This window comes from Thermobia domestica, unplaced genomic scaffold (assembly GCF_964235325.1).
Source record: "Thermobia domestica unplaced genomic scaffold, izTheDome1.hap1.1 HAP1_SCAFFOLD_826, whole genome shotgun sequence".
In the NCBI taxonomy this organism is placed as follows: domain Eukaryota; kingdom Metazoa; phylum Arthropoda; class Insecta; order Zygentoma; family Lepismatidae; genus Thermobia; species Thermobia domestica.
The window spans coordinates 791-72,879 of NW_027656536.1; the positions used below are offsets into that span (position 1 = coordinate 791).

A 72,089-nucleotide genomic window follows, 5' to 3' on the forward strand; every position below is an offset into this window, starting at 1 on the left:
TAGTCTTTACTGATGAAGATAAGGCCAACACCCTAGCTGATACACTAGAAAAAACTTTCAAGCCCAATGAAAATGACGAGTTCAGACAACATGACAGGCAAGTTAAAAGACAAGTAAACGAACTGCTAGAAAGTCAACCATTAACCTCAGCAAGAAAAACAAACAAGAAAGAAGTGTACAAAGTAATAAAGAAACTAAAGCCTTTCAAAGCTGCAGGTCCTGACAACATTCAAAATATTTGTATCAAAAACCTCTCACCAAAAGGAATTTCTTTTCTAGTCAAAATCATAAATGCAATAATGAAACTAGCCCACTTTCCCACTGAATGGAAAACAGCAAAAATAGTTGCATTACCGAAACCAGGAAAAGATCCTAAATTTCCACAAAACTATAGACCAATTAGCTTACTGAACACACTAGCTAAACTAACCGAGTCAATTATATTAGCAAGAATAAAACAACACATACAAAACTACAATGTGCTAATAAAAGAACAGTTCGGCTTCAGAAACCACCACTCTACTACACACCAACTAGTTAGAGTCATAGAATCAATAACAGATAAATTCAACAAAAACCAAAGTGTAGTAGCAGTATTTCTAGACATAGAAAAAGCTTTTGACAGAGTATGGCAAACGGGTCTTATATATAAGTTAAATAACATTGGCCTACCTGATATTTATGTTAAACTAATCACTTCGTACCTGAAAAACCGTAAATTCTATGTATCAGTTGTAAATTCCCAATCTACCCATCGCAGAATAGAAGCAGGTGTCCCCCAGGGATCTCTCCTAGGGCCAGTACTCTTCAGTATCTATGTAAATGACATACCAAAACATAAAGACACCAACATAGCGCTCTTTGCAGATGACACATGTATATATTCTCATAGCTGGCAACCAAATCAGGCAGTAAAATATATCCAGAGACACATTCCGACACTTGAAGAATGGTTTAACAAATGGAAAATAAAAATAAATAGCACTAAATGTGAGGCTGTATATTTCACAAAACGTAAAAAGAGCCCTACCACCAACGTTGAAATTTTTGATAATCCAATAAACTGGTCTAATAAAGCAAAATACCTCGGTGTCACCTTGGATAGAAACCTAAATTTCAAAGAACACACCAAGCTACAAATAGGCAAGGCCACTGGCCGACTTTCCGAACTAAAACCGCTATTAACAAGCCAAAACATTAGTAGAAATGCAAAAGCAACGCTATACAAAACACTTATAAGACCGATACTCACATATGCAGCCCCTGCTTGGGGACATGCACTGATAGGAAATATGAAGAAATTACAGACATTTCAAAATAAAATCATAAAATTAATCACAAACTGTCCTAGGTATACTAGATTAAAACCATTACAATATAGTATGAACATCCTGCCCATTGCTGAAGTAATAAAGACACAAGCGAAAACACTTTACAACAACAAACATAACATAAATAACACTTTAATAAATAAACTTGGCACCTACACAATAAACTCCTACACCAAACACAAGAGACCACTACACCTAATACTAAACCCATAAAAGCTTCTATTACTCAGAGGATAGAGAAAAACCTATCTTAAGCTAACAGTAAAATATTCTAAAATGTACGAGCGTATACGTATGTAGGTGTGAATGCATGTGTAAGTATGTAAGTTTGTATGAGTGAGTATATGTATGTGCACTTGTGTATACGAATATCTATATGTTTATGATAGTGTGCGTATGTCCGAGCGTGTATGCGTGGATATGTACATGAATAACATAGTATATATGTGTATATATGTATGTGTGTGCGTATGTATACTATAGACGCAAAAAAAAAAAAAAAAATTCAAATACATGTATGTATGTGTGTAGTGTGTATGTATATATATATATAAAAAATAAATAAAAATAAAAATAAAAAAAAAAAAAATAAAAAAAATATAAAAACAAAAAAAAAATATAATAATAAAAATATAAAATAAAAAAATAATAAAAATAAAAAAAAATAATAAATAATAATAATTAAAAAAAAAACTAAACACGTAACATTTTGTATGTACAGTATGTTTGTGTATAAGCATATCAATATATATGTACAAATATGTATATAACTAGCACAAATTGACGAATCTGGGTAATAGAAATATACAATAGACACTAATAACAAAAGCAACCTAAGTTTCTCTTTTCAGGAATAAATCACGACGACCAGGCGAGGCAACGGAACAAGCAGCAGAATTGCATGACATAATAAAAAATAACAAAGTCCCCACTAACAAAACACTCCCATACTACAGACAACACAGACATGACAACAGATTAAATATTAATAAACTGCAGAAGTAGCATTATAAAGATACAACTACAGACTTATTTACATGGATTTTCACCACCCCTTCAAGTGTGGTTTTGCCATGTAAATTGCCTATGCATGCAGCACGACCGACAAGGGGGTTTTTTCCTGGCTTCCAGGTTTTTTGTCCCTCTATCAAAACAAAATAACTTCTCTCGCGCTTTCCTATCTTCTTGCTTACCCTTCTTTCTTTCTATCTACACATAATACCAGATTCGCGTGTAAATGTCTTCCGTTTAAGATAGAGGCCGCGGTACACACACTCCCCACCGACAGATACTATAGGTTACTAACAGCATGGAGGAGAGGCATGTAGAATGTTGGTTGATGCCTTACTCACTATCCAGGACGCGGGCTTTCCTGAGGGGCGTCCTTACTTATAAATTTTCTGTTTCTGTTTCTGGAGGCCGCAATTTTTCCTCTCATCTTATTACGAAAGAATATTGAACAATGTCTGGTCGCGGCAAAGGTGGAAAAGTCAAGGGAAAGAGCAAGTCCCGCTCCAGCAGGGCTGGCCTTCAATTCCCAGTAGGCAGAATCCATCGTCTTTTGCGAAAGGGTAACTATGCCGAACGAGTTGGTGCTGGCGCTCCCGTGTATTTGGCTGCAGTCATGGAATACCTGGCAGCTGAAGTTCTTGAGTTGGCAGGCAACGCTGCTCGTGACAACAAGAAGACTAGGATTATTCCACGTCATCTGCAGTTAGCTATCCGTAACGACGAGGAATTAAACAAGTTGTTGTCTGGAGTTACAATCGCTCAGGGTGGTGTTTTGCCCAACATTCAAGCTGTACTTCTGCCCAAGAAAACTGAGAAGAAGGCATAAATGTAAGACCTATATCTCATACAAATCGGCCCTTATGAGGGCCACAAACCCCTTTATAGAGGAGATTTACGATTGAAATGAATTGTTTTCGATATACAGACTCATCAAAAGTGTCTGAGATAGTTGCTTAGTTTCATTCGAAATTCTCGCTGCTATTCGATTAATTAGTATATGTGTAGTCGTCGATCGTAATTGAAGCCCATAGGAAGTCACACTAACTTTAGAATACTCCAAACAGCGATGTGCTTAGTTCCCACTACATTATTAATTATAAGATCATTACCTTTTGTATTGTCGCTAGCTACATTTTTTTGATATTTGCGTACATCGGGCTCATATTACCCAGAGGACAGGACAGTCGAGCCCAGATTCTCAGCAATGGAAGAAAACCTCATACCACATATTCTCATGTACTTCATGCTAGACAAAGGAATTTCCAACATTCTTAAAGCACTCATGTTTCTCTCTTGCGTTGGCTTGGCTGAAATTACTCTGTTCAATATGTTCTCGACATTTATTATTGTTCATTACTATGCCCCAATGACATCATGAACAGAGCGGATCAGAAAACTTTCCTAAATTTCTTTTGCAACATAGTAATGACATTAAATGCACACTTAAGTACGATTTATTCTTTGCAAGGTCGATATTCATATTTGTGTGATATGTGTTATATGTATATGGTTTGTAATACGCAACTACTCTTATTCTCTGATCTCAGAACTCATTTGCTACTGTGCCCAACGAGCGAGCCTAGGTTTCTTGTAACTACTGCCTTTCTTTAGTAAATAATGTGAAGTATACAATGCATTAACCTACATCTCATATTTGTATTACTCTTTATTTTAGTAACCCGCTACGAAGTGTCATTAATTTACATGTAAATCACAATAGACACTACCGCAAAAGAAAGAAATCGAACCCAAGACCACGTAAACAAGATAAAGGACAAGATTCAGGTTTCTAACGCATTATTCGCCCCTCACAGCACAGTATAGAAGTTGTATAAGCCTCTATACGTACATCCTACTGTCAGAACAGAAATTCCGACTTGCGTTTCGCATCTCTCATGCTCGCTACTTCCAACAAATCGCCAATTTCCAACCAGAACCCCTTCTCCAGCATTAATACTGCTACATGATATGAATACGTATACATGAACGTACATAATGTAAAAAAAAACGTATGATTTTCTCAAATTAATCTCTCTACGTCTGTAATTTAGTGTGCATCAAAAGGCTTTAATGTAGTTACACGAATTCTTATAATCTAACAGAAAATCGCACAAAGTAAATCTTTCCCTTTATATAAATTTGTTGGCTCTGAAAAGAGCCGTTTATGCCAATTTTATATCCAAAATAGGAGGAACCCCAACTTAACCTCCGAAACCGTACAGGGTTCTTCCTTGCCTCTTCAAGGCATACACAACATCCATAGCTGTCACTGTCTTCCTCTTGGCGTGTTCTGTGTATGTAACAGCATCTCTGATTACGTTCTCCAGGAATACTTTCAATACTCCTCGGGTCTCTTCATAAATGAGACCAGAGATACGCTTCACACCACCACGGCGAGCAAGACGCCTAATAGCGGGTTTGGTGATACCCTGGATGTTGTCACGAAGAACTTTACGGTGGCGCTTGGCACCTCCTTTGCCAAGACCCTTGCCTCCTTTTCCACGTCCTGTCATTTCGATATGTTACTGCTTCGCTCACCACACACGAGAAATACAAGCCCAAGCAGCCCAAGACTCGTGGTTTTGTTCCTTCGATCATGCAGGGAAAGCACGGAGGAAAAACACAAAACGTGTCTAAGCCAATGAGAACTGTCCTTTTCGACTGACTTTATCCAATGAGAAATAGCTTGATTTAACGGTTTTGCTCTTTATATAACTTGACTTCATTCAGCGCGCAACGAACATCGACAGTGCGAGAAGAGTGATAGCGTACACAGTATACTTTACTCCACTATAATGGGGCGAAAACGTCTTCGGAAGCCTATCACCTCCAAACCAGACCCCCCCTCAACACACGAAGATAGTGATACACAACAGTCTACAGAAACAGAGAAGAACTCTAATATTTCACCCACCAACACACATACAGAGAAGAACTCTGACAATTCACTCACCAACACAAATCCAGAGAAGAACTCTGATACCTCCACCACTGACTCAGAAACATGCCCTCATCAAACAGAGAAGAATACTAAACCAATAGCCAACTCATATACTGCACATTATGTGTTTACACATTTAGCTACCCAATTTCATGACATTGAAGAATTCTATTCGCCTCTCAGAGACCGACTTCCAGGCTTTGAATATTGTATTGCAGGCCGTCCAACCCTTAACAAAGAAGGATATCATCTTGCCTTTAAGTGTCAAGGAGCTCTTGACGCATTTCATAAGAAGTTCAAACCGAGTGATTTTGGCCCCAAAACCAGAATAACACCAATTTTGACTCCTGAAGACATCAAAAAGGCTGACGGAATCCTACCACCACCGCCAAACAAACATACCAAGAAGAACAGCAGACATACTTATACATGCGTCATCAAAGGCGTAGATGTCGACCTTACTATTCCAGAGCTCAAGGAATCATTCACAAAAGCAGGATTAGATTTTTGCAACCTAACAAGAATCCGCAACTCTGATGGTCCACTTCCGCTAATAAGGCTTTTCTCTTCAAATACAGAAACCATTAGCAGCTTAATTGCGAAGGGTATCATCATTAACAACAAGAAACATCGAGTTGAGGCATCAAGATCGGCGGCACGACCTACACCATGTTACAATTGTTACAAATACGACCATCTAACCCATCTCTGTACGCAGAGTAGAGTCTGTTTTCGTTGTGGCGAAAGTCACACTTCACCTTGTGGAAGACCAATTAACCGCATGTTCTGCGCCACCTGTAAGACAATAGGACACCGCACAGGAAGCAGTGACTGCCCCAAGAGGCCACACTTCACAGAAAGAAGACAAATCATCCCAAACATTTTGAATACAACAGAATTCCCACCACTACCAGAAACTGGCCCTTGCAAGGATCACCACCAGACCTCCACAATTCCAGAAGATGAAGAAGCAGAAGAACCCGACCAGCAACAGACCACTCCAAATTCAGATTTTCAAGACCAAATTAACGAAGCAATAGAACGAGCCACAAATTCCATCATGAAATGGGTAGCATCAATACTTGCAATAGTAACAGAACCCCCGAAACAAAAAACACTCCATCAGGCCATTTCTCAAGCCACCAGACAAATTTTTCGAAAACAGTTAAATATTCTCACAACCACTCATGGCAATATCTATATCACTCATAAAAATTTATCCCCATTTCCACAGAAAAACAACACATCTAATTCTTCTCACATCACATAAATCATCCCACCTACATTAACACACACACAATGTTTTTGAACTCAATGCCAAAAACTTCTCTCTTCGGCACTCTTCACGGATTCACAAAGAGAAGAAGATAGAAGATCAAAAGCTCCAACCAAGAAGATAAGAAGACTTTCAACGGCCAAGTACAGGACCACGAACAGGACCATCTACCTGATGGACGCACTTATGCATCGGCTTCACTCAACATCGGAAGCACACAATCAGCAGACCCAAGAACAGAAGCCTTCGTGTTAAGACTTGTTGAGACCAGTTGTGCGCTTATCATCGCTGCTACCAACTCATCACATCAATTTATTAATATTTTCTCTGGATGAAGTAGCTAATAGCTAATATATCCTTCCATCTTCTGATGGTAAACAGACTATGCCTATGCCTATGCCTATGCCTCAGCGCGCAATTATTTGAAACAAGTCGTGACAGTTGCAATGGCACGTACCAAGCAGACAGCTAGGAAATCTACTGGAGGCAAAGCTCCTCGAAAGCAGCTTGCCACCAAAGCTGCAAGAAAGAGTGCTCCAGCTACCGGTGGAGTGAAAAAGCCCCATCGTTACAGGCCTGGTACTGTGGCTCTCCGAGAAATTCGTCGTTACCAGAAGAGCACTGAATTGCTCATCCGCAAGCTGCCCTTCCAACGACTCGTCCGAGAAATTGCACAAGATTTCAAGACAGATCTTCGCTTCCAAAGCTCAGCTGTCATGGCTTTACAGGAGGCAAGTGAAGCTTACCTTGTAGGGCTTTTCGAAGACACCAACTTGTGTGCTATTCACGCAAAGAGAGTCACAATCATGCCTAAGGACATTCAGCTTGCTCGCCGCATCCGTGGGGAACGTGCTTAAGTTTGAAGTTCTGGCACTGAGTTCAAAAACGGTCCTTTTTAGGACCAATACACTACTTAGAGATGCTGTTATCCTAACAAGGATCTTGTCCATACTTGTTATCTTTTTTTTTTAAATTCTCACGCCGTATGTTGCATAGTTAATACATCTACCTTCGTTTTCCTGTCGTTTCGTATATCATCCTATCTTTCAAGTATATTCTTTAGTTTTCCCCTATGTTTACCGATTGATTATCTTCGTTTTATGTGGTCAAGGGTTCGATTTTGCCATATGTTGCATAACTTAACTTCGATTCAACCACTGTTTGCCCTTCTCAACGTTATTAATCTGATAGAACTCGCAGGCGAAATATGTACTTCTTCCAAGGTAGCAAAAGTAATATTATTTTGTCAGAGGTCGCTGCTGTTGAATGCAAACGTTAAACTAAACTTTCTTTAAGTGTCTGTTTGTACTTAACATCAGTTCAATTGTACACCTACATTTCTGCTGGTGTTACTATTTTTCTTTATAGCAATATTACGAATTATAAGACGGTATCCGTGGTTATTAGCGTGTTCCCTTTTCCTAACACTTTCTCATTACACCAGTATTTCCATCATTCATTAGGCGTAATCACCCGTCTCCTTTATCATAAAAATCATAATAGTACGACGTTAAATTGAAACATAGTCTACTTCACTTTCACGAGTTGTAATAAGTTCGAACATTTCTTTCACCCCAGCCTTGAAAAGAGTTGATTTTAGTTTAGTGTCCCTTTCAGCAGCAAGGCTGTTTCAAACGTGGACCTACTTATTAACGTGCAATGCGAAACATTTGAGCTCCCACCGAGAATCGAACCCAGTCAGCCTGCAAAAGTTTTTCTAACAAATGCATTAAGTGCGTTTTCTGTACTGTTTCGCTACTTGAAGATAGGAACAAGGAAAAAGTAAGTGATCACAAATTGACATTACGTAATGTGTTCCCCATTTTTTTTCGAGTACACCATTCTTGACACCCGTGAAAGCTTTCTTTCCCCACCCTCAATTCCCCTCTGTTATAAAGCACTTACATCAAGAAGTGCTTCGGTTAAAAAGAAAACTCAAAGTCCCTTGCGTGTATACTATACATTGCTATGAATGAACATGTGATAATGATAGGAAAAGCACAATTTTACTCTTCTCAAAGTATTTGATGGCTCTAAAAAGAGCCGTTTTAAAATGTCAGATGATTTACTGACACATTTACTTCTTCTTTGGTGCAGCCTTCTTAGCACTTTTCGGTTTTGCTGTAGCCTTCTTTGGCTTCGGGGCCTTTGGCTTCTTGGGAGTTTTTGCCTTCTTCACTTTAGATGGTGATTTCTTAGGTTTGGGAGCAGCAGCCTTTTTCTTTTCACCAGTCTTCTTGGGACGTTTAGCTGCTGGCTTTTTCGCAGGCTTCTTCTCCTTTGATGCTGATCGTTTCGCCTTGGTTGAAGATCCACCTTCAGGCTTCTCCTTCAGCGATGAAGCACTAAGCTTAAACGATCCAGATGCACCTTTTCCCTTGGTCTGAACCAAAGACCCAGAAGCAACTGCACTTCTCAAGTATTTCTTGATAAATGGAGCAAGCTTCTCGGCATCCACTTTGTAGTTCTGAGAGATGTATTTCTTAATAGCTTGCAGTGAACTTCCTCCCCTTTCCTTCAAATTCTTGATGGCGTTGTTCACCATTTCTGATGTTCTTGGATGAGAAGGTGTTGTTTTTGGTTTCTTAGGCTTTGCAGACTTCTTAGGAGAAGCCTGTGCCGGGGCTGCAGGTGCTGATGCCGTATCTGCCATTGCTTTCTGCAATAAACTCAACGATACTGAAGAATGAAATTTTCGCTAGCAGGCAGCGTTGAGTTTGGTTACGGAGCGCGGACCGGATAGAAAGCACTTGCTGAGGCGGGCTGAGGTAAACAGAAGTTCGTAGTTGCCACAACGATAAGTGTGTTTCCTTCTATTTTGATAAACGATTTTTTTCAGGTATTCAATGAATGCACCAGATCCTATTCTTCCTTACTGGCTAGAAGAAACTTTATTCCACATAACTCAAAAGGCATTTGTTTTTATTCGCTTTTCTATTTTATGTTTCAGTCATTGCTAAGTCGGTCACACTACTTTTTCACCCTCCTTGTGCTTATAATTTTCATAATTTAACATGGAAATACTTATCAATAAATAATTATATTACCATGGTAATTAACTTCAATCCTTCCTGTGATTATACGCAAAGTACCATCTTCGTACTGCTTACTATAGTTCAATGAAGGGAATCTATAAAGTAACGCGTGTCGCACACATCTGCCTTGCAAACTCCCTGGCCTACTTCCAATGTATAGACTTTTATTTCAAATCCTGATTTAATTTCATAATTTTCTGTAGATTTTAACATTTTATTACCCAGCTTCTTAATACGAATGACAATCAAGCCTAAATATTTATTCCCTTTAACTTTATTTTTCTTTTTTATTTTGTGCCTTGTTTCATATTTGTTCTTACGTTAGCAATTAACGCACTTACCGTAGTTATGTATGAACAGGTTGTTTCTATATTTATTTTATTCCAAATAAATTAAATATATATACGGATTATTTTATGGTAGTTGATATTTTCTGTTGTTTCCTACGTGAATTGAGGAAACGCACGGACTTTCGCCTAATTCTTGTGCTACTTTCATATGTCTGTATCTGTCGAATGCTGTCGATCTGTCGAAATGTGTATTACTATCTGTCGATTCATCGAGTGAACTGAATTCGTTAACCATTTCACCAGGCGCGCATGCATTTTTTTTTCTTCTAAGGGATCCAAGCTTCGGGGGGCAAGGTTCCAATACTACAAGCCACTATGTCTATATACTATTATTCTGCATTCGAAAACACGATAAATATTCCACTTACTTTTTCACAAAAACATGATACAGACAGAGTACAGATGAAGTGTAAGATCAGATTTATATTGATGATACATCAATATTTTCCCTGTTAATAACTACATTTAATGAGAAAGTCTGCAAATGTATGTTCACTTAGGAACTTTTGCGAGGAGTCCGCACCCGGTGGACACCCCGTGAGTACGCCTCTGCACTTGACTATACTTCGAATTATACTGCAAACAGTTGTATTTTAGTTTCCCCGTTTAGTTCATCGATATCATTAACACAAAGAAAATAGATGTTATAGATGCGTATTCTCAGTTCTCGCTTTATATCCGGACGTCTGCAAAAATCTACTCCTTTTCTTTCTTTCACGCATCCACCAAACTAACAATGATTTGTATTATAATATTTGCGCATAAAATGTATATCTCATACCTTCCATGTTCTCAAGTATTCATAGACAAAAACGGTTATTTTCTGCGAACAAATTGTCCAAACACAGTGCAAATGTCATCTATAGATTGTCCTGGTTCCGTCTGCGTGTACATAACAATGCGTCATAATCATACATTGCACATTAAGGATATCAATTAATCTTCCCAAATTCCTAGATATGCCTGGCAAAAGTTCCGCGTGTTGTAAGGATATTACATTTGTACTACCGACAAGGTGGTATCTTCCAACATTGAAGTTCAATAAACCCCAAATGTGTCGGATATAGTATTTGATTTCTTGTCTCATTGTTTGCGTCAGAGATGTCTTCTCAAGTTAGGATTTACGATACATACAGGATGAGTTGTATATATTGTTGCTGCCAGCTCTATATTAATCCCATATTTGTAAACGAATAAAAACAGTATTCTAATTATAACAATGTGCTCACAATTAATTTTATTCTTAATTGTTATACGTATTGTTGATTAAAAATGAAAATGTTGCTAAGTGAATTTTATTAATATTTTCTGTTGCGTGATATAGGAAGTGAGTGAAATATTGGAGGAATATAGTGTGCGTAGCAGATGATGTGCAGTGGCTTTGGATCGCCTGTGATAAGGTAAGGCATTTGCTATTTTAATTAACGCATTTTATATACTGTAATCCTAATTATTTTTATGTGAATGTGCTTACTACTTGTGTATTCAGTGGGACCGATGTTTTAATATGTATGGTCAAGCAGTGTCGAGCCTGGTCAGTGTGTGGATAGGTGACCATTTTTTGTAAATCGATAACATTTAACTTTGTAAACACGGATGAAGTAGAAGTATATTTATTTTATTTTTTACCTCAAATATGTAGGACACTTCTCCTTTGTACATCAATTATTATTATTAGTTCAACTTGTTTACAAGTTAAATGAAAAGAATAGTCGTTATCGTGTGATGATTGTGCTCATTAGGCTAAAGAAGACTCGTGATAAGAAAGAAAAGAAGAACGGTGCTCAAGTTTCGTCACAGCATATTCTCAAAAATTTACAGGCAAAATTCAGTGTTCTGCATGAAAAGGCATATTTGTACGAAAAAAAAAAAAATTCTGCAGACGACAGAATTAAATAAAGTAATACACATGTATTTTAGAGTTACTGGTGTAAAATCATTACAAGTGCTTTGCCAGGTGGCCAATAAAAAGCACGAATACTATTTAAGGGAGCCAAAACAGGAGAAAGCTGGGGGCCTGAGCGATAGCAAGAATGTGCGTCCAAAGTGAACAGGAGCGAAGGCGACGCGGGTATACGTATAAGCAAGGGTAGTGGAAACCAGTTAGTTTTCGAGTTTCAATAGCACTTGTCATGCATCCATACTAGTAGCGCCCCGCTTGTAAACATTAAGTACACTATGCAAGAATACACCGCCGGTGGAAAATAGTACCTAATACAGTTATCTTTCATATATACTGACTTATTTTACAGTAGTAACCCAACACTAGTAAACGTAAAATAAAAGTGTATAACTTTATATTTAATTCTATCGCCTGGCTTAGTTTTTCACCTGTAAGATGTACTTATTTAGAGCAAGTTTCTTAACTAGCAAATTAAACCGAGAACCACAGCAACCATATATATATTCTTATGATGTACTTTTCTTTGAGTGGTGTTCTCTGTCTATTGAATAACATTTTCTCAGTTTAATGCTAGCAAAAAACAAAACAAAATCAAAGTGTTTCTATATAAATTTAGTTCACCGTGTTGTAATATCACATGGAATTGAAAAACGAATAGTCGAACCTCTGCTATCTCGATCAAACTTCTCAGGATGATATACTGACTTACCGCAGAAGTTCGACTGAATACGTTTCTCAGTTCCATGGGAGAACCTGGAGAAGCAAAAGCCTGCGCAACGGAAAATACTAAATAAACTTGTAGAGCAGGTCAAGATGTATCATCATGCCAAGTTTCATTCAGATCAGAGAAGTTTGGCTGCAGCCATTTTCATTACAAAGCACAAAATGGATGGTCCCTAACCTCGAGAATCTTCACAATTGTCGACGAGTTGAACTGCACTCATCTGATCAAAATCAAACTTAAAATGACAGTTCACTTTCAACTGTTAAATAATATGATATGCAGGCTTCTGCTTTCCTAGTTACAGTCTATCCACTGTGGTATGCATATTAGTACAAATGTGAGAGTGCATATTTATTAAAGATTTGCTTCAAAAAGCGATGAAAGACATAGGCATTGCCGCGGGCGGTGATAACAAGATGCCGGAAAACGAACAAGCAGAAAGAATATGGGCTGAAGAAGTGTAAACGACGACGCGGCGGCCCGTAAAGGTGTTGCCGTCCTATTAAATGAATAATATCAAAAGAAAGAAAAAAAAAGTAAAAAATTTCGCGCTCGTAATCAAGACAGAAAGCAACTAAAGGAAATCTTTGTTTTACGTCCCACGTTATGCCGCTTAGGCTAAAAGAGGCGCTGATTATGAGAAATGATTGAAATGGTGGTGGAATGAAGAAAGTGGGAGGAAACGGGAGAACCCCGCGGTAACCCACCGCACATAGTTTTTGTCCACCATAAAGTTAACTTGGCGGGGGCTCAAGACAGAAAGACGGTTGGAAAAACAAATAAACGATGTTGCATCCCGTAAAAATGTTCGCGACCTATGAAATCAATATTTTTTCTTAAAGAAAAAAAAGAATTAAAAAGAGAAAAAAAGGTCAAAATTTCGCGCTCGCTTCGCTCGCGATCAGCAGAGAAAAGAGGACGTGACGCACCCCTAAAAGTGTTGGCGACCGATTGAATAAATATTGTGGGTAAAAAAAAAAAAAAAAAAAAAAAAAAAAGTCAAAAATTTCGCGCTCGCTTCGCTCGCGATCAGCACAGAAAGAAGGACGTGACGCGCCCCTAAAGGTGTTGGCAACCGATTCAATACATATTGTCGGTAAAAAAAAAAAAAAAAAAAAAAAAAAAAAAAAAAACGCTCGCTTCGCTCGCGATCGACATGAAAAAGGCAACGACGTGACGCCCCGTAAAATTGTCGGCGACCTATTCAATCAATATATTCGGTTGAAAAACAAAGTCAAAAGTTTCCCAATCGCTTCCCTCCCGATCGACATAAAAAAAAAGGCAACCCCTTCACCTCTCCTTATGCATTCATCAGTAAACATACAACCATAGATCACAATACCACTCACATCACCTATCAGTTCTCCACGTCCATCAAGATCCAATCATCGCCCTGGCCCTTTATGATGATACACAACATTACATGTTATTGTGTGCATTGCCCCGCGTTACAATACATGACCAAAAAAAAGAGAAAAAGAGCTGCACTGCCTTCAGTGTAGACATGTTCGTATTCGTAGAAAATGATTTTAGGTACACGATAGTACAGTAATCTATCTTCACATGCTTCAGATGTGAACGATACCTACACATGAAGAGGGCTCCCGAGGTTTCCTTTTCCAATAGGATGGAGCTCCACCACACTTGCAGAATGACGAGAAGTTATGTTAATAAATATATCCCAGAGTGTTTCGTAACTCGCCCTTGGTCCTAATGATGAAGCGTTCTTCAGATGGCCCCGATGTCTCCACACATGATACTATGCGACTTCTTTTCACGAGGCTCTCAAAGATCACGTTTGTGTCCTAACATTCTCTGCAGATATGACACAGCTGCGATAGCGGATCACAGAAGCCTTTCCTCTCCTTACAAGAGACGTGTTCATTCGAGTATGTGAGTAATTCGACTATCGATTAAATATCTCCCGTGTCACGATAGTAGTCACTTTCAATTCTTCTAACGAAGGTAAGAAAAAATGCTATACAAACTTCCTTTCGGTATATAAAGGATTAGGGGCCCAGAGAATATTTTCTTTCAAGAGGATACATTCTTTTTCGAACACCCTGTATATAGATCCTCTAATTATAACTGCAAACAAAATGTTGATTTTGCAATTGCTTCCATGAGAGAATATTCTGTGCACTTTCTTTCTGAAGGGCCGGGCCTAAACGTTTTCCTTAATCATTAAATTTAGTAGTTATCTACAATTACATAGTTTTCCATTGTTCTCAAAATAAAGATTTTTCTCTATGAATTGTTGAATGTTGCTAGGGATATTGAAGTAATTCTTTTTAGTGTTTTTTTCTTTACAATAATGTACTGAACGCCTGCATTAAGGAAGTTCGTGTGTCCATCTTGCAAAATGTTTCGTCTTTTTTCATGCCCACTAAGGTAAATATTCATTTTGCTCTTTTCTCTGTATGCAAACCACATTTCTTAAAGGCAACATTTTCATACAAATGTAGTACTAAAAACTTCTAATTGGCAACATCTGGGCTGCGAAGAGGAAAAAGAAAGAAATCTCGTACGTATTCGCGCGCAATTCGGAATTAGCCAATGAAAAGCACAAAAGCGGCCACCATCTCTCTCTCTTTCTTATTAACGGTTTTGTACTTTCTGCAGTTCTATCAGTGCTGCTAACCTCTTACTATATCATTGAATATGTATGTTTAGATATATATATATATATATATATATATATATATATATATTTTTTTTTTTACAAAAAATCATACTACTACGGAATAATATTAAATGCCTTTAAACCCTCATTTCTGTTTGCACTTTCTGTTACACTACCTTCCCCGAACTTCTTTCAAGTTATTAAGTGCAGAACGGGGAGTTATACATATTTACTTGCGCTTTGACAATATCTGCACATTGTGTAATAATAGGAGACGTATAAAATAAAACTATATACTAATACGTTATATATATATATATATATATATATATATATATATATATATACAGTACACATTCCACTATCCGAGGCTTTCCTTTTCTTTTCTTGCTGACGATAAATTACGCTTTTAGAAATGTTGTCTGAAAACAATAAGAATATGTGCAAAAAATACAATCAGAGGTAGAGGTCTTTAACAGGAAATAAGCAAGGGAGTTGAAAAATTTTTTATGCATGTAAAAAATATAGACATGAACCAACTTGTGAAATAAAAAGACCAGAAAACTACTCTTTCTAAATTATGTGTAAACTTTTTACCGAAAACGAAAGTTGCACGAAAGACTTTTTGTCCGTTTTTTGGCCTCCGGTGCTTGGGGTCCCTGATTCAATCCCAGCTCGTGCCGTGTGAACTTTGTCGTGCATAAAGACCGTGCTCATGGGTTTTCTCGGGTTTCTCCCGTTTCCTCCCACTTTCTTCATTCAGTACTCATCATCACCGTCTCCTTTAGCGTAACCGGTATAAGTATGCGACGTAAATCTAAATATTTCATTTCATTTCCCTTTTCTGCTCATACTGCTGATTATGCGCGATTATGCCAACATCCAACTCCGCGGATAATCGTGCGATTACTGTATATACAACTAATACAGATACAACTAATTATATTATCAGTTACAGTATCGGTTTTTATTTACTAATTTGCCTCACTTTATTTGCATCCCTGCAGTAAATAATTCTTATCGATAATAGTTAAAATGTATATTACATTTTAGTGCTTCACGACTGAATGATCATCTGCCTTACGTTATCTCGCAGCTGAAGAGAATGCTACACTGAAAACTACCTTGCGTTATAAAGGGTAAGTGAAACATATCTTAAAAATATCTTTCATACATTTCATTGTGTACATTAAAGAATGTAAGTTTGCCTTTTTCCTGTAATCAATACTTAATAAAGGATTTATTTTTATTTATTTATATACAATTTCATACGTGGTTCGTGATAGTAAACTCGATAGGACACAGTGGCACTATGAACATCCGAATCACTCATCATTCGAACATTCAAATATTTATTCGAATATTAGTATATTCCAAGTAATGTTAACGACGTTAATATGCTTGCCTTTATAGTTAATAATGTCAATTCTTACTTAAAACATACTTCCTTAACAGGACATTGAAGAAAAGGTAGTTGCCAACGGCCATACCATGCTGAATATACCGGTTCTCGTCCGATCACCGAAGTCAAGCAGCATCGGGCCTGGTCAGTACTTGGATGGGTGACCGCCTGGGAACACCAGGTGCTGTTGGTATACTTTTTCTAATTTTGTTTTTCACAAAGACGAATATTCTCACATCGTTCACCACGATAATTTCGTAATCATGCATTACTTAAAACAATTAGCAACGCTTTCCACGCGCTGGTCTTTTTGAGTATTCACCGACAAACCTACGTAGCTACAATAACTCACTCGAAGCCATATGCATTCGCCAACGGCCATACCATGCTGAATATACCGGTTCTCGTCCGATCACCGAAGTCAAGCAGCATCGGGCCTGGTCAGTACTTGGATGGGTGACCGCCTGGGAACACCAGGTGCTGTTGGCATCTCTTTTTCAAATTTCATTATCCTTCAAGTACGAAAATACTAGAAACATTAATTTTATAGTACTTTCAAGAGATAATTTATCAACATTATTTCATAGCGATTAATCGATATTCTAAGCGTTATACCCACTATTTCTTACACTAACAGCCTGTTTATTTGCACGGCACATTAAAATAACCTGATTTCCGATCCGTGTGCACCTACTACTATACTTAACACGGAATGTATTACCACTTTTTAAAAGTAAATTATTATGACTAAGTGTAGATCTCCGGCGAGTAAATGCCTTTCGTATACAAGCACGACACATCTCCGCTATGTGCTTTACTTTTTTACTAACAGCATATAGAAATTGGATTTCAACGTGTTTCTACATAACAGAATGAAGCAAATTTCGTGATTTAACTCTTTCGAATAATGTGTTGGTCCTGACAAGGACCGTTTGAAATGAAAAATCTTGAAGAAGATTTTTACTTAGAGCTTGTGTACTTGGTAACAGCCTTCGTACCCTCACTTACAGCGTGCTTGGCAAGTTCACCAGGCAAAAGAAGGCGCACAGCTGTTTGGATTTCCCGGCTGGTGATAGTTGACCGCTTATTGTAATGGGCCAAACGAGAAGCTTCAGCAGCAATACGCTCGAAGATGTCATTAACAAAGCTGTTCATGATACTCATAGCTTTGCTAGATATGCCAGTGTCAGGATGCACTTGCTTCAAAACTTTGTAGATGTAAATGGCATAGCTCTCCTTCCTCCTCCTCTTCTTCTTCTTATCTCCCTTGGAGATATTCTTTTGGGCTTTACCAGCCTTCTTTGCAGCCTTTCCGCTAGTTTTTGGTGGCATGATGACTCACTCGTTCAGCAAAATTAGATGTGTCCGCCGATTTATCGACTTCATTTAAATTACAGTACGTGTTTCAATTCGCGCCAACTGCCTTGCTTTTCATTTGATGCACTCGGGTGCACGCTTGAAGTAGTAACAAAACTGACTTGATTCATGGGAGGCCGCAATTTTTCCTCTCATCTTATTACGAAAGAATATTGAACAATGTCTGGTCGCGGCAAAGGTGGAAAAGTCAAGGGAAAGAGCAAGTCCCGCTCCAGCAGGGCTGGCCTTCAATTCCCAGTAGGCAGAATCCATCGTCTTTTGCGAAAGGGTAACTATGCCGAACGAGTTGGTGCTGGCGCTCCCGTGTATTTGGCTGCAGTCATGGAATACCTGGCAGCTGAAGTTCTTGAGTTGGCAGGCAACGCTGCTCGTGACAACAAGAAGACTAGGATTATTCCACGTCATCTGCAGTTAGCTATCCGTAACGACGAGGAATTAAACAAGTTGTTGTCTGGTTGTCTGGAGTTACAATCGCTCAGGGTGGTGTTTTGCCCAACATTCAAGCTGTACTTCTGCCCAAGAAAACTGAGAAGAAGGCATAAATGTAAGACCTATATCTCATACAAATCGGCCCTTATGAGGGCCACAAACCCCTTTATAGAGGAGATTTACGATTGAAATGAATTGTTTTCGATATACAGACTCATCAAAAGTGTCTGAGATAGTTGCTTAGTTTCATTCGAAATTCTCGCTGCTATTCGATTAATTAGTATATGTGTAGTCGTCGATCGTAATTGAAGCCCATAGGAAGTCACACTAACTTTAGAATACTCCAAACAGCGATGTGCTTAGTTCCCACTACATTATTAATTATAAGATCATTACCTTTTGTATTGTCGCTAGCTACATTTTTTTGATATTTGCGTACATCGGGCTCATATTACCCAGAGGACAGGACAGTCGAGCCCAGATTCTCAGCAATGGAAGAAAACCTCATACCACATATTCTCATGTACTTCATGCTAGACAAAGGAATTTCCAACATTCTTAAAGCACTCATGTTTCTCTCTTGCGTTGGCTTGGCTGAAATTACTCTGTTCAATATGTTCTCGACATTTATTATTGTTCATTACTATGCCCCAATGACATCATGAACAGAGCGGATCAGAAAACTTTCCTAAATTTCTTTTGCAACATAGTAATGACATTAAATGCACACTTAAGTACGATTTATTCTTTGCAAGGTCGATATTCATATTTGTGTGATATGTGTTATATGTATATGGTTTGTAATACGCAACTACTCTTATTCTCTGATCTCAGAACTCATTTGCTACTGTGCCCAACGAGCGAGCCTAGGTTTCTTGTAACTACTGCCTTTCTTTAGTAAATAATGTGAAGTATACAATGCATTAACCTACATCTCATATTTGTATTACTCTTTATTTTAGTAACCCGCTACGAAGTGTCATTAATTTACATGTAAATCACAATAGACACTACCGCAAAAGAAAGAAATCGAACCCAAGACCACGTAAACAAGATAAAGGACAAGATTCAGGTTTCTAACGCATTATTCGCCCCTCACAGCACAGTATAGAAGTTGTATAAGCCTCTATACGTACATCCTACTGTCAGAACAGAAATTCCGACTTGCGTTTCGCATCTCTCATGCTCGCTACTTCCAACAAATCGCCAATTTCCAACCAGAACCCCTTCTCCAGCATTAATACTGCTACATGATATGAATACGTATACATGAACGTACATAATGTAAAAAAAAACGTATGATTTTCTCAAATTAATCTCTCTACGTCTGTAATTTAGTGTGCATCAAAAGGCTTTTGTAGTTACACGAATTCTTATAATCTAACAGAAAATCGCACAAAGTAAATCTTTCCCTTTATATAAATTTGTTGGCTCTGAAAAGAGCCGTTTATGCCAATTTTATATCCAAAATAGGAGGAACCCCAACTTAACCTCCGAAACCGTACAGGGTTCTTCCTTGCCTCTTCAAGGCATACACAACATCCATAGCTGTCACTGTCTTCCTCTTGGCGTGTTCTGTGTATGTAACAGCATCTCTGATTACGTTCTCCAGGAATACTTTCAATACTCCTCGGGTCTCTTCATAAATGAGACCAGAGATACGCTTCACACCACCACGGCGAGCAAGACGCCTAATAGCGGGTTTGGTGATACCCTGGATGTTGTCACGAAGAACTTTACGGTGGCGCTTGGCACCTCCTTTGCCAAGACCCTTGCCTCCTTTTCCACGTCCTGTCATTTCGATATGTTACTGCTTCGCTCACCACACACGAGAAATACAAGCCCAAGCAGCCCAAGACTCGTGGTTTTGTTCCTTCGATCATGCAGGGAAAGCACGGAGGAAAAACACAAAACGTGTCTAAGCCAATGAGAACTGTCCTTTTCGACTGACTTTATCCAATGAGAAATAGCTTGATTTAACGGTTTTGCTCTTTATATAACTTGACTTCATTCAGCGCGCAATTATTTGAAACAAGTCGTGACAGTTGAACAATCTTGACTCCTGATGACATCAAAAAGGCTGACGGAATCCTACCACCACCGCCAAACAAACATACCAAGAAGAACAGCAGACATACTTATACATGCGTCATCAAAGGTGTAGATGTCGACCTTACTATTCCAGAGCTCAAGGAATCGTTCATAAAAGCGGGATTAGATTTTTGCAACTTAACAAGAATCCGCAACTCTGATGGTCCACTTCCGCTAATAAGGCTTTTCTCTTCAAATACAGAAACCATTAGCAGTTTAATTGCGAAGGGTATCATCATTAACAACAAGAAGCATCGAGTTGAGGCATCAAGATCGGCGGCACGACCTACACCATGTTACAATTGTTACAAATACGACCATCTAACCCATCTCTGTACGCAGAGTAGAGTCTGTTTTCGTTGTGGCGAAAGTCACACTTCACCTTGTGGAAGACCAATTAACCGCATGTTCTGCGCCACCTGTAAGACAATAGGACACCGCACAGGAAGCAGTGATTGCCCCAAGAGGCCACACTTCACAGAAAGAAGACAGATCATCCCAAACATTTTAAATACAACCGAATTTCCACCACTACCAGAAACTGGCCCTTGCAAGGATCACCACCAGACCTCCACAATTCCAGAAGATGAAGAAGCAGAAGAACCCAACCAGCAACAGACCACTCCAAATTCAGATTTTCAAGACCAAATCAATGAAGCAATTGAACGAGCCACAAATTCCATCATGAAATGGGTAGCATCCATACTTGCAATAGTAACAGAACCCCCGAAACAAAAAACACTCCATCAGGCCATTTCTCAAGCCACCCGACAAATTTTTCGAAAACAGTTAAACATTCTCACAACCACCAATGGCAATATCTATATCACTCATAAAAATTTATCCTCATTTCCACAGAAAAACAACACATCTAATTCTTCTCACATTACATAAATCATCCCACCTACATTAACACACACATAATGTTTTTGAACTCAATGCCAAAAACTTCTCTCTTTGGCACTCTTCACGGATTCACAACGAGAAGAAGATAGAAGATCAAAAGTTCCAACCAAGAAGACAAGAAGACTTTTCAACGGCCAAGTACAGGACCACGAACAGGACCATCTACCAGATGGACGTACTTATGCATCGGCTTCACTCAACATCGGAAGCACACAATCAGCAGATCCAAGAACAGAAGCCTTCGTGTCAAGACTTGTTGAGACCAGTTGTGCGCTTATCATCGATACTACCAACTCATCACATACATTTATTAATATTTTCTCTGGATGAAGTAGCTAATAGCTAATATATCCTTCCATCTTCTGATGGTAAACAGACTATTGCCTATGCCTATGCCTATGCCTTCAGCGCGCAATTATTTGAAACAAGTCGTGACAGTTGCAATGGCACGTACCAAGCAGACAGCTAGGAAATCTACTGGAGGCAAAGCTCCTCGAAAGCAGCTTGCCACCAAAGCTGCAAGAAAGAGTGCTCCAGCTACCGGTGGAGTGAAAAAGCCCCATCGTTACAGGCCTGGTACTGTGGCTCTCCGAGAAATTCGTCGTTACCAGAAGAGCACTGAATTGCTCATCCGCAAGCTGCCCTTCCAACGACTCGTCCGAGAAATTGCACAAGATTTCAAGACAGATCTTCGCTTCCAAAGCTCAGCTGTCATGGCTTTACAGGAGGCAAGTGAAGCTTACCTTGTAGGGCTTTTCGAAGACACCAACTTGTGTGCTATTCACGCAAAGAGAGTCACAATCATGCCTAAGGACATTCAGCTTGCTCGCCGCATCCGTGGGGAACGTGCTTAAGTTTGAAGTTCTGGCACTGAGTTCAAAAACGGTCCTTTTTAGGACCAATACACTACTTAGAGATGCTGTTATCCTAACAAGGATCTTGTCCATACTTGTTATCTTTTTTTTTTAAATTCTCACGCCGTATGTTGCATAGTTAATACATCTACCTTCGTTTTCCTGTCGTTTCGTATATCATCCTATCTTTCAAGTATATTCTTTAGTTTTCCCCTATGTTTACCGATTGATTATCTTCGTTTTATGTGGTCAAGGGTTCGATTTTGCCATATGTTGCATAACTTAACTTCGATTCAACCACTGTTTGCCCTTCTCAACGTTATTAATCTGATAGAACTCGCAGGCGAAATATGTACTTCTTCCAAGGTAGCAAAAGTAATATTATTTTGTCAGAGGTCGCTGCTGTTGAATGCAAACGTTAAACTAAACTTTCTTTAAGTGTCTGTTTGTACTTAACATCAGTTCAATTGTACACCTACATTTCTGCTGGTGTTACTATTTTTCTTTATAGCAATATTACGAATTATAAGACGGTATCCGTGGTTATTAGCGTGTTCCCTTTTCCTAACACTTTCTCATTACACCAGTATTTCCATCATTCATTAGGCGTAATCACCCGTCTCCTTTATCATAAAAATCATAATAGTACGACGTTAAATTGAAACATAGTCTACTTCACTTTCACGAGTTGTAATAAGTTCGAACATTTCTTTCACCCCAGCCTTGAAAAGAGTTGATTTTAGTTTAGTGTCCCTTTCAGCAGCAAGGCTGTTTCAAACGTGGACCTACTTATTAACGTGCAATGCGAAACATTTGAGCTCCCACCGAGAATCGAACCCAGTCAGCCTGCAAAAGTTTTTCTAACAAATGCATTAAGTGCGTTTTCTGTACTGTTTCGCTACTTGAAGATAGGAACAAGGAAAAAGTAAGTGATCACAAATTGACATTACGTAATGTGTTCCCCATTTTTTTTCGAGTACACCATTCTTGACACCCGTGAAAGCTTTCTTTCCCCACCCTCAATTCCCCTCTGTTATAAAGCACTTACATCAAGAAGTGCTTCGGTTAAAAAGAAAACTCAAAGTCCCTTGCGTGTATACTATACATTGCTATGAATGAACATGTGATAATGATAGGAAAAGCACAATTTTACTCTTCTCAAAGTATTTGATGGCTCTAAAAAGAGCCGTTTTAAAATGTCAGATGATTTACTGACACATTTACTTCTTCTTTGGTGCAGCCTTCTTAGCACTTTTCGGTTTTGCTGTAGCCTTCTTTGGCTTCGGGGCCTTTGGCTTCTTGGGAGTTTTTGCCTTCTTCACTTTAGATGGTGATTTCTTAGGTTTGGGAGCAGCAGCCTTTTTCTTTTCACCAGTCTTCTTGGGACGTTTAGCTGCTGGCTTTTTCGCAGGCTTCTTCTCCTTTGATGCTGATCGTTTCGCCTTGGTTGAAGATCCACCTTCAGGCTTCTCCTTCAGCGATGAAGCACTAAGCTTAAACGATCCAGATGCACCTTTTCCCTTGGTCTGAACCAAAGACCCAGAAGCAACTGCACTTCTCAAGTATTTCTTGATAAATGGAGCAAGCTTCTCGGCATCCACTTTGTAGTTCTGAGAGATGTATTTCTTAATAGCTTGCAGTGAACTTCCTCCCCTTTCCTTCAAATTCTTGATGGCGTTGTTCACCATTTCTGATGTTCTTGGATGAGAAGGTGTTGTTTTTGGTTTCTTAGGCTTTGCAGACTTCTTAGGAGAAGCCGTGCCGGGGCTGCAGGTGCTGATGCCGTATCTGCCATTGCTTTCTGCAATAAACTCAACGATACTGAAGAATGAAATTTTCGCTAGCAGGCAGCGTTGAGTTTGGTTACGGAGCGCGGACCGGATAGAAAGCACTTGCTGAGGCGGGCTGAGGTAAACAGAAGTTCGTAGTTGCCACAACGATAAGTGTGTTTCCTTCTATTTTGATAAACGATTTTTTTCAGGTATTCAATGAATGCACCAGATCCTATTCTTCCTTACTGGCTAGAAGAAACTTTATTCCACATAACTCAAAAGGCATTTGTTTTTATTCGCTTTTCTATTTTATGTTTCAGTCATTGCTAAGTCGGTCACACTACTTTTTCACCCTCCTTGTGCTTATAATTTTCATAATTTAACATGGAAATACTTATCAATAAATAATTATATTACCATGGTAATTAACTTCAATCCTTCCTGTGATTATACGCAAAGTACCATCTTCGTACTGCTTACTATAGTTCAATGAAGGGAATCTATAAAGTAACGCGTGTCGCACACATCTGCCTTGCAAACTCCCTGGCCTACTTCCAATGTATAGACTTTTATTTCAAATCCTGATTTAATTTCATAATTTTCTGTAGATTTTAACATTTTATTACCCAGCTTCTTAATACGAATGACAATCAAGCCTAAATATTTATTCCCTTTAACTTTATTTTTCTTTTTTATTTTGTGCCTTGTTTCATATTTGTTCTTACGTTAGCAATTAACGCACTTACCGTAGTTATGTATGAACAGGTTGTTTCTATATTTATTTTATTCCAAATAAATTAAATATATATACGGATTATTTTATGGTAGTTGATATTTTCTGTTGTTTCCTACGTGAATTGAGGAAACGCACGGACTTTCGCCTAATTCTTGTGCTACTTTCATATGTCTGTATCTGTCGAATGCTGTCGATCTGTCGAAATGTGTATTACTATCTGTCGATTCATCGAGTGAACTGAATTCGTTAACCATTTCACCAGGCGCGCATGCATTTTTTTTTCTTCTAAGGGATCCAAGCTTCGGGGGGCAAGGTTCCAATACTACAAGCCACTATGTCTATATACTATTATTCTGCATTCGAAAACACGATAAATATTCCACTTACTTTTTCACAAAAACATGATACAGACAGAGTACAGATGAAGTGTAAGATCAGATTTATATTGATGATACATCAATATTTTCCCTGTTAATAACTACATTTAATGAGAAAGTCTGCAAATGTATGTTCACTTAGGAACTTTTGCGAGGAGTCCGCACCCGGTGGACACCCCGTGAGTACGCCTCTGCACTTGACTATACTTCGAATTATACTGCAAACAGTTGTATTTTAGTTTCCCCGTTTAGTTCATCGATATCATTAACACAAAGAAAATAGATGTTATAGATGCGTATTCTCAGTTCTCGCTTTATATCCGGACGTCTGCAAAAATCTACTCCTTTTCTTTCTTTCACGCATCCACCAAACTAACAATGATTTGTATTATAATATTTGCGCATAAAATGTATATCTCATACCTTCCATGTTCTCAAGTATTCATAGACAAAAACGGTTATTTTCTGCGAACAAATTGTCCAAACACAGTGCAAATGTCATCTATAGATTGTCCTGGTTCCGTCTGCGTGTACATAACAATGCGTCATAATCATACATTGCACATTAAGGATATCAATTAATCTTCCCAAATTCCTAGATATGCCTGGCAAAAGTTCCGCGTGTTGTAAGGATATTACATTTGTACTACCGACAAGGTGGTATCTTCCAACATTGAAGTTCAATAAACCCCAAATGTGTCGGATATAGTATTTGATTTCTTGTCTCATTGTTTGCGTCAGAGATGTCTTCTCAAGTTAGGATTTACGATACATACAGGATGAGTTGTATATATTGTTGCTGCCAGCTCTATATTAATCCCATATTTGTAAACGAATAAAAACAGTATTCTAATTATAACAATGTGCTCACAATTAATTTTATTCTTAATTGTTATACGTATTGTTGATTAAAAATGAAAATGTTGCTAAGTGAATTTTATTAATATTTTCTGTTGCGTGATATAGGAAGTGAGTGAAATATTGGAGGAATATAGTGTGCGTAGCAGATGATGTGCAGTGGCTTTGGATCGCCTGTGATAAGGTAAGGCATTTGCTATTTTAATTAACGCATTTTATATACTGTAATCCTAATTATTTTTATGTGAATGTGCTTACTACTTGTGTATTCAGTGGGACCGATGTTTTAATATGTATGGTCAAGCAGTGTCGAGCCTGGTCAGTGTGTGGATAGGTGACCATTTTTTGTAAATCGATAACATTTAACTTTGTAAACACGGATGAAGTAGAAGTATATTTATTTTATTTTTTACCTCAAATATGTAGGACACTTCTCCTTTGTACATCAATTATTATTATTAGTTCAACTTGTTTACAAGTTAAATGAAAAGAATAGTCGTTATCGTGTGATGATTGTGCTCATTAGGCTAAAGAAGACTCGTGATAAGAAAGAAAAGAAGAACGGTGCTCAAGTTTCGTCACAGCATATTCTCAAAAATTTACAGGCAAAATTCAGTGTTCTGCATGAAAAGGCATATTTGTACGAAAAAAAAAAAAATTCTGCAGACGACAGAATTAAATAAAGTAATACACATGTATTTTAGAGTTACTGGTGTAAAATCATTACAAGTGCTTTGCCAGGTGGCCAATAAAAAGCACGAATACTATTTAAGGGAGCCAAAACAGGAGAAAGCTGGGGGCCTGAGCGATAGCAAGAATGTGCGTCCAAAGTGAACAGGAGCGAAGGCGACGCGGGTATACGTATAAGCAAGGGTAGTGGAAACCAGTTAGTTTTCGAGTTTCAATAGCACTTGTCATGCATCCATACTAGTAGCGCCCCGCTTGTAAACATTAAGTACACTATGCAAGAATACACCGCCGGTGGAAAATAGTACCTAATACAGTTATCTTTCATATATACTGACTTATTTTACAGTAGTAACCCAACACTAGTAAACGTAAAATAAAAGTGTATAACTTTATATTTAATTCTATCGCCTGGCTTAGTTTTTCACCTGTAAGATGTACTTATTTAGAGCAAGTTTCTTAACTAGCAAATTAAACCGAGAACCACAGCAACCATATATATATTCTTATGATGTACTTTTCTTTGAGTGGTGTTCTCTGTCTATTGAATAACATTTTCTCAGTTTAATGCTAGCAAAAAACAAAACAAAATCAAAGTGTTTCTATATAAATTTAGTTCACCGTGTTGTAATATCACATGGAATTGAAAAACGAATAGTCGAACCTCTGCTATCTCGATCAAACTTCTCAGGATGATATACTGACTTACCGCAGAAGTTCGACTGAATACGTTTCTCAGTTCCATGGGAGAACCTGGAGAAGCAAAAGCCTGCGCAACGGAAAATACTAAATAAACTTGTAGAGCAGGTCAAGATGTATCATCATGCCAAGTTTCATTCAGATCAGAGAAGTTTGGCTGCAGCCATTTTCATTACAAAGCACAAAATGGATGGTCCCTAACCTCGAGAATCTTCACAATTGTCGACGAGTTGAACTGCACTCATCTGATCAAAATCAAACTTAAAATGACAGTTCACTTTCAACTGTTAAATAATATGATATGCAGGCTTCTGCTTTCCTAGTTACAGTCTATCCACTGTGGTATGCATATTAGTACAAATGTGAGAGTGCATATTTATTAAAGATTTGCTTCAAAAAGCGATGAAAGACATAGGCATTGCCGCGGGCGGTGATAACAAGATGCCGGAAAACGAACAAGCAGAAAGAATATGGGCTGAAGAAGTGTAAACGACGACGCGGCGGCCCGTAAAGGTGTTGCCGTCCTATTAAATGAATAATATCAAAAGAAAGAAAAAAAAAGTAAAAAATTTCGCGCTCGTAATCAAGACAGAAAGCAACTAAAGGAAATCTTTGTTTTACGTCCCACGTTATGCCGCTTAGGCTAAAAGAGGCGCTGATTATGAGAAATGATTGAAATGGTGGTGGAATGAAGAAAGTGGGAGGAAACGGGAGAACCCCGCGGTAACCCACCGCACATAGTTTTTGTCCACCATAAAGTTAACTTGGCGGGGGCTCAAGACAGAAAGACGGTTGGAAAAACAAATAAACGATGTTGCATCCCGTAAAAATGTTCGCGACCTATGAAATCAATATTTTTTCTTAAAGAAAAAAAAGAATTAAAAAGAGAAAAAAAGGTCAAAATTTCGCGCTCGCTTCGCTCGCGATCAGCAGAGAAAAGAGGACGTGACGCACCCCTAAAAGTGTTGGCGACCGATTGAATAAATATTGTGGGTAAAAAAAAAAAAAAAAAAAAAAAAAAAGTCAAAAATTTCGCGCTCGCTTCGCTCGCGATCAGCACAGAAAGAAGGACGTGACGCGCCCCTAAAGGTGTTGGCAACCGATTCAATACATATTGTCGGTAAAAAAAAAAAAAAAAAAAAAAAAAAAAAAAAAAAAAAAACGCTCGCTTCGCTCGCGATCGACATGAAAAAGGCAACGACGTGACGCCCCGTAAAATTGTCGGCGACCTATTCAATCAATATATTCGGTTGAAAAACAAAGTCAAAAGTTTCCCAATCGCTTCCCTCCCGATCGACATAAAAAAAAAGGCAACCCCTTCACCTCTCCTTATGCATTCATCAGTAAACATACAACCATAGATCACAATACCACTCACATCACCTATCAGTTCTCCACGTCCATCAAGATCCAATCATCGCCCTGGCCCTTTATGATGATACACAACATTACATGTTATTGTGTGCATTGCCCCGCGTTACAATACATGACCAAAAAAAAGAGAAAAAGAGCTGCACTGCCTTCAGTGTAGACATGTTCGTATTCGTAGAAAATGATTTTAGGTACACGATAGTACAGTAATCTATCTTCACATGCTTCAGATGTGAACGATACCTACACATGAAGAGGGCTCCCGAGGTTTCCTTTTCCAATAGGATGGAGCTCCACCACACTTGCAGAATGACGAGAAGTTATGTTAATAAATATATCCCAGAGTGTTTCGTAACTCGCCCTTGGTCCTAATGATGAAGCGTTCTTCAGATGGCCCCGATGTCTCCACACATGATACTATGCGACTTCTTTTCACGAGGCTCTCAAAGATCACGTTTGTGTCCTAACATTCTCTGCAGATATGACACAGCTGCGATAGCGGATCACAGAAGCCTTTCCTCTCCTTACAAGAGACGTGTTCATTCGAGTATGTGAGTAATTCGACTATCGATTAAATATCTCCCGTGTCACGATAGTAGTCACTTTCAATTCTTCTAACGAAGGTAAGAAAAAATGCTATACAAACTTCCTTTCGGTATATAAAGGATTAGGGGCCCAGAGAATATTTTCTTTCAAGAGGATACATTCTTTTTCGAACACCCTGTATATAGATCCTCTAATTATAACTGCAAACAAAATGTTGATTTTGCAATTGCTTCCATGAGAGAATATTCTGTGCACTTTCTTTCTGAAGGGCCGGGCCTAAACGTTTTCCTTAATCATTAAATTTAGTAGTTATCTACAATTACATAGTTTTCCATTGTTCTCAAAATAAAGATTTTTCTCTATGAATTGTTGAATGTTGCTAGGGATATTGAAGTAATTCTTTTTAGTGTTTTTTTCTTTACAATAATGTACTGAACGCCTGCATTAAGGAAGTTCGTGTGTCCATCTTGCAAAATGTTTCGTCTTTTTTCATGCCCACTAAGGTAAATATTCATTTTGCTCTTTTCTCTGTATGCAAACCACATTTCTTAAAGGCAACATTTTCATACAAATGTAGTACTAAAAACTTCTAATTGGCAACATCTGGGCTGCGAAGAGGAAAAAGAAAGAAATCTCGTACGTATTCGCGCGCAATTCGGAATTAGCCAATGAAAAGCACAAAAGCGGCCACCATCTCTCTCTCTTTCTTATTAACGGTTTTGTACTTTCTGCAGTTCTATCAGTGCTGCTAACCTCTTACTATATCATTGAATATGTATGTTTAGATATATATATATATATATATATATATATATATATATATTTTTTTTTTTACAAAAAATCATACTACTACGGAATAATATTAAATGCCTTTAAACCCTCATTTCTGTTTGCACTTTCTGTTACACTACCTTCCCCGAACTTCTTTCAAGTTATTAAGTGCAGAACGGGGAGTTATACATATTTACTTGCGCTTTGACAATATCTGCACATTGTGTAATAATAGGAGACGTATAAAATAAAACTATATACTAATACGTATATATATATATATATATATATATATATATATATATATATATACAGTACACATTCCACTATCCGAGGCTTTCCTTTTCTTTTCTTGCTGACGATAAATTACGCTTTTAGAAATGTTGTCTGAAAACAATAAGAATATGTGCAAAAAATACAATCAGAGGTAGAGGTCTTTAACAGGAAATAAGCAAGGGAGTTGAAAAATTTTTTATGCATGTAAAAAATATAGACATGAACCAACTTGTGAAATAAAAAGACCAGAAAACTACTCTTTCTAAATTATGTGTAAACTTTTTACCGAAAACGAAAGTTGCACGAAAGACTTTTTGTCCGTTTTTTGGCCTCCGGTGCTTGGGGTCCCTGATTCAATCCCAGCTCGTGCCGTGTGAACTTTGTCGTGCATAAAGACCGTGCTCATGGGTTTTCTCGGGTTTCTCCCGTTTCCTCCCACTTTCTTCATTCAGTACTCATCATCACCGTCTCCTTTAGCGTAACCGGTATAAGTATGCGACGTAAATCTAAATATTTCATTTCATTTCCCTTTTCTGCTCATACTGCTGATTATGCGCGATTATGCCAACATCCAACTCCGCGGATAATCGTGCGATTACTGTATATACAACTAATACAGATACAACTAATTATATTATCAGTTACAGTATCGGTTTTTATTTACTAATTTGCCTCACTTTATTTGCATCCCTGCAGTAAATAATTCTTATCGATAATAGTTAAAATGTATATTACATTTTAGTGCTTCACGACTGAATGATCATCTGCCTTACGTTATCTCGCAGCTGAAGAGAATGCTACACTGAAAACTACCTTGCGTTATAAAGGGTAAGTGAAACATATCTTAAAAATATCTTTCATACATTTCATTGTGTACATTAAAGAATGTAAGTTTGCCTTTTTCCTGTAATCAATACTTAATAAAGGATTTATTTTTATTTATTTATATACAATTTCATACGTGGTTCGTGATAGTAAACTCGATAGGACACAGTGGCACTATGAACATCCGAATCACTCATCATTCGAACATTCAAATATTTATTCGAATATTAGTATATTCCAAGTAATGTTAACGACGTTAATATGCTTGCCTTTATAGTTAATAATGTCAATTCTTACTTAAAACATACTTCCTTAACAGGACATTGAAGAAAAGGTAGTTGCCAACGGCCATACCATGCTGAATATACCGGTTCTCGTCCGATCACCGAAGTCAAGCAGCATCGGGCCTGGTCAGTACTTGGATGGGTGACCGCCTGGGAACACCAGGTGCTGTTGGTATACTTTTTCTAATTTTGTTTTTCACAAAGACGAATATTCTCACATCGTTCACCACGATAATTTCGTAATCATGCATTACTTAAAACAATTAGCAACGCTTTCCACGCGCTGGTCTTTTTGAGTATTCACCGACAAACCTACGTAGCTACAATAACTCACTCGAAGCCATATGCATTCGCCAACGGCCATACCATGCTGAATATACCGGTTCTCGTCCGATCACCGAAGTCAAGCAGCATCGGGCCTGGTCAGTACTTGGATGGGTGACCGCCTGGGAACACCAGGTGCTGTTGGCATCTCTTTTTCAAATTTCATTATCCTTCAAGTACGAAAATACTAGAAACATTAATTTTATAGTACTTTCAAGAGATAATTTATCAACATTATTTCATAGCGATTAATCGATATTCTAAGCGTTATACCCACTATTTCTTACACTAACAGCCTGTTTATTTGCACGGCACATTAAAATAACCTGATTTCCGATCCGTGTGCACCTACTACTATACTTAACACGGAATGTATTACCACTTTTTAAAAGTAAATTATTATGACTAAGTGTAGATCTCCGGCGAGTAAATGCCTTTCGTATACAAGCACGACACATCTCCGCTATGTGCTTTACTTTTTTACTAACAGCATATAGAAATTGGATTTCAACGTGTTTCTACATAACAGAATGAAGCAAATTTCGTGATTTAACTCTTTCGAATAATGTGTTGGTCCTGACAAGGACCGTTTGAAATGAAAAATCTTGAAGAAGATTTTTACTTAGAGCTTGTGTACTTGGTAACAGCCTTCGTACCCTCACTTACAGCGTGCTTGGCAAGTTCACCAGGCAAAAGAAGGCGCACAGCTGTTTGGATTTCCCGGCTGGTGATAGTTGACCGCTTATTGTAATGGGCCAAACGAGAAGCTTCAGCAGCAATACGCTCGAAGATGTCATTAACAAAGCTGTTCATGATACTCATAGCTTTGCTAGATATGCCAGTGTCAGGATGCACTTGCTTCAAAACTTTGTAGATGTAAATGGCATAGCTCTCCTTCCTCCTCCTCTTCTTCTTCTTATCTCCCTTGGAGATATTCTTTTGGGCTTTACCAGCCTTCTTTGCAGCCTTTCCGCTAGTTTTTGGTGGCATGATGACTCACTCGTTCAGCAAAATTAGATGTGTCCGCCGATTTATCGACTTCATTTAAATTACAGTACGTGTTTCAATTCGCGCCAACTGCCTTGCTTTTCATTTGATGCACTCGGGTGCACGCTTGAAGTAGTAACAAAACTGACTTGATTCATGGGAGGCCGCAATTTTTCCTGGGAGATGACGTCGGCTACCTTCTTAAGACTGTGGATACCTAACGGTGACAACTAAGCAGTCGCTACTCATCGAGAAGCTCGCAATGCTGCAGCGCTAAGTAGAAAGAAGATCGAAGCAGATAGACGCCGCAAGAAGAAGAGACTCATTATAAGTGTTATCAGGATAGTCTTTTGAGATAATCCTGCTTTAAAAGAGAAGAGACTGTTGTGTTAATAAAGAACATTGCTTCAACACACACTTACACACACCGCTTCCTGGGGAAATTATCATTGCTTTCCGTCGGCTTGACCCCCTATTGTGCGTCAAGCTTCGCGCTGGCCATATAGGCTGAACAGGCTTTGCCGACAGTCGGCTGACGGGAACGCTTTGTTATCTCTCTGGGATAGCATTAGTGAAGCACCTACACAAAACTAGAGAGACTTTCCCTCAATTAGCGACCGGCCCTTATCAGGCCCACATACACCATGCCACGCCAGAAGAAGAAATCACCCGCCAGAAGACCGGGTAGGGAGCCATCCCAAGCCCGCAGAGACTGCAGCGAAGACTCAAGAAAGAAGAAGACGACCACAAACCAAATCAAGGACACGCCAAGAGAACCCACCCAGGAAGAAGAAAAGGGACATGAAACCCCCAGCAGGAGAGAAGCAAATGAAGAAAGAAGAGAAGACCAGCAACAGCCAGACACTCCATCGGCACAACAAGAGGCAGTTCCGCAAGTGAAACTCTATGAAGTCACTTACACAACCGAGGAAGTCATTAACATCATAGCTGAAAAGATGGACACCTCAGAAGTACGCGTCACATATAGAGGATACAAGAGGTTCAGGATTGACTTCGCCACACCAGTAGTACGAGATGTTTTTCTGCGCATCTTCAAAGCCAAACACTTTGGTGACAGAGCAATATTGATCCAAGCCAGAGGACAAGAAACAACCGAATTCGCCACACCAGAAGATATGACATCTGAGGCATCCGGCCCTTTCAAGGACCAGAAGTCACCACACCCTAGAGCAGACAATGAAGTCAATGAACCAGCTGCCGAAGAAGAGTTCACAGTAGTGAAAGGCAAACGCACCAAGAAGAATAAAGAAGACTCGCCAACACAGCAAGAAGACCCACGAACCAAGAAGAATGAAGGCGACAAGAGATCCCACCAAAAGCGACCAATATTTACGTGTGTTATCAAAAACGTACCAGTCACCACAGATGTTGAAACCTTCAAAACTGAATTAAGGAAACTGAGAATCAATTTCACAAACGCAGTGAGGATACAAACCCAGAAAGGACCTGCACCCTTACTCAGATTGTTCTCAGAAGATCCCGCTCAAATAAATAAATTGATAACACATGGAATCTCCATAGGGACGGCACATCACAAAGTAGAAACATCTAGAGCACCGCCACGGCCGATGCCGTGTTACAAATGCTATCAATATGGGCACCAGAGAGCTTTGTGCAAAAACAGAAGAGTGTGCCATCGTTGCGGGAAGGAACACGAAGACACCTGCAATAACCCAATTAACAACAACTTCTGTGCAACCTGTCGAACAACAGGCCACAGAACAGGAAATAGCAATTGCCCAAGAAGACCACGTCAAACTCACACCATAGCTATGAAAATCTTAACAGAAGACCAGCTTACACAAAAAGAAGAAACTGCAAAGCAGCAAGATATAGACGATGGCCCTAATAAGGACCAGACCACCCAACAAGAAGAAGAAAGGAAGAAACCGGAAGACCCACCCAGAGCTACCAAGGAACAAGAACAAATTGCTAATATCCTACAAACACTTATTGATGACGCCATGCATACAGTCACCAACAGAATCATCAAATGGATTACCTCAGTCTTAACTTTCACAATAGAACCGGCAAACCACCAACGACTCACCAGAGCAATAAAAGAAGCAACAAAGAAGATCTACCGGCAATCCTTCAGCCCCATCTTAACAACAGATGGACAGCTATACGTTCCTTCTCTACAACGCATCAATGGAGCCAACGTAGAATAAAAAAAAAAAGAAATTCTGCAGACAGATGACGACACAAGCACCGACCAAAGGATCAAGAAGACGGCCAAATTGCATGTTAAAAAAATAACAGTCTTCCCTACTAACAAAACACCTCCCAAATACAGACAACACAGATAGCTTAACACATACAGATAGGTTTTAGTAATTTAAAGTAAACTATAATTTATTAATTTATTATTACAGACACTTTTACATGGATTTTCACCACCCTTCTCAAGTGGTTTTGCCATGTAAATACTATTGCATGCAGCATGACCGATAAAGGGGGTTTTTTCCTGGTTTCCAGGTTTTTTATCCCTCTATCAACACAATAAAATCTTCTTTCGCGCTTTCCTATCTTCTATTTTACCCTTCTTTCTTTCTATCTACACTTTAACTACAGATACGCGTGTAAATGTCTTTCGTTAAAGATAGAAGCCGCGAGACACACCCACCGACACCAGCTTTAGGCTACTAATTGCATGTGAGGAGAGGCATGTAGATAGATGGTTGATGCCTTACTCTCTGTCAGGGCGCGGGCTTTCCCGAGGGGCGTCCTTATTTTTAACTTTTCTGTTTCTGTTGGAGGCCGCAATTTTTCCTCTCATCTTATTACGAAAGAATATTGAACAATGTCTGGTCGCGGCAAAGGTGGAAAAGTCAAGGGAAAGAGCAAGTCCCGCTCCAGCAGGGCTGGCCTTCAATTCCCAGTAGGCAGAATCCATCGTCTTTTGCGAAAGGGTAACTATGCCGAACGAGTTGGTGCTGGCGCTCCCGTGTATTTGGCTGCAGTCATGGAATACCTGGCAGCTGAAGTTCTTGAGTTGGCAGGCAACGCTGCTCGTGACAACAAGAAGACTAGGATTATTCCACGTCATCTGCAGTTAGCTATCCGTAACGACGAGGAATTAAACAAGTTGTTGTCTGGAGTTACAATCGCTCAGGGTGGTGTTTTGCCCAACATTCAAGCTGTACTTCTGCCCAAGAAAACTGAGAAGAAGGCATAAATGTAAGACCTATATCTCATACAAATCGGCCCTTATGAGGGCCACAAACCCCTTTATAGAGGAGATTTACGATTGAAATGAATTGTTTTCGATATACAGACTCATCAAAAGTGTCTGAGATAGTTGCTTAGTTTCATTCGAAATTCTCGCTGCTATTCGATTAATTAGTATATGTGTAGTCGTCGATCGTAATTGAAGCCCATAGGAAGTCACACTAACTTTAGAATACTCCAAACAGCGATGTGCTTAGTTCCCACTACATTATTAATTATAAGATCATTACCTTTTGTATTGTCGCTAGCTACATTTTTTTGATATTTGCGTACATCGGGCTCATATTACCCAGAGGACAGGACAGTCGAGCCCAGATTCTCAGCAATGGAAGAAAACCTCATACCACATATTCTCATGTACTTCATGCTAGACAAAGGAATTTCCAACATTCTTAAAGCACTCATGTTTCTCTCTTGCGTTGGCTTGGCTGAAATTACTCTGTTCAATATGTTCTCGACATTTATTATTGTTCATTACTATGCCCCAATGACATCATGAACAGAGCGGATCAGAAAACTTTCCTAAATTTCTTTTGCAACATAGTAATGACATTAAATGCACACTTAAGTACGATTTATTCTTTGCAAGGTCGATATTCATATTTGTGTGATATGTGTTATATGTATATGGTTTGTAATACGCAACTACTCTTATTCTCTGATCTCAGAACTCATTTGCTACTGTGCCCAACGAGCGAGCCTAGGTTTCTTGTAACTACTGCCTTTCTTTAGTAAATAATGTGAAGTATACAATGCATTAACCTACATCTCATATTTGTATTACTCTTTATTTTAGTAACCCGCTACGAAGTGTCATTAATTTACATGTAAATCACAATAGACACTACCGCAAAAGAAAGAAATCGAACCCAAGACCACGTAAACAAGATAAAGGACAAGATTCAGGTTTCTAACGCATTATTCGCCCCTCACAGCACAGTATAGAAGTTGTATAAGCCTCTATACGTACATCCTACTGTCAGAACAGAAATTCCGACTTGCGTTTCGCATCTCTCATGCTCGCTACTTCCAACAAATCGCCAATTTCCAACCAGAACCCCTTCTCCAGCATTAATACTGCTACATGATATGAATACGTATACATGAACGTACATAATGTAAAAAAAAACGTATGATTTTCTCAAATTAATCTCTCTACGTCTGTAATTTAGTGTGCATCAAAAGGCTTTAATGTAGTTACACGAATTCTTATAATCTAACAGAAAATCGCACAAAGTAAATCTTTCCCTTTATATAAATTTGTTGGCTCTGAAAAGAGCCGTTTATGCCAATTTTATATCCAAAATAGGAGGAACCCCAACTTAACCTCCGAAACCGTACAGGGTTCTTCCTTGCCTCTTCAAGGCATACACAACATCCATAGCTGTCACTGTCTTCCTCTTGGCGTGTTCTGTGTATGTAACAGCATCTCTGATTACGTTCTCCAGGAATACTTTCAATACTCCTCGGGTCTCTTCATAAATGAGACCAGAGATACGCTTCACACCACCACGGCGAGCAAGACGCCTAATAGCGGGTTTGGTGATACCCTGGATGTTGTCACGAAGAACTTTACGGTGGCGCTTGGCACCTCCTTTGCCAAGACCCTTGCCTCCTTTTCCACGTCCTGTCATTTCGATATGTTACTGCTTCGCTCACCACACACGAGAAATACAAGCCCAAGCAGCCCAAGACTCGTGGTTTTGTTCCTTCGATCATGCAGGGAAAGCACGGAGGAAAAACACAAAACGTGTCTAAGCCAATGAGAACTGTCCTTTTCGACTGACTTTATCCAATGAGAAATAGCTTGATTTAACGGTTTTGCTCTTTATATAACTTGACTTCATTCAGCGCGCAATTATTTGAAACAAGTCGTGACAGTTGCAATGGCACGTACCAAGCAGACAGCTAGGAAATCTACTGGAGGCAAAGCTCCTCGAAAGCAGCTTGCCACCAAAGCTGCAAGAAAGAGTGCTCCAGCTACCGGTGGAGTGAAAAAGCCCCATCGTTACAGGCCTGGTACTGTGGCTCTCCGAGAAATTCGTCGTTACCAGAAGAGCACTGAATTGCTCATCCGCAAGCTGCCCTTCCAACGACTCGTCCGAGAAATTGCACAAGATTTCAAGACAGATCTTCGCTTCCAAAGCTCAGCTGTCATGGCTTTACAGGAGGCAAGTGAAGCTTACCTTGTAGGGCTTTTCGAAGACACCAACTTGTGTGCTATTCACGCAAAGAGAGTCACAATCATGCCTAAGGACATTCAGCTTGCTCGCCGCATCCGTGGGGAACGTGCTTAAGTTTGAAGTTCTGGCACTGAGTTCAAAAACGGTCCTTTTTAGGACCAATACACTACTTAGAGATGCTGTTATCCTAACAAGGATCTTGTCCATACTTGTTATCTTTTTTTTTTAAATTCTCACGCCGTATGTTGCATAGTTAATACATCTACCTTCGTTTTCCTGTCGTTTCGTATATCATCCTATCTTTCAAGTATATTCTTTAGTTTTCCCCTATGTTTACCGATTGATTATCTTCGTTTTATGTGGTCAAGGGTTCGATTTTGCCATATGTTGCATAACTTAACTTCGATTCAACCACTGTTTGCCCTTCTCAACGTTATTAATCTGATAGAACTCGCAGGCGAAATATGTACTTCTTCCAAGGTAGCAAAAGTAATATTATTTTGTCAGAGGTCGCTGCTGTTGAATGCAAACGTTAAACTAAACTTTCTTTAAGTGTCTGTTTGTACTTAACATCAGTTCAATTGTACACCTACATTTCTGCTGGTGTTACTATTTTTCTTTATAGCAATATTACGAATTATGACGGTATCCGTGGTTATTAGCGTGTTCCCTTTTCCTAACACTTTCTCATTACACCAGTATTTCCATCATTCATTAGGCGTAATCACCCGTCTCCTTTATCATAAAAATCATAATAGTACGACGTTAAATTGAAACATAGTCTACTTCACTTTCACGAGTTGTAATAAGTTCGAACATTTCTTTCACCCCAGCCTTGAAAAGAGTTGATTTTAGTTTAGTGTCCCTTTCAGCAGCAAGGCTGTTTCAAACGTGGACCTACTTATTAACGTGCAATGCGAAACATTTGAGCTCCCACCGAGAATCGAACCCAGTCAGCCTGCAAAAGTTTTTCTAACAAATGCATTAAGTGCGTTTTCTGTACTGTTTCGCTACTTGAAGATAGGAACAAGGAAAAAGTAAGTGATCACAAATTGACATTACGTAATGTGTTCCCCATTTTTTTTCGAGTACACCATTCTTGACACCCGTGAATGAAAGCTTTCTTTCCCCACCCTCAATTCCCCTCTGTTATAAAGCACTTACATCAAGAAGTGCTTCGGTTAAAAAGAAAACTCAAAGTCCCTTGCGTGTATACTATACATTGCTATGAATGAACATGTGATAATGATAGGAAAAGCACAATTTTACTCTTCTCAAAGTATTTGATGGCTCTAAAAAGAGCCGTTTTAAAATGTCAGATGATTTACTGACACATTTACTTCTTCTTTGGTGCAGCCTTCTTAGCACTTTTCGGTTTTGCTGTAGCCTTCTTTGGCTTCGGGGCCTTTGGCTTCTTGGGAGTTTTTGCCTTCTTCACTTTAGATGGTGATTTCTTAGGTTTGGGAGCAGCAGCCTTTTTCTTTTCACCAGTCTTCTTGGGACGTTTAGCTGCTGGCTTTTTCGCAGGCTTCTTCTCCTTTGATGCTGATCGTTTCGCCTTGGTTGAAGATCCACCTTCAGGCTTCTCCTTCAGCGATGAAGCACTAAGCTTAAACGATCCAGATGCACCTTTTCCCTTGGTCTGAACCAAAGACCCAGAAGCAACTGCACTTCTCAAGTATTTCTTGATAAATGGAGCAAGCTTCTCGGCATCCACTTTGTAGTTCTGAGAGATGTATTTCTTAATAGCTTGCAGTGAACTTCCTCCCCTTTCCTTCAAATTCTTGATGGCGTTGTTCACCATTTCTGATGTTCTTGGATGAGAAGGTGTTGTTTTTGGTTTCTTAGGCTTTGCAGACTTCTTAGGAGAAGCCTGTGCCGGGGCTGCAGGTGCTGATGCCGTATCTGCCATTGCTTTCTGCAATAAACTCAACGATACTGAAGAATGAAATTTTCGCTAGCAGGCAGCGTTGAGTTTGGTTACGGAGCGCGGACCGGATAGAAAGCACTTGCTGAGGCGGGCTGAGGTAAACAGAAGTTCGTAGTTGCCACAACGATAAGTGTGTTTCCTTCTATTTTGATAAACGATTTTTTTCAGGTATTCAATGAATGCACCAGATCCTATTCTTCCTTACTGGCTAGAAGAAACTTTATTCCACATAACTCAAAAGGCATTTGTTTTTATTCGCTTTTCTATTTTATGTTTCAGTCATTGCTAAGTCGGTCACACTACTTTTTCACCCTCCTTGTGCTTATAATTTTCATAATTTAACATGGAAATACTTATCAATAAATAATTATATTACCATGGTAATTAACTTCAATCCTTCCTGTGATTATACGCAAAGTACCATCTTCGTACTGCTTACTATAGTTCAATGAAGGGAATCTATAAAGTAACGCGTGTCGCACACATCTGCCTTGCAAACTCCCTGGCCTACTTCCAATGTATAGACTTTTATTTCAAATCCTGATTTAATTTCATAATTTTCTGTAGATTTTATCATTTTATTACCCAGCTTCTTAATACGAATGACAATCAAGCCTAAATATTTATTCCCTTTAACTTTATTTTTCTTTTTTATTTTGTGCCTTGTTTCATATTTGTTCTTACGTTAGCAATTAACGCACTTACCGTAGTTATGTATGAACAGGTTGTTTCTATATTTATTTTATTCCAAATAAATTAAATATATATACGGATTATTTTATGGTAGTTGATATTTTCTGTTGTTTCCTACGTGAATTGAGGAAACGCACGGACTTTCGCCTAATTCTTGTGCTACTTTCATATGTCTGTATCTGTCGAATGCTGTCGATCTGTCGAAATGTGTATTACTATCTGTCGATTCATCGAGTGAACTGAATTCGTTAACCATTTCACCAGGCGCGCATGCATTTTTTTTTCTTCTAAGGGATCCAAGCTTCGGGGGGCAAGGTTCCAATACTACAAGCCACTATGTCTATATACTATTATTCTGCATTCGAAAACACGATAAATATTCCACTTACTTTTTCACAAAAACATGATACAGACAGAGTACAGATGAAGTGTAAGATCAGATTTATATTGATGATACATCAATATTTTCCCTGTTAATAACTACATTTAATGAGAAAGTCTGCAAATGTATGTTCACTTAGGAACTTTTGCGAGGAGTCCGCACCCGGTGGACACCCCGTGAGTACGCCTCTGCACTTGACTATACTTCGAATTATACTGCAAACAGTTGTATTTTAGTTTCCCCGTTTAGTTCATCGATATCATTAACACAAAGAAAATAGATGTTATAGATGCGTATTCTCAGTTCTCGCTTTATATCCGGACGTCTGCAAAAATCTACTCCTTTTCTTTCTTTCACGCATCCACCAAACTAACAATGATTTGTATTATAATATTTGCGCATAAAATGTATATCTCATACCTTCCATGTTCTCAAGTATTCATAGACAAAAACGGTTACTTTCTGCGAACAAATTGTCCAAACACAGTGCAAATGTCATCTATAGATTGTCCTGGTTCCGTCTGCGTGTACATAACAATGCGTCATAATCATACATTGCACATTAAGGATATCAATTAATCTTCCCAAATTCCTAGATATGCCTGGCAAAAGTTCCGCGTGTTGTAAGGATATTACATTTGTACTACCGACAAGGTGGTATCTTCCAACATTGAAGTTCAATAAACCCCAAATGTGTCGGATATAGTATTTGATTTCTTGTCTCATTGTTTGCGTCAGAGATGTCTTCTCAAGTTAGGATTTACGATACATACAGGATGAGTTGTATATATTGTTGCTGCCAGCTCTATATTAATCCCATATTTGTAAACGAATAAAAACAGTATTCTAATTATAACAATGTGCTCACAATTAATTTTATTCTTAATTGTTATACGTATTGTTGATTAAAAATGAAAATGTTGCTAAGTGAATTTTATTAATATTTTCTGTTGCGTGATATAGGAAGTGAGTGAAATATTGGAGGAATATAGTGTGCGTAGCAGATGATGTGCAGTGGCTTTGGATCGCCTGTGATAAGGTAAGGCATTTGCTATTTTAATTAACGCATTTTATATACTGTAATCCTAATTATTTTTATGTGAATGTGCTTACTACTTGTGTATTCAGTGGGACCGATGTTTTAATATGTATGGTCAAGCAGTGTCGAGCCTGGTCAGTGTGTGGATAGGTGACCATTTTTTGTAAATCGATAACATTTAACTTTGTAAACACGGATGAAGTAGAAGTATATTTATTTTATTTTTTACCTCAAATATGTAGGACACTTCTCCTTTGTACATCAATTATTATTATTAGTTCAACTTGTTTACAAGTTAAATGAAAAGAATAGTCGTTATCGTGTGATGATTGTGCTCATTAGGCTAAAGAAGACTCGTGATAAGAAAGAAAAGAAGAACGGTGCTCAAGTTTCGTCACAGCATATTCTCAAAAATTTACAGGCAAAATTCAGTGTTCTGCATGAAAAGGCATATTTGTACGAAAAAAAAAAAAATTCTGCAGACGACAGAATTAAATAAAGTAATACACATGTATTTTAGAGTTACTGGTGTAAAATCATTACAAGTGCTTTGCCAGGTGGCCAATAAAAAGCACGAATACTATTTAAGGGAGCCAAAACAGGAGAAAGCTGGGGGCCTGAGCGATAGCAAGAATGTGCGTCCAAAGTGAACAGGAGCGAAGGCGACGCGGGTATACGTATAAGCAAGGGTAGTGGAAACCAGTTAGTTTTCGAGTTTCAATAGCACTTGTCATGCATCCATACTAGTAGCGCCCCGCTTGTAAACATTAAGTACACTATGCAAGAATACACCGCCGGTGGAAAATAGTACCTAATACAGTTATCTTTCATATATACTGACTTATTTTACAGTAGTAACCCAACACTAGTAAACGTAAAATAAAAGTGTATAACTTTATATTTAATTCTATCGCCTGGCTTAGTTTTTCACCTGTAAGATGTACTTATTTAGAGCAAGTTTCTTAACTAGCAAATTAAACCGAGAACCACAGCAACCATATATATATTCTTATGATGTACTTTTCTTTGAGTGGTGTTCTCTGTCTATTGAATAACATTTTCTCAGTTTAATGCTAGCAAAAAACAAAACAAAATCAAAGTGTTTCTATATAAATTTAGTTCACCGTGTTGTAATATCACATGGAATTGAAAAACGAATAGTCGAACCTCTGCTATCTCGATCAAACTTCTCAGGATGATATACTGACTTACCGCAGAAGTTCGACTGAATACGTTTCTCAGTTCCATGGGAGAACCTGGAGAAGCAAAAGCCTGCGCAACGGAAAATACTAAATAAACTTGTAGAGCAGGTCAAGATGTATCATCATGCCAAGTTTCATTCAGATCAGAGAAGTTTGGCTGCAGCCATTTTCATTACAAAGCACAAAATGGATGGTCCCTAACCTCGAGAATCTTCACAATTGTCGACGAGTTGAACTGCACTCATCTGATCAAAATCAAACTTAAAATGACAGTTCACTTTCAACTGTTAAATAATATGATATGCAGGCTTCTGCTTTCCTAGTTACAGTCTATCCACTGTGGTATGCATATTAGTACAAATGTGAGAGTGCATATTTATTAAAGATTTGCTTCAAAAAGCGATGAAAGACATAGGCATTGCCGCGGGCGGTGATAACAAGATGCCGGAAAACGAACAAGCAGAAAGAATATGGGCTGAAGAAGTGTAAACGACGACGCGGCGGCCCGTAAAGGTGTTGCCGTCCTATTAAATGAATAATATCAAAAGAAAGAAAAAAAAAGTAAAAAATTTCGCGCTCGTAATCAAGACAGAAAGCAACTAAAGGAAATCTTTGTTTTACGTCCCACGTTATGCCGCTTAGGCTAAAAGAGGCGCTGATTATGAGAAATGATTGAAATGGTGGTGGAATGAAGAAAGTGGGAGGAAACGGGAGAACCCCGCGGTAACCCACCGCACATAGTTTTTGTCCACCATAAAGTTAACTTGGCGGGGGCTCAAGACAGAAAGACGGTTGGAAAAACAAATAAACGATGTTGCATCCCGTAAAAATGTTCGCGACCTATGAAATCAATATTTTTTCTTAAAGAAAAAAAAGAATTAAAAAGAGAAAAAAAGGTCAAAATTTCGCGCTCGCTTCGCTCGCGATCAGCAGAGAAAAGAGGACGTGACGCACCCCTAAAAGTGTTGGCGACCGATTGAATAAATATTGTGGGTAAAAAAAAAAAAAAAAAAAAAAGTCAAAAATTTCGCGCTCGCTTCGCTCGCGATCAGCACAGAAAGAAGGACGTGACGCGCCCCTAAAGGTGTTGGCAACCGATTCAATACATATTGTCGGTAAAAAAAAAAAAAAAAAAAAAAAAAAAAAAAAAAAAACGCTCGCTTCGCTCGCGATCGACATGAAAAAGGCAACGACGTGACGCCCCGTAAAATTGTCGGCGACCTATTCAATCAATATATTCGGTTGAAAAACAAAGTCAAAAGTTTCCCAATCGCTTCCCTCCCGATCGACATAAAAAAAAAGGCAACCCCTTCACCTCTCCTTATGCATTCATCAGTAAACATACAACCATAGATCACAATACCACTCACATCACCTATCAGTTCTCCACGTCCATCAAGATCCAATCATCGCCCTGGCCCTTTATGATGATACACAACATTACATGTTATTGTGTGCATTGCCCCGCGTTACAATACATGACCAAAAAAAAAGAGAAAAAGAGCTGCACTGCCTTCAGTGTAGACATGTTCGTATTCGTAGAAAATGATTTTAGGTACACGATAGTACAGTAATCTATCTTCACATGCTTCAGATGTGAACGATACCTACACATGAAGAGGGCTCCCGAGGTTTCCTTTTCCAATAGGATGGAGCTCCACCACACTTGCAGAATGACGAGAAGTTATGTTAATAAATATATCCCAGAGTGTTTCGTAACTCGCCCTTGGTCCTAATGATGAAGCGTTCTTCAGATGGCCCCGATGTCTCCACACATGATACTATGCGACTTCTTTTCACGAGGCTCTCAAAGATCACGTTTGTGTCCTAACATTCTCTGCAGATATGACACAGCTGCGATAGCGGATCACAGAAGCCTTTCCTCTCCTTACAAGAGACGTGTTCATTCGAGTATGTGAGTAATTCGACTATCGATTAAATATCTCCCGTGTCACGATAGTAGTCACTTTCAATTCTTCTAACGAAGGTAAGAAAAAATGCTATACAAACTTCCTTTCGGTATATAAAGGATTAGGGGCCCAGAGAATATTTTCTTTCAAGAGGATACATTCTTTTTCGAACACCCTGTATATAGATCCTCTAATTATAACTGCAAACAAAATGTTGATTTTGCAATTGCTTCCATGAGAGAATATTCTGTGCACTTTCTTTCTGAAGGGCCGGGCCTAAACGTTTTCCTTAATCATTAAATTTAGTAGTTATCTACAATTACATAGTTTTCCATTGTTCTCAAAATAAAGATTTTTCTCTATGAATTGTTGAATGTTGCTAGGGATATTGAAGTAATTCTTTTTAGTGTTTTTTTCTTTACAATAATGTACTGAACGCCTGCATTAAGGAAGTTCGTGTGTCCATCTTGCAAAATGTTTCGTCTTTTTTCATGCCCACTAAGGTAAATATTCATTTTGCTCTTTTCTCTGTATGCAAACCACATTTCTTAAAGGCAACATTTTCATACAAATGTAGTACTAAAAACTTCTAATTGGCAACATCTGGGCTGCGAAGAGGAAAAAGAAAGAAATCTCGTACGTATTCGCGCGCAATTCGGAATTAGCCAATGAAAAGCACAAAAGCGGCCACCATCTCTCTCTCTTTCTTATTAACGGTTTTGTACTTTCTGCAGTTCTATCAGTGCTGCTAACCTCTTACTATATCATTGAATATGTATGTTTAGATATATATATATATATATATATATATATATATATATATATATATATATTTTTTTTTACAAAAAATCATACTACTACGGAATAATATTAAATGCCTTTAAACCCTCATTTCTGTTTGCACTTTCTGTTACACTACCTTCCCCGAACTTCTTTCAAGTTATTAAGTGCAGAACGGGGAGTTATACATATTTACTTGCGCTTTGACAATATCTGCACATTGTGTAATAATAGGAGACGTATAAAATAAAACTATATACTAATACGTATATATATATATATATATATATATATATATATATATATATATATATATATATATATATACAGTACACATTCCACTATCCGAGGCTTTCCTTTTCTTTTCTTGCTGACGATAAATTACGCTTTTAGAAATGTTGTCTGAAAACAATAAGAATATGTGCAAAAAATACAATCAGAGGTAGAGGTCTTTAACAGGAAATAAGCAAGGGAGTTGAAAAATTTTTTATGCATGTAAAAAATATAGACATGAACCAACTTGTGAAATAAAAAGACCAGAAAACTACTCTTTCTAAATTATGTGGCACGAAAGACTTTTTGTCCCTTTTTTTGGCCTCCGGTGCTTGGGTCCCTGGTTCAATCCCAGCTCGTGCCGTGTGAACTTTGTCGTGCATAAAGACCGTGCTCATGGGTTTTCTCGGGTTTCTCCCGTTTCCTCCCACTTTCTTCATTCAGTACTCATCATCACCGTCTCCTTTAGCGTAACCGGTATAAGTATGCGACGTAAATCTAAAGATTTCATTTCATTTCCCTTTTCTGCTCATGACTGCTGATTATGCGCGATTATGCCAACATCCAACTCCGCGGATAATCGTGCGATTACTGTATATACAACTAATACAGATACGTAATTACATTATCAGTTACAGTATCGGTTTTTATTTACTAATTTGCCTCACTTTATTTGCATCCCTGCAGTAAATAATTCTTATCGATAATAGTTAAAATGTATATTACATTTAGTGCTTCACGACTGAATGATCATCTGCCTTACGTTATCTCGCAGCTGAAGAGGATGCTACACTGAAAACTACCTTGCGTTATAAAGGGTAAGTGAAACATATCTTAAAAATATCTTTCATACATTTCATTGTGTACATTAAAGAATGTAAGTTTGCCTTTTCCTGTAATCAATACTTAATAAAGATTTATTTTTATTTATTTATATACAATTTCATACGTGGTTCGTGATAGTAAACTCGATAGGACATAGTGGCACTATGAACATCCGAATCACTCATCATTCGAACATCAAATATTTATTCGAATATTAGTATATCCAAGTAATGTTAACGACGTTAATATGCTTGCCTTTATAGTTAATAATGTCAATTCTTACTTAAAACATACTTCCTTAACAGGACATTGAAGAAAAGGTAGTTGCCAACGGCCATACATGCTGAATATACCGTTCTCGTCCGATCACCGAAGTCAAGCAGCATCGGGCCTGGTCAGTACTTGGATGGGTGACCGCCTGGGAACACCAGGTGCTGTTGGCATCTCTTTTTCAAATTTCATTATCCTTCAAGTACGAAAATACAAGAAACATAATTTTATAGTACTTTCAAGAGATAATTATCAACTTATTTCATAGCGATTAATCGATATTCTAAGCGTTATACCCACTATTTCTTACACTAACAGCCTGTTTATTTGCACGGCACATTAAAATAACCTGATTTCCGATCCGTGTGCACCTACTACTATACTTAACACGGAATGTATTACCACTTTTTAAAAGTAAATTATTATGACTAAGTGTAGATCTCCGGCGAGTAAATGCCTTTCGTATACAAGCACGACACATCTCCGCTATGTGCTTTACTTTTTTACTAACAGCATATAGAAATTGGATTTCAAGGTGTTTCTACATAACAGAATGAAGCAAATTTCGTGATTTAACTCTTTCGAATAATGTGTTGGTCCTGACAAGGACCGTTTGAAATGAAAAATCTTGAAGAAGATTTTTACCTTAGAGCTTGTGTACTTGGTAACAGCCTTCGTACCCTCACTTACAGCGTGCTTGGCAAGTCACCCAGGCAAAAGAAGGCTGCACAGCTGTTTGGATTTCCCGGCTGGTGATAGTTGACCGCTTATTGTAATGGGCCAACGAGAAGCTTCAGCAGCAATACGCTCGAAGATGTCATTAACAAAGCTGTTCATGATACTCATAGCTTTGCTAGATATGCCAGTGTCAGGATGCACTTGCTTCAAAACTTTGTAGATGTAAAGGCATAGCTCTCTCCTCCTCCTCTTCTTCTTCTTATCTCCCTTGGAGATATTCTTTTGGGCTTTACCAGCCTTCCTTTGCAGCCTTTCCGCTAGTTTTTGGTTGCATGATGACTCACTCGTTCAGCAAAATTAGATGTGTCCGCCGATTTATCGACTTCATTTAAATTACAGTACGTGTTTCAATTCGCGCCAACTGCCTTGCTTTTCATTTGATGCACTCGGGTGCACGCTTGAAGTAGTACAAACTGACTTGATTCATGGGAGGCCGCAATTTTTCCTCTCATCTTATTACGAAAGAATATTGAACATGTCTGGTCGCGGCAAAGGTGGAAAAGTCAAGGGAAAGAGCAAGTCCCGCTCCAGCAGGGCTGGCCTTCAATTCCCAGTAGGCAGAATCCATCGTCTTTTGCGAAAGGGTAACTATGCCGAACGAGTTGGTGCTGGCGCTCCCGTGTATTTGGCTGCAGTCATGGAATACCTGGCAGCTGAAGTTCTTGAGTTGGCAGGCAACGCTGCTCGTGACAACAAGAAGACTAGGATTATTCCACGTCATCTGCAGTTAGCTATCCGTAACGACGAGGAATTAAACAAGTTGTTGTCTGGAGTTACAATCGCTCAGGGTGGTGTTTTGCCCAACATTCAAGCTGTACTTCTGCCCAAGAAAACTGAGAAGAAGGCATAAATGTAAGACCTATATCTCATACAAATCGGCCCTTATGAGGGCCACAACCCCTTTATAGAGGAGATTTACGATTGAAATGAATTGTTTTCGATATACAGACTCATCAAAAGTGTCTGAGATAGTTGCTTAGTGTCATTCGAAATTCTCGCTGCTATTCGATTAATTAGTATGTGTAGTCGCTGCTATTCGATTAATTAGTATGTGTAGTCGTCGATCGTAATTGAAGCCCATAGGAAGTCACACTATCTTTAGAATACTCCAAACAGCGATGTGCTTAGTTCCCACTACATTATTAATTATAAGATCATTACCTTTTGTATTGTCGCTAGCTACATTTTTTTGATATTTGCGTACATCGGGCTCATATTACCCAGAGGACAGGACAGTCGAGCCCAGATTCTCAGCAATGGAAGAAAACCTCATACCACATATTCTCATGTACTTCATGCTAGACAAAGGAATTTCCAACATTCTTAAAGCACTCATGTTTCTCTCTTGCGTTGGCTTGGCTGAAATTACTCTGTTCAATATGTTCTCGACATTTATTATTGTTCATTACTATGCCCCAATGACATCATGAACAGAGCGGATCAAAAAACTTTCCTAAATTTCTTTTGCAACATAGTAATGACATTAAATGCACACTTAAGTACGATTTATTCTTTGCAAGGTCGATATTCATATTTGTGTGATATGTGTTATATGTATATGGTTTGTAATACGCAACTACTCTTATTCTCTGATCTCAGAACTCATTTGCTACTGTGCCCAACGAGCGAGCCTAGGTTTCTTGTAACTACTGCCTTTCTTTAGTAAATAATGTGAAGTATACAATGCATTAACCTACATCTCATATTTGTATTACTCTTTATTTTACTAACCCGCTACGAAGTGTCATTAATTTACATGTAAATCACAATAGACACTACCGCAAAAGAAAAAAATCGAACCCAAGACCACGTAAACAAGATAAAGGACAAGATTCAGGTTTCTAACGCATTATTCGCCCCTCACAGCACAGTATAGAAGTTGTATAAGCCTCTATACATACATCCTACTGTCAGAACAGAAATTCCGACTTGCGTTTCGCATCTCTCATGCTCGCTACTTCCAACAAATCGCCAATTTCCAACCAGAACCCCTTCTCCAGCATTAATACTGCTACATATGAATACGTATACATGAACGTACATAATGTAAAAAAAACGTATGATTTTCTCAAATTAATCTCTCTACGTCTGTAATTTTGTGTGCATCAAAAGGCTTTAATGTAGTTACACGAATTCTTATAATCTAACAGAAAATCGCACAAAGTAAATCTTTCCCTTTATATAAATTTGTTGGCTCTGAAAAGAGCCGTTTATGCCAATTTTATATCCAAAATAGGAGGAACCCCAACTTAACCTCCGAAACCGTACAGGGTTCTTCCTTGCCTCTTCAAGGCATACACAACATCCATAGCTGTCACTGTCTTCCTCTTGGCGTGTTCTGTGTATGTAACAGCATCTCTGATTACGTTCTCCAGGAATACTTTCAATACTCCTCGGGTCTCTTCATAAATGAGACCAGAGATACGCTTCACACCACCACGGCGAGCAAGACGCCTAATAGCGGGTTTGGTGATACCCTGGATGTTGTCACGAAGAACTTTACGGTGGCGCTTGGCACCTCCTTTGCCAAGACCCTTGCCTCCTTTTCCACGTCCTGTCATTTCGATATGTTACTGCTTCGCTCACCACACACGAGAAATACAAGCCCAAGCAGCCCAAGACTCGTGGTTTTGTTCCTTCGATCATGCAGGGAAAGCACGGAGGAAAAACACAAAACGTGTCTAAGCCAATGAGAACTGTCCTTTTCGACTGACTTTATCCAATGAGAAATAGCTTGATTTAACGGTTTTGCTCTTTATATAACTTGACTTCATTCAGCGCGCAATTATTTGAAACAAGTCGTGACAGTTGCAATGGCACGTACCAAGCAGACAGCTAGGAAATCTACTGGAGGCAAAGCTCCTCGAAAGCAGCTTGCCACCAAAGCTGCAAGAAAGAGTGCTCCAGCTACCGGTGGAGTGAAAAAGCCCCATCGTTACAGGCCTGGTACTGTGGCTCTCCGAGAAATTCGTCGTTACCAGAAGAGCACTGAATTGCTCATCCGCAAGCTGCCCTTCCAACGACTCGTCCGAGAAATTGCACAAGATTTCAAGACAGATCTTCGCTTCCAAAGCTCAGCTGTCATGGCTTTACAGGAGGCAAGTGAAGCTTACCTTGTAGGGCTTTTCGAAGACACCAACTTGTGTGCTATTCACGCAAAGAGAGTCACAATCATGCCTAAGGACATTCAGCTTGCTCGCCGCATCCGTGGGGAACGTGCTTAAGTTTGAAGTTCTGGCACTGAGTTCAAAAACGGTCCTTTTTAGGACCAATACACTACTTAGAGATGCTGTTATCCTAACAAGGATCTTGTCCATACTTGTTATCTTTTTTTTTTAAATTCTCACGCCGTATGTTGCATAGTTAATACATCTACCTTCGTTTTCCTCTCGTTTCGTATATCATCCTATCTTTCAAGTATATTCTTTAGTTTTCCCCTATGTTTACCGATTGATTATCTTCGTTTTATGTGGTCAAGGATTCGATTTTGCCATATGTTGCATAAGTTAACTTCGATTCAACCACTGTTTGCCCTTCTCAACGTTATTAATCTCATAGAACTCGCAGGCGAAATATGTACTTCTTCCAAGGTAGCAAAAGTAATATTTTCTCAGAGGTCGCTGCTGTTGAATGCAAACGTTAAACTAAACTTTCTTTAAGTGTCTGTTTGTACTTAACATCAGTTCAATTGTACACCTACATTTCTGCTGGTGTTACTATTTTTCTTTATAGCAATATTACGAATTATAAGACGGTATCCGTGGTTATTAGCGTGTTCCCTTTTCCTAACACTTTCTCATTACACCAGTATTTCCATCATTCATTAGGCGTAATCACCCGTCTCCTTTATCATAAAAATCATAATAGTACGACGTTAAATTGAAACAGTCTACTTCACTTTCACGAGTTGTAATAAGTTCGAACATTTCTTTCACCCCAGCCTTGAAAAGAGTTGATTTTAGTTTAGTGTCCCTTTCAGCAGCAAGGCTGTTTCAAACGTGGACCTACTTATTAACGTGCAATGCGAAACATTTGAGCTCCCACCGAGAATCGAACCCAGTCAGCCTGCAAAAGTTTTTCTAACAAATGCATTAAGTGCGTTTTCTGTACTGTTTCGCTACTTGAAGATAGGAACAAGGAAAAAGTAAGTGATCACAAATTGACATTACGTAATGTGTTCCCCATTTTTTTTCGAGTACACCATTCTTGACACCCGTGAAAGCTTTCTTTCCCCACCCTCAATTCCCCTCTGTTATAAAGCACTTACATCAAGAAGTGCTTCGGTTAAAAAGAAAACTCAAAGTCCCTTGCGTGTATACTATACATTGCTATGAATGAACATGTGATAATGATAGGAAAAGCACAATTTTACTCTTCTCAAAGTATTTGATGGCTCTAAAAAGAGCCGTTTTAAAATGTCAGATGATTTACTGACACATTTACTTCTTCTTTGGTGCAGCCTTCTTAGCACTTTTCGGTTTTGCTGTAGCCTTCTTTGGCTTCGGGGCCTTTGGCTTCTTGGGAGTTTTTGCCTTCTTCACTTTAGATGGTGATTTCTTAGGTTTGGGAGCAGCAGCCTTTTTCTTTTCACCAGTCTTCTTGGGACGTTTAGCTGCTGGCTTTTTCGCAGGCTTCTTCTCCTTTGATGCTGATCGTTTCGCCTTGGTTGAAGATCCACCTTCAGGCTTCTCCTTCAGCGATGAAGCACTAAGCTTAAACGATCCAGATGCACCTTTTCCCTTGGTCTGAACCAAAGACCCAGAAGCAACTGCACTTCTCAAGTATTTCTTGATAAATGGAGCAAGCTTCTCGGCATCCACTTTGTAGTTCTGAGAGATGTATTTCTTAATAGCTTGCAGTGAACTTCCTCCCCTTTCCTTCAAATTCTTGATGGCGTTGTTCACCATTTCTGATGTTCTTGGATGAGAAGGTGTTGTTTTTGGTTTCTTAGGCTTTGCAGACTTCTTAGGAGAAGCCTGTGCCGGGGCTGCAGGTGCTGATGCCGTATCTGCCATTGCTTTCTGCAATAAACTCAACGATACTGAAGAATGAAATTTTCGCTGGCAGGCAGCGTTGAGTTTGGTTACGGAGCGCGGACCGGATAGAAAGCACTTGCTGAGGCGGGCTGAGGTAAACAGAAGTTCGTAGTTGCCACAACGATAAGTGTGTTTCCTTCTATTTTGATAAACGATTTTTTTCAGGTATTCAATGAATGCACCAGATCCTATTCTTCCTTACTGGCTAGAAGAAACTTTATTCCACATAACTCAAAAGGCATTTGTTTTTATTCGCTTTTCTATTTTATGTTTCAGTCATTGCTAAGTCGGTCACACTACTTTTTCACCCTCCTTGTGCTTATAATTTTCATAATTTAACATGGAAATACTTATCAATAAATAATTATATTACCATGGTAATTAACTTCAATCCTTCCTGTGATTATACGCAAAGTACCATCTTCGTACTGCTTACTATAGTTCAATGAAGGGAATCTATAAAGTAACGCGTGTCGCACACATCTGCCTTGCAAACTCCCTGGCCTACTTCCAATGTATAGACTTTTATTTCAAATCCTGATTTAATTTCATAATTTTCTGTAGATTTTAACATTTTATTACCCAGCTTCTTAATACGAATGACAATCAAGCCTAAATATTTATTCCCTTTAACTTTATTTTTCTTTTTTATTTTGTGCCTTGTTTCATATTTGTTCTTACGTTAGCAATTAACGCACTTACCGTAGTTATGTATGAACAGGTTGTTTCTATATTTATTTTATTCCAAATAAATTAAATATATATACGGATTATTTTATGGTAGTTGATATTTTCTGTTGTTTCCTACGTGAATTGAGGAAACGCACGGACTTTCGCCTAATTCTTGTGCTACTTTCATATGTCTGTATCTGTCGAATGCTGTCGATCTGTCGAAATGTGTATTACTATCTGTCGATTCATCGAGTGAACTGAATTCGTTAACCATTTCACCAGGCGCGCATGCATTTTTTTTTTCTTCTAAGGGATCCAAGCTTCGGGGGGCAAGGTTCCAATACTACAAGCCACTATGTCTATATACTATTATTCTGCATTCGAAAACACGATAAATATTCCACTTACTTTTTCACAAAAACATGATACAGACAGAGTACAGATGAAGTGTAAGATCAGATTTATATTGATGATACATCAATATTTTCCCTGTTAATAACTACATTTAATGAGAAAGTCTGCAAATGTATGTTCACTTAGGAACTTTTGCGAGGAGTCCGCACCCGGTGGACACCCCGTGAGTACGCCTCTGCACTTGACTATACTTCGAATTATACTGCAAACAGTTGTATTTTAGTTTCCCCGTTTAGTTCATCGATATCATTAACACAAAGAAAATAGATGTTATAGATGCGTATTCTCAGTTCTCGCTTTATATCCGGACGTCTGCAAAAATCTACTCCTTTTCTTTCTTTCACGCATCCACCAAACTAACAATGATTTGTATTATAATATTTGCGCATAAAATGTATATCTCATACCTTCCATGTTCTCAAGTATTCATAGACAAAAACGGTTACTTTCTGCGAACAAATTGTCCAAACACAGTGCAAATGTCATCTATAGATTGTCCTGGTTCCGTCTGCGTGTACATAACAATGCGTCATAATCATACATTGCACATTAAGGATATCAATTAATCTTCCCAAATTCCTAGATATGCCTGGCAAAAGTTCCGCGTGTTGTAAGGATATTACATTTGTACTACCGACAAGGTGGTATCTTCCAACATTGAAGTTCAATAAACCCCAAATGTGTCGGATATAGTATTTGATTTCTTGTCTCATTGTTTGCGTCAGAGATGTCTTCTCAAGTTAGGATTTACGATACATACAGGATGAGTTGTATATATTGTTGCTGCCAGCTCTATATTAATCCCATATTTGTAAACGAATAAAAACAGTATTCTAATTATAACAATGTGCTCACAATTAATTTTATTCTTAATTGTTATACGTATTGTTGATTAAAAATGAAAATGTTGCTAAGTGAATTTTATTAATATTTTCTGTTGCGTGATATAGGAAGTGAGTGAAATATTGGAGGAATATAGTGTGCGTAGCAGATGATGTGCAGTGGCTTTGGATCGCCTGTGATAAGGTAAGGCATTTGCTATTTTAATTAACACATTTTATATACTGTAATCCTAATTATTTTTATGTGAATGTGCTTACTACTTGTGTATTCAGTGGGACCGATGTTTTAATATGTATGGTCAAGCAGTGTCGAGCCTGGTCAGTGTGTGGATAGGTGACCATTTTTTGTAAATCGATAACATTTAACTTTGTAAACACGGATGAAGTAGAAGTATATTTATTTTATTTTTTACCTCAAATATGTAGGACACTTCTCCTTTGTACATCAATTATTATTATTAGTTCAACTTGTTTACAAGTTAAATGAAAAGAATAGTCGTTATCGTGTGATGATTGTGCTCATTAGGCTAAAGAAGACTCGTGATAAGAAAGAAAAGAAGAACGGTGCTCAAGTTTCGTCACAGCATATTCTCAAAAATTTACAGGCAAAATTCAGTGTTCTGCATGAAAAGGCATATTTGTACGAAAAAAAAAAAAAATTCTGCAGACGACAGAATTAAATAAAGTAATACACATGTATTTTAGAGTTACTGGTGTAAAATCATTACAAGTGCTTTGCCAGGTGGCCAATAAAAAGCACGAATACTATTTAAGGGAGCCAAAACAGGAGAAAGCTGGGGGCCTGAGCGATAGCAAGAATGTGCGTCCAAAGTGAACAGGAGCGAAGGCGACGCGGGTATACGTATAAGCAAGGGTAGTGGAAACCAGTTAGTTTTCGAGTTTCAATAGCACTTGTCATGCATCCATACTAGTAGCGCCCCGCTTGTAAACATTAAGTACACTATGCAAGAATACACCGCCGGTGGAAAATAGTACCTAATACAGTTATCTTTCATATATACTGACTTATTTTACAGTAGTAACCCAACACTAGTAAACGTAAAATAAAAGTGTATAACTTTATATTTAATTCTATCGCCTGGCTTAGTTTTTCACCTGTAAGATGTACTTATTTAGAGCAAGTTTCTTAACTAGCAAATTAAACCGAGAACCACAGCAACCATATATATATTCTTATGATGTACTTTTCTTTGAGTGGTGTTCTCTGTCTATTCAATAACATTTTCTCAGTTTAATGCTAGCAAAAAACAAAACAAAATCAAAGTGTTTCTATATAAATTTAGTTCACCGTGTTGTAATATCACATGGAATTGAAAAACGAATAGTCGAACCTCTGCTATCTCGATCAAACTTCTCAGGATGATATACTGACTTACCGCAGAAGTTCGACTGAATACGTTTCTCAGTTCCATGGGAGAACCTGGAGAAGCAAAAGCCTGCGCAACGGAAAATACTAAATAAACTTGTAGAGCAGGTCAAGATGTATCATCATGCCAAGTTTCATTCAGATCAGAGAAGTTTGGCTGCAGCCATTTTCATTACAAAGCACAAAATGGATGGTCCCTAACCTCGAGAATCTTCACAATTGTCGACGAGTTGAACTGCACTCATCTGATCAAAATCAAACTTAAAATGGCAGTTCACTTTCAACTGTTAAATAATATGATATGCAGGCTTCTGCTTTCCTAGTTACAGTCTATCCACTGTGGTATGCATATTAGTAGAAATGTGAGAGTGCATATTTATTAAAGATTTGCTTCAAAAAGCGATGAAAGACATAGGCATTCCCGCGGGCGGTGATAACAAGATGCCGGAAAACGAACAAGCAGAAAGAATATGGGCTGAAGAAGTGTAAACGACGACGCGGCGGCCCGTAAAGGTGTTGCCGTCCTATTAAATGAATAATATCAAAAGAAAGAAAAAAAAAGTAAAAAATTTCGCGCTCGTAATCAAGACAGAAAGCAACTAAAGGAAATCTTTGTTTTACGTCCCACGTTATGCCGCTTAGGCTAAAAGAGGCGCTGATTATGAGAAATGATTGAAATGGTGGTGGAATGAAGAAAGTGGGAGGAAACGGGAGAACCCCGCGGTAACCCACCGCACATAGTTTTTGTCCACCATAAAGTTAACTTGGCGGGGGCTCAAGACAGAAAGACGGTTGGAAAAACAAATAAACGATGTTCCATCCCGTAAAAATGTTGGCGACCTATGAAATCAATATTTTTTCTTAAAGAAAAAAAAAAGAATTAAAAAGAGAAAAAAAGGTCAAAATTTCGCGCTCGCTTCGCTCGCGATCAGCAGAGAAAAGAGGACGTGACGCACCCCTAAAAGTGTTGGCGACCGATTGAATAAATATTGTGGGTAAAAAAAAAAAAAAAAAGTCAAAAATTTCGCGCTCGCTTCGCTCGCGATCAGCACAGAAAGAAGGACGTGACGCGCCCCTAAAGGTGTTGGCAACCGATTCAATACATATTGTCGGTAAAAAAAAAAAAAAAAAAAAAAACGCTCGCTTCGCTCGCGATCGACATGAAAAAGGCAACGACGTGACGCCCCGTAAAATTGTCGGCGACCTATTCAATCAATATATTCGGTTGAAAAACAAAGTCAAAAGTTTCCCAATCGCTTCCCTGCCGATCGACATAAAAAAAAAGGCAACCCCTTCACCTCTCCTTATGCATTCATCAGTAAACATACAACCATAGATCACAATACCACTCACATCACCTATCAGTTCTCCACGTCCATCAAGATCCAATCATCGCCCTGGCCCTTTATGATGATACACAACATTACATGTTATTGTGTGCATTGCCCCGCGTTACAATACATGACCAAAAAAAAAAGAGAAAAAGAGCTGCACTGCCTTCAGTGTAGACATGTTCGTATTCGTAGAAAATGATTTTAGGTACACGATAGTACAGTAATCTATCTTCACATGCTTCAGATGTGAACGATACCTACACATGAAGAGGGCTCCCGAGGTTTCCTTTTCCAATAGGATGGAGCTCCACCACACTTGCAGAATGACGAGAAGTTATGTTAATAAATATATCCCAGAGTGTTTCGTAACTCGCCCTTGGTCCTAATGATGAAGCGTTCTTCAGATGGCCCCGATGTCTCCACACATGATACTATGCGACTTCTTTTCACGAGGCTCTCAAAGATCACGTTTGTGTCCTAACATTCTCTGCAGATATGACACAGCTGCGATAGCGGATCACAGAAGCCTTTCCTCTCCTTACAAGAGACGTGTTCATTCGAGCATGGGAGTAATTCGACTATCGATCAAATATCTCCCGTGTCACGATAGTAGTCACTTTCAATTCTTCTAACGAAGGTAAGAAAAAATGCTATACAAACTTCCTTTCGGTATATAAAGGATTAGGGGCCCAGAGAATATTTTCTTTCAAGAGGATACATTCTTTTTCGAACACCCTGTATATAGATCCTCTAATTATAACTGCAAACAAAATGTTGATTTTGCAATTGCTTCCATGAGAGAAAATTCTGTGCACTTTCTTTCTGAAGGGCCGGGCCTAAACGTTTTCCTTAATCATTAAATTTAGTAGTTATCTACAATTACATAGTTTTCCATTGTTCTCAAAATAAAGATTTTTCTCTATGAATTGTTGAATGTTGCTAGGGATATTGAAGTAATTCTTTTTAGTGTTTTTTTCTTTACAATAATGTACTGAACGCCTGCATTAAGGAAGTTCGTGTGTCCATCTTGCAAAATGTTTCGTCTTTTTTCATGCCCACTAAGATAAATATTCATTTTGCTCTTTTCTCCGTATGCAAACCACATTTCTTAAAGGCAACATTTTCATACAAATGTAGTACTAAAAACTTCTAATTGGCAACATCTGGGCTGCGAAGAGGAAAAAGAAAGAAATCTCGTACGTATTCGCGCGCAATTCGGAATTAGCCAATGAAAAGCACAAAAGCGGCCACCATCTCTCTCTCTTTCTTATTAACGGTTTTGTACTTTCTGCAGTTCTATCAGTGCTGCTAACCTCTTACTATATCATTGAATATGTATGTTATATATATATATATATATATATATATATATATATATATATATATATATATATATATATATATATATTTTACAAAAAATCATACTACTACGGAATAATATTAAATGCCTGTAAACCCTCATTTCTGTTTGCACTTTCTGTTACACTACCTTCCCCGAACTTCTTTCAAGTTATTAAGTGCAGAACGGGGAGTTATACATATTTACTTGCGCTTTCACAATATCTGCACATTGTGTAATAATAGGAGACGTATAAAATAAAACTATATACTAATACGTATATATATATATATATATATATATATATATATATATATATATATATATATATATATATATATATATATATATATATATATATATATATACAGTACACATTCCACTATCCGAGGCTTTCCTTTTCTTTTCTTGCTGACGATAAATTACGCTCTTAGAAATGTTGTCTGAAAACAATAAGAATATGTGCAAAAAATACAATCAGAGGTAGAGGTCTTTAACAGGAACTAAGCAAGGGAGTTGAAAAATTTTTTATGCATGTAAAAAATATAGACATGAACCAACTTGTGAAATAAAAAGACCAGAAAACTACTCTTTCTAAATTATGTGTAAACTTTTTACCGAAAACGAAAGTTGCACGAAAGACTTTTTGTCCCTTTTTTGGCCTCCGGTGCTTGGGGTCCCTGGTTCAATCCCAGCTCGTGCCGTGTGAACTTTGTCGTGCATAAAGACCGTGCTCATGGGTTTTCTCGGGTTTCTCCCGTTTCCTCCCACTTTCTTCATTCAGTACTCATCATCACCGTCTCCTTTAGCGTAACCGGTATAAGTATGCGACGTAAATCTAAAGATTTCATTTCATTTCCCTTTTCTGCTCATACTGCTGATTATGCGCGATTATGCCAACATCCAACTCCGCGGATAATCGTGCGATTACTGTATATACAACTAATACAGATACGTAATTACATTATCAGTTACAGTATCGGTTTTTATTTACTAATTTGCCTCACTTTATTTGCATCCCTGCAGTAAATAATTCTTATCGATAATAGTTAAAATGTATATTACATTTTAGTGCTTCACGACTGAATGATCATCTGCCTTACGTTATCTCGCAGCTGAAGAGGATGCTACACTGAAAACTACCTTGCGTTATAAAGGGTAAGTGAAACATATCTTAAAAATATCTTTCATACATTTCATTGTGTACATTAAAGAATGTAAGTTTGCCTTTTTCCTGTAATCAATACTTAATAAAGGATTTATTTTTATTTATTTATATACAATTTCATACGTGGTTCGTGATAGTAAACTCGATAGGACATAGTGGCACTATGAACATCCGAATCACTCATCATTCGAACATTCAAATATTTATTCGAATATTAGTATATTCCAAGTAATGTTAACGACGTTAATATGCTTGCCTTTATAGTTAATAATGTCAATTCTTACTTAAAACATACTTCCTTAACAGGACATTGAAGAAAAGGTAGTTGCCAACGGCCATACCATGCTGAATATACCGGTTCTCGTCCGATCACCGAAGTCAAGCAGCATCGGGCCTGGTCAGTACTTGGATGGGTGACCGCCTGGGAACACCAGGTGCTGTTGGCATCTCTTTTTCAAATTTCATTATCCTTCAAGTACGAAAATACTAGAAACATTAATTTTATAGTACTTTCAAGAGATAATTTATCAACATTATTTCATAGCGATTAATCGATATTCTAAGCGTTATACCCACTATTTCTTACACTAACAGCCTGTTTATTTGCACGGCACATTAAAATAACCTGATTTCCGATCCGTGTGCACCTACTACTATACTTAACACGGAATGTATTACCACTTTTTAAAAGTAAATTATTATGACTAAGTGTAGATCTCCGGCGAGTAAATGCCTTTCGTATACAAGCACGACACATCTCCGCTATGTGCTTTACTTTTTTACTAACAGCATATAGAAATTGGATTTCAAGGTGTTTCTACATAACAGAATGAAGCAAATTTCGTGATTTAACTCTTTCGAATAATGTGTTGGTCCTGACAAGGACCGTTTGAAATGAAAAATCTTGAAGAAGATTTTTACTTAGAGCTTGTGTACTTGGTAACAGCCTTCGTACCCTCACTTACAGCGTGCTTGGCAAGTTCACCAGGCAAAAGAAGGCGCACAGCTGTTTGGATTTCCCGGCTGGTGATAGTTGACCGCTTATTGTAATGGGCCAAACGAGAAGCTTCAGCAGCAATACGCTCGAAGATGTCATTAACAAAGCTGTTCATGATACTCATAGCTTTGCTAGATATGCCAGTGTCAGGATGCACTTGCTTCAAAACTTTGTAGATGTAAATGGCATAGCTCTCCTTCCTCCTCCTCTTCTTCTTCTTATCTCCCTTGGAGATATTCTTTTGGGCTTTACCAGCCTTCTTTGCAGCCTTTCCGCTAGTTTTTGGTGGCATGATGACTCACTCGTTCAGCAAAATTAGATGTGTCCGCCGATTTATCGACTTCATTTAAATTACAGTACGTGTTTCAATTCGCGCCAACTGCCTTGCTTTTCATTTGATGCACTCGGGTGCACGCTTGAAGTAGTAACAAAACTGACTTGATTCATGGGAGGCCGCAATTTTTCCTCTCATCTTATTACGAAAGAATATTGAACAATGTCTGGTCGCGGCAAAGGTGGAAAAGTCAAGGGAAAGAGCAAGTCCCGCTCCAGCAGGGCTGGCCTTCAATTCCCAGTAGGCAGAATCCATCGTCTTTTGCGAAAGGGTAACTATGCCGAACGAGTTGGTGCTGGCGCTCCCGTGTATTTGGCTGCAGTCATGGAATACCTGGCAGCTGAAGTTCTTGAGTTGGCAGGCAACGCTGCTCGTGACAACAAGAAGACTAGGATTATTCCACGTCATCTGCAGTTAGCTATCCGTAACGACGAGGAATTAAACAAGTTGTTGTCTGGAGTTACAATCGCTCAGGGTGGTGTTTTGCCCAACATTCAAGCTGTACTTCTGCCCAAGAAAACTGAGAAGAAGGCATAAATGTAAGACCTATATCTCATACAAATCGGCCCTTATGAGGGCCACAAACCCCTTTATAGAGGAGATTTACGATTGAAATGAATTGTTTTCGATATACAGACTCATCAAAAGTGTCTGAGATAGTTGCTTAGTGTCATTCGAAATTCTCGCTGCTATTCGATTAATTAGTATGTGTAGTCGTCGATCGTAATTGAAGCCCATAGGAAGTCACACTATCTTTAGAATACTCCAAACAGCGATGTGCTTAGTTCCCACTACATTATTAATTATAAGATCATTACCTTTTGTATTGTCGCTAGCTACATTTTTTTGATATTTGCGTACATCGGGCTCATATTACCCAGAGGACAGGACAGTCGAGCCCAGATTCTCAGCAATGGAAGAAAACCTCATACCACATATTCTCATGTACTTCATGCTAGACAAAGGAATTTCCAACATTCTTAAAGCACTCATGTTTCTCTCTTGCGTTGGCTTGGCTGAAATTACTCTGTTCAATATGTTCTCGACATTTATTATTGTTCATTACTATGCCCCAATGACATCATGAACAGAGCGGATCAAAAAACTTTCCTAAATTTCTTTTGCAACATAGTAATGACATTAAATGCACACTTAAGTACGATTTATTCTTTGCAAGGTCGATATTCATATTTGTGTGATATGTGTTATATGTATATGGTTTGTAATACGCAACTACTCTTATTCTCTGATCTCAGAACTCATTTGCTACTGTGCCCAACGAGCGAGCCTAGGTTTCTTGTAACTACTGCCTTTCTTTAGTAAATAATGTGAAGTATACAATGCATTAACCTACATCTCATATTTGTATTACTCTTTATTTTACTAACCCGCTACGAAGTGTCATTAATTTACATGTAAATCACAATAGACACTACCGCAAAAGAAAAAAATCGAACCCAAGACCACGTAAACAAGATAAAGGACAAGATTCAGGTTTCTAACGCATTATTCGCCCCTCACAGCACAGTATAGAAGTTGTATAAGCCTCTATACGTACATCCTACTGTCAGAACAGAAATTCCGACTTGCGTTTCGCATCTCTCATGCTCGCTACTTCCAACAAATCGCCAATTTCCAACCAGAACCCCTTCTCCAGCATTAATACTGCTACATATGAATACGTATACATGAACGTACATAATGTAAAAAAAAACGTATGATTTTCTCAAATTAATCTCTCTACGTCTGTAATTTTGTGTGCATCAAAAGGCTTTAATGTAGTTACACGAATTCTTATAATCTAACAGAAAATCGCACAAAGTAAATCTTTCCCTTTATATAAATTTGTTGGCTCTGAAAAGAGCCGTTTATGCCAATTTTATATCCAAAATAGGAGGAACCCCAACTTAACCTCCGAAACCGTACAGGGTTCTTCCTTGCCTCTTCAAGGCATACACAACATCCATAGCTGTCACTGTCTTCCTCTTGGCGTGTTCTGTGTATGTAACAGCATCTCTGATTACGTTCTCCAGGAATACTTTCAATACTCCTCGGGTCTCTTCATAAATGAGACCAGAGATACGCTTCACACCACCACGGCGAGCAAGACGCCTAATAGCGGGTTTGGTGATACCCTGGATGTTGTCACGAAGAACTTTACGGTGGCGCTTGGCACCTCCTTTGCCAAGACCCTTGCCTCCTTTTCCACGTCCTGTCATTTCGATATGTTACTGCTTCGCTCACCACACACGAGAAATACAAGCCCAAGCGTTGGCGTTGGCGTTGTTGGCGGTTTCTTGGCGGTTTCGTTGTGTCAGAAGTTTCGGGCTGTTGCCCATGCCTTCTATGTGTGGTGTTGCTTGGCTTTGGTGTGGTAAGCGTATTTGAGTTGAGGGATCGCCACTGTCGCTGATCCCTTGTTCTTCATCTTGTTGTTATTTCATTGTTGACGTCGGGGCATCCTGTACAGGTGTCTTGGTGGGTCTCTCGTCCCGAGGTTGTTGACAGTCGGGTTTTCTGCATCTCTGACATTCCTCCAGAATTTGGCGGAGTGCTGGTAGCGTAGATCCTCTAACATGGGTAGTTCCAGATCTTCGTGGATTTGGGCAATCCGTGTGTCTCTGGAGTGCCCTGTGATGGCTCGGGCTGCGTTGTTTTGGACCACCTGGAGTCGGCGGAGGTATGTGGGGTAGGTGTGTTGCCATGCGGGATGGGCATACATAAGGATAGGGAGGATGCACATCATGTATGTGTGGCGTCTTGTTTCTAGGGTTAGTTGTGGGCTGAGGAGAATGGGAAGTAGGTTCTTGAGGCGTATCGTTGCTCGTCTGGCTGATGCTTCCAGGTGGCCTGCGAAGTTCAAGCGTCGGTCTAGTATGACTCCTAGATATTTTGCCTTCAATTTTGGAGGAATGTCAACTCCGTGGAGGGTGAAGTGGTAGTCCTGTTGCTTGATGTTTTGGGTGAAGTCAACCAGCGTTGTCTTCTCGGTGTTCACCTTGATCTTCCAGTTGTTGGTCCAGGTCTCCAGAAGCTCGATATGGCGTCGGAGATACAGTTCTGCATATCGGAAGTTGCGGTGGCTGGCGAAGATCGCCGTGTCATCCGCGAATGTGGCTGTGGTTGTGGTCCTGGTGGTAGGTAGATCAGCGGTGAAGATGTTATAGAGTGTCGGGGACAGGCAGGATCCCTGGGGTACTCCGGCTCTGATTCTCCTTAGTCCAGTTAGGTGTTGGGCATGGGAGACTCGGAAGGTCCTGTTGGTCAAGTAGCTGTGCACTGTCTTGATTTGGTAGGGTGGTAGGCGTGCCTGGAGAAGTTTGTGGAGCAAACCTTCGTGCCACACCTTGTCAAAGGCCTTTCCTATGTCTAGGAAGAGTCCCAAGGTGTGGCCTTTCTCGTTGAATTGGTAGGTGATTTGCTCCGTCACTCTGACCAACTGCATTGTCGTTCCATGGCCTGGACGGAAGCCGTATTGATGGTCAGGTAGGATGTTGGCACCATCAATGTTCCCCATCAGTCTTCGGTGTAGCACCCGCTCTACTACTTTGCTGATATGGTTGAGCAGACTGATTGGTCTGTAATTCTTTGGATCAGTCCTGGTGGCGTTTGGCTTAGGAATGAGGATGACCCGGGCTTCCTTCCAGGCTGGGGGGAAGTATCCCAGGCTGAAGATTGCGTTTGTCAGTCTGCTGATGAGTACCACCACTTTCCTTGGCGCTCTCTTCAGAGCGAGCGGTGGGATCCTGTCTGGGCCCGCTGCTTTGTTCGTGTTGAGCTTCTGGATGACCTTCGTGATTTCCCTGGGTGTGACTCGGTCTTCCACCGGAAGGAGTGCTGGTTGTTGTTGTATCTGCTGGAGGCTGTGCCGTACTTCTTCTTGGATGTGTGGTTGTATCGGTGTGTTGTTTTCGGTGAAGACTTCCTCCAGGTAGTCAGCGTGCAAGTTGGCTTGTTTTTCTGGGGTGTACACTAGTCCATGCGGCCCCCGTATTGGTTGCAGCTTGGGTGGTGCGTTCGTCTTGGATAAAGAACGAAGAAGGCGCCAGAAGTCTCGTGACGGTGCTTCAAGGTCTTGGAGTCGTTGGTTCCATTGTTGCAGCCGGAGCCTGAGGAGCCTCTTCTTCACTCTGGCAGTAAGAGCGTTCCATAGTGTTTTATACCTTGGGTGGCGGGTGGTTTGCCACTTCTTCCTCGCCCATCTCTTTAGGTGGATAAGTACCGTCGTTCGAAGATCTTCTGGCTTCTGCTGTGTCTGTGGTTGCACTCGATGTGTTGTTGTTGCCAACCTGTATGCTGACTGCATGGAAGCAGTGAGTGATGCTACGGCTTCGTCTAGGTCTTCCGGTGTGTTCAATGGTAGTCTTGGGTCCACCATGGCTGCCAGACTTATTGTGTACTCGTCCCAGTTGGTGTTGCGGATTGGAGGCAAGTTAGCGCGAGACACATGGGTGCGCACTGCGAGTGTGTATACCACTGGGATGTGGTCCGACTGCAAAGCTGTCACCGCGTGAGGGCCGTCCGTTATTATTGTATTCACTGACAGGATCATATCCAGCACGTCGGGGTTGTCTCCATTCCTAGGGAAGTGGGTTGGGTCTGGCGGTGCTGTTGCCAGGAAGTCGAGATGTCGCAGGGCTCGGTATAGCGCTCTTCCATTGTTGTTGGAGACCCTGGAGTTCCAAGCGGGATGCTTGCAATTCAGGTCTCCTCCCAACACAACCCGTTGTCCTAGCTGCCGTAGCTGGTGTAGGTCTGGTGCATGGAGCGGCGCATCGGGCTTCTTATACACTGAGATCAGATGGAGTGGGCCGTCCGGGGAGTGAATGAGGACACCAGTTGCTTCGATACACTGGAGGGCTGGAAGTTGTATCAAATCATGTGGAATTTGCTGCTTAATTAGGACTCCTGTGCCGCCCCTTGGTCCTTGCCTGTCAGTCCTGTGCAACGTGTAGTTCCTTATTTTGAAGGGTGTTGGTTCGTGGAGGTGGGTCTCGCTGAGGAGCACAACATCGATCCCCTCCCGGGTGAGGAAGTCGGTGAGTTCTTCTTTACTGTCTTTGATGCCTGCAGCGTTCCAGCTCGCTACACGTAGATGCCTGGTAATATGGTGTTTAGGCCGAGCCATCATCAATGAGTGTTGCAAAGACTTCCAGGAGTGTCGTCATTTTAACTATTGGATCTGTTTCGGTGGAGATTTTCTGTAGTCCTGACTTTAGCTTCGTGAGGAATGACTTGATGTTCAGTCCGTGGAAGAGCTGCATGACTTCCTTGATGGTGGAGGCCAAGGATGGTTCACTGCTGGTCGTGTCGGTCGATGCGTTAGATTGTGCTGTGGTGTCAGTGGTGCGTTCACTGGCTGCGGGCTTGGTTCCCCTGGGAGGGTCAGCTCTATCTCTGGGTTCTTGGGTGTTGGTTGGTCTGGATTTCTCTGGAGGTGTTTCTTGTGTCTTGCTGCTGCCTGGTTGTGGGGGAGCGATTGGTGGGGGGGTGGGGTCCCCGGGCGGCTGCTTCTTGGGTGGTTGATTGGCCCTCTTCTGGTTGGTGCGCTGGTTGGAGGTTTCGTTGCTTGGGTTGTTTTTCCGTGCTTTGGCGGCCTTAAGGTAAGTGCATCCCTGGTAGTTTGCGGGGTGTTCCCCTCCACAGTTTGCGCAAGTGGCTGGCGTGTCTCTGTTGGTCTTTGGACACTCTCTTGTGTGGTGTGGGCCCCCGCATTTGACGCATCTTGCTGTGGCTTGGCACGTAGTTTGTGAGTGCCCGGTTCGCTGACACCGATAGCACTGTAGCAGCTCAGTGCCTCGGTAAGGTTCAACCATGACCCTACAGCAAAGCAGGGTGCGCAGATCATATATTCTTGCGTTTACTTCAGTTTTGGGGAGACTGACCAGGAACAGTGGGAATTTGGGGCGGTTGCCCGTGGCGTCTGCTCTTCCTGTCATTTGAGAAATGTCGGCGGGTGTGAAACCTTCTTCTTGCAGGGCAGTACGGATGTCGGGGATTTCGGTGTCAATTGGCAGCTTCCGTAGTACCACTTTCATTGGGCGCATTGTCTTTGGCAGCTCTGTGGAGTAGGAGCGTTTGGTCTGGGAGCAGTATGCATCGATTTTTGTGAAGTCTTCCATTGTTTTGCAATGGATTTTCAGGGAATCCTTGGTGGGGTGCACCACTGGCGGGACCTTGCACGTGGCTGATAGTGTTTTGATTAGCGTGTACGGTTTTTGGACTTCGTAGATATAGATGGGTGGTATTCTGCGGGTGGGCAGAGTGAGCACGCTTTCTTCTTCTTCTTCTTGTTCATCATCTGATTCATGGCTTTCATTTAAATCTTCTTCCATGTGGTTTTCTTGGTGGGCTCTGGTTCGTGGGGCTCCCAGGGGGGCGTACTTGTTTTTGAACTGGATTAAAGAGGAGATGAGTCCGGTGGGTGCAGGCTTGGCTGTCTTCCTTGGGCGCTGGAATCCTGGGGGGATTTCCTCTTCGGTGGGGGGGGGCTCGTCGTCTGCGACTTCCATCTCGTTGAAGGAGGTGGTTGCCACTTCACTTGTGTTTTGTTTTTCTGGAGGTTCCAGGGGGGGGAAAACTTGCATTGAGCTTGTCGCTGGAGGAGGGGGGGGGATGACTTTGTCGCCAGCGACGGCGTCCTGGATGGCTTGGCTGATTAGTTGGGCCTTCAAGGGTGCAGAGCGTGGTTGGGTCTGTCTCTTGCGTGGGCCCTCTCCAAGGGAGGTGAATGTCTCCTTGTATTTCTTCGTTATCTCGTTGATGGGGTGGGGGGCACGTTTTCGAAGGATATTGGCTTTGGCTGACATGGTGGTAACACTTGCAGCACTTCCTTGAGCCCAAGACTCGTGGTTTTGTTCCTTCGATCATGCAGGGAAAGCACGGAGGAAAAACACAAAACGTGTCTAAGCCAATGAGAACTGTCCTTTTCGACTGACTTTATCCAATGAGAAATAGCTTGATTTAACGGTTTTGCTCTTTATATAACTTGACTTCATTCAGCGCGCAATTATTTGAAACAAGTCGTGACAGTTGCAATGGCACGTACCAAGCAGACAGCTAGGAAATCTACTGGAGGCAAAGCTCCTCGAAAGCAGCTTGCCACCAAAGCTGCAAGAAAGAGTGCTCCAGCTACCGGTGGAGTGAAAAAGCCCCATCGTTACAGGCCTGGTACTGTGGCTCTCCGAGAAATTCGTCGTTACCAGAAGAGCACTGAATTGCTCATCCGCAAGCTGCCCTTCCAACGACTCGTCCGAGAAATTGCACAAGATTTCAAGACAGATCTTCGCTTCCAAAGCTCAGCTGTCATGGCTTTACAGGAGGCAAGTGAAGCTTACCTTGTAGGGCTTTTCGAAGACACCAACTTGTGTGCTATTCACGCAAAGAGAGTCACAATCATGCCTAAGGACATTCAGCTTGCTCGCCGCATCCGTGGGGAACGTGCTTAAGTTTGAAGTTCTGGCACTGAGTTCAAAAACGGTCCTTTTTAGGACCAATACACTACTTAGAGATGCTGTTATCCTAACAAGGATCTTGTCCATACTTGTTATCTTTTTTTTTTAAATTCTCACGCCGTATGTTGCATAGTTAATACATCTACCTTCGTTTTCCTCTCGTTTCGTATATCATCCTATCTTTCAAGTATATTCTTTAGTTTTCCCCTATGTTTACCGATTGATTATCTTCGTTTTATGTGGTCAAGGATTCGATTTTGCCATATGTTGCATAAGTTAACTTCGATTCAACCACTGTTTGCCCTTCTCAACGTTATTAATCTCATAGAACTCGCAGGCGAAATATGTACTTCTTCCAAGGTAGCAAAAGTAATATTTTCTCAGAGGTCGCTGCTGTTGAATGCAAACGTTAAACTAAACTTTCTTTAAGTGTCTGTTTGTACTTAACATCAGTTCAATTGTACACCTACATTTCTGCTGGTGTTACTATTTTTCTTTATAGCAATATTACGAATTATAAGACGGTATCCGTGGTTATTAGCGTGTTCCCTTTTCCTAACACTTTCTCATTACACCAGTATTTCCATCATTCATTAGGCGTAATCACCCGTCTCCTTTATCATAAAAATCATAATAGTACGACGTTAAATTGAAACAGTCTACTTCACTTTCACGAGTTGTAATAAGTTCGAACATTTCTTTCACCCCAGCCTTGAAAAGAGTTGATTTTAGTTTAGTGTCCCTTTCAGCAGCAAGGCTGTTTCAAACGTGGACCTACTTATTAACGTGCAATGCGAAACATTTGAGCTCCCACCGAGAATCGAACCCAGTCAGCCTGCAAAAGTTTTTCTAACAAATGCATTAAGTGCGTTTTCTGTACTGTTTCGCTACTTGAAGATAGGAACAAGGAAAAAGTAAGTGATCACAAATTGACATTACGTAATGTGTTCCCCATTTTTTTTCGAGTACACCATTCTTGACACCCGTGAAAGCTTTCTTTCCCCACCCTCAATTCCCCTCTGTTATAAAGCACTTACATCAAGAAGTGCTTCGGTTAAAAAGAAAACTCAAAGTCCCTTGCGTGTATACTATACATTGCTATGAATGAACATGTGATAATGATAGGAAAAGCACAATTTTACTCTTCTCAAAGTATTTGATGGCTCTAAAAAGAGCCGTTTTAAAATGTCAGATGATTTACTGACACATTTACTTCTTCTTTGGTGCAGCCTTCTTAGCACTTTTCGGTTTTGCTGTAGCCTTCTTTGGCTTCGGGGCCTTTGGCTTCTTGGGAGTTTTTGCCTTCTTCACTTTAGATGGTGATTTCTTAGGTTTGGGAGCAGCAGCCTTTTTCTTTTCACCAGTCTTCTTGGGACGTTTAGCTGCTGGCTTTTTCGCAGGCTTCTTCTCCTTTGATGCTGATCGTTTCGCCTTGGTTGAAGATCCACCTTCAGGCTTCTCCTTCAGCGATGAAGCACTAAGCTTAAACGATCCAGATGCACCTTTTCCCTTGGTCTGAACCAAAGACCCAGAAGCAACTGCACTTCTCAAGTATTTCTTGATAAATGGAGCAAGCTTCTCGGCATCCACTTTGTAGTTCTGAGAGATGTATTTCTTAATAGCTTGCAGTGAACTTCCTCCCCTTTCCTTCAAATTCTTGATGGCGTTGTTCACCATTTCTGATGTTCTTGGATGAGAAGGTGTTGTTTTTGGTTTCTTAGGCTTTGCAGACTTCTTAGGAGAAGCCTGTGCCGGGGCTGCAGGTGCTGATGCCGTATCTGCCATTGCTTTCTGCAATAAACTCAACGATACTGAAGAATGAAATTTTCGCTGGCAGGCAGCGTTGAGTTTGGTTACGGAGCGCGGACCGGATAGAAAGCACTTGCTGAGGCGGGCTGAGGTAAACAGAAGTTCGTAGTTGCCACAACGATAAGTGTGTTTCCTTCTATTTTGATAAACGATTTTTTTCAGGTATTCAATGAATGCACCAGATCCTATTCTTCCTTACTGGCTAGAAGAAACTTTATTCCACATAACTCAAAAGGCATTTGTTTTTATTCGCTTTTCTATTTTATGTTTCAGTCATTGCTAAGTCGGTCACACTACTTTTTCACCCTCCTTGTGCTTATAATTTTCATAATTTAACATGGAAATACTTATCAATAAATAATTATATTACCATGGTAATTAACTTCAATCCTTCCTGTGATTATACGCAAAGTACCATCTTCGTACTGCTTACTATAGTTCAATGAAGGGAATCTATAAAGTAACGCGTGTCGCACACATCTGCCTTGCAAACTCCCTGGCCTACTTCCAATGTATAGACTTTTATTTCAAATCCTGATTTAATTTCATAATTTTCTGTAGATTTTAACATTTTATTACCCAGCTTCTTAATACGAATGACAATCAAGCCTAAATATTTATTCCCTTTAACTTTATTTTTCTTTTTTATTTTGTGCCTTGTTTCATATTTGTTCTTACGTTAGCAATTAACGCACTTACCGTAGTTATGTATGAACAGGTTGTTTCTATATTTATTTTATTCCAAATAAATTAAATATATATACGGATTATTTTATGGTAGTTGATATTTTCTGTTGTTTCCTACGTGAATTGAGGAAACGCACGGACTTTCGCCTAATTCTTGTGCTACTTTCATATGTCTGTATCTGTCGAATGCTGTCGATCTGTCGAAATGTGTATTACTATCTGTCGATTCATCGAGTGAACTGAATTCGTTAACCATTTCACCAGGCGCGCATGCATTTTTTTTTTCTTCTAAGGGATCCAAGCTTCGGGGGGCAAGGTTCCAATACTACAAGCCACTATGTCTATATACTATTATTCTGCATTCGAAAACACG

General features: G+C 39.5%; 5 non-coding genes and 1 pseudogene across 5 annotated transcripts; all 6 read left to right on the forward strand.

The window, feature by feature from the left end:
* The first annotated feature begins 16,670 nt into the window (after window positions 1-16,670).
* LOC145677397 (5S ribosomal RNA) lies at window positions 16,671-16,789 on the forward strand. Its single transcript, XR_014129812.1, has one exon. It is a non-coding gene; the product is annotated as a 5S ribosomal RNA (ribosomal RNA).
* Window positions 16,790-16,966: 177 nt separating this feature from the next.
* Window positions 16,967-17,085, forward strand: LOC145677392 (5S ribosomal RNA). Its single transcript, XR_014129808.1, has one exon. It is a non-coding gene; the product is annotated as a 5S ribosomal RNA (ribosomal RNA).
* Window positions 17,086-31,511: 14,426 nt separating this feature from the next.
* Window positions 31,512-31,630, forward strand: LOC145677398 (5S ribosomal RNA). The gene has a single exon (XR_014129813.1). It is a non-coding gene; the product is annotated as a 5S ribosomal RNA (ribosomal RNA).
* Window positions 31,631-31,807: 177 nt separating this feature from the next.
* Window positions 31,808-31,926, forward strand: LOC145677395 (5S ribosomal RNA). The gene has a single exon (XR_014129810.1). It is a non-coding gene; the product is annotated as a 5S ribosomal RNA (ribosomal RNA).
* Window positions 31,927-47,561: 15,635 nt separating this feature from the next.
* Window positions 47,562-47,678, forward strand: LOC145677394 (5S ribosomal RNA; annotated as a pseudogene).
* Window positions 47,679-60,762: 13,084 nt separating this feature from the next.
* Window positions 60,763-60,881, forward strand: LOC145677396 (5S ribosomal RNA). Its single transcript, XR_014129811.1, has one exon. It is a non-coding gene; the product is annotated as a 5S ribosomal RNA (ribosomal RNA).
* Window positions 60,882-72,089: the final 11,208 nt, after the last annotated feature.